General features: G+C 45.7%; 2 protein-coding genes across 3 annotated transcripts; both read left to right on the forward strand.

Moving 5' to 3' along the window:
- The first annotated feature begins 1903 nt into the window (after window positions 1–1903).
- Window positions 1904–20079, forward strand: ANXA13 (annexin A13). The gene is made up of 11 exons (XM_059723471.1): window positions 1904–1915; window positions 5081–5156; window positions 8270–8364; window positions 10258–10428; window positions 11418–11451; window positions 11542–11621; window positions 14179–14247; window positions 14422–14523; window positions 16707–16782; window positions 18221–18333; window positions 19732–20079. Exons 1-11 carry the CDS (start codon window positions 1904–1906, stop codon window positions 19849–19851), a joined length of 948 nt encoding a protein of 315 aa, XP_059579454.1. The 3' UTR covers window positions 19852–20079.
- Window positions 20080–30132: 10053 nt separating this feature from the next.
- On the forward strand, window positions 30133–41123 carry KLHL38 (kelch like family member 38). Of its 2 annotated transcripts, XM_014603851.3 has the most exons (4): window positions 30133–30404; window positions 30820–32429; window positions 35296–35401; window positions 39374–41123. In XM_014603851.3, exons 2-4 carry the CDS (start codon window positions 31080–31082, stop codon window positions 39658–39660), a joined length of 1743 nt encoding a protein of 580 aa, XP_014459337.1. In that variant the 5' UTR covers window positions 30133–30404; window positions 30820–31079; the 3' UTR covers window positions 39661–41123. The 2 variants fall into 2 exon arrangements, with proteins under 2 accessions (XP_014459337.1, XP_059579769.1); XM_059723786.1 differs by having other exon boundaries at window positions 30133–32429.
- The last annotated feature ends 30546 nt before the right edge of the window (window positions 41124–71669 follow it).

Raw genomic sequence — 71669 nt, forward strand, 5'->3', positions numbered from 1 at the left:
AATGCAAAATACAAAGCAGTGGAGAATTAGCCCATTGGAGTCTATGAGCCATGAACTGCTACCATCATTCCTGAAATCAATTGATTGTATTCTGTCCATAGCTACATACAAGTAAATCCAGAGCAACACTTCTGACATCACACTGTTGGAGTAATTCTTTTGGACTATACATGGATTAGAATCCTGTTTCAGTATTTCCTTACTTTACCCTTTGAGGAGAAGCCTGAAGCCGCTGGTCTGTCAAATCTGCCAAACTGACATCTTCTTGAGAAGACAAGTGGGATGTATATAATCTTAGTAGGATCTCTTCTTATATTACCAAGTTAGGTTAAGTTAGGTTAGCTTAGGGTCTCTGCAACTATCAAGCCAGGCTCTGTCTCTTCATCAGTGTGTCTTGAGTAGTCATTCACACCTGTACAAAGTGTACCTAAAAGACTGCCATTCTGCCTTGGTATCATTTTGCATCCTTTTCCCTCACTTTGCACAGCTATAAAAGACTATGCAAAGTGCAGGACTCTGGGGAAAAAAGGATCCATGATAGATTAGACATTAAAGACTGAAATGGATACCACACTGGGGAAGGATCACAATGTATCAGATAAACAGGAATTAACTGGAATCTATTATACATTCTGGCAAATATACTTTTCATAATTTATGCATGGTATTGACATCATTGCCAACACATCACATGTATTTTGTTAATAATTGTTATAGCTTGCTTTTGCATTTAGACAAAAGCTTATTAAATGTAAATAAGATGTATCCCTTGTGCCTAAGATTTTGAAGTGGGCAAGATGATAGATTGAATCTGGATGGCTTGCAGCTGCTCAGAGAGCTGGTACATTTCCCTGATAGCTGTATTCTGCATTCCAGAACCTAAGCATCCTTCGTTGAATTCTCAGCATTATCTCTAGTCCTTCTGATTGCAAAGAAATCCTTTGTAAATATGAACAGCATAACAAATTTACTAATGACTGCCTGAGTCCAAAGATATCCTGAAACAATAGCTCTGACTAGTATTTATCTCAATAGGATTTTAATTCTGAATTGACTATAAATGACAGTTCAATGTCAGTATTTATTCCACTCACATGTATCAACTTCCCTATAACTGCCTCCTTCAATAGAACATAATTAAAGAACATAAGGAGTAAGTGGTGTGCAGTTTATAAAATACTTTGTGATTCTTCAGAATGAAGATGCCCAAATGTTATGAGTGTGAGATCATCATTATTGATGCTTTACAACACATGAAGGAGAGGTGAAGAATAAAGGCAAGCATATTTTAAGATATGTTCTGAAACACTGGGATAAAGTTTGCATGTAAAACTTGATATCACAGAGTTGGAGCAAATCATTAAGTCAGTATTCAACACTGTCTAGATCCATGTATCACCTCCCCAACTTTAATATCTGTGCACCTCTATTATCAATGGGAATTTTGTCAGAGGTGGAATGAGTAATGACTGTGCATTGTGGTCCATTGAGAATTAAGAGATAAATATATAAAATTTTCCAGAAATACAAACACTAACTCTGTGCGAGAATGGGCTTCTATTTGTATCTGAGGACTTCAAGATAACATAGAAATAGTTTCTCTCTTGTTTATTTATGTGAGTTTATAGAGTATTAATAGAGTATTAATAGTCTATCAAGTCATTAAAAAAGAGGCATCCAGGGTGATGGGAATTCTGAACAATCATTCTATGAAAACAACCTTAAAGGCTCAGAGCAGCCTATCTTCCTTACCAGTATAACATCGTAGCTCATAGCATCTTTAATGCAATCAGTATCCCACAATACTTCATACAAGCAAATACTACAAAGTAGCCTGTGGCATCCTGTACAGAGTACAGTGATATGAAGAGACTATGTGGTGAAAAACAGAAAGTACCTAGTCATGGGGCCAGCTGTAAGTCATGTTGACTACTGAATCTCGTATTTGTTGAGGGTCACTTGAACATGCTGTATGACTCTTCTTGTATCAGCATGCACATGTGCTTAATGAATAGACTCATTGTGCATGCAGCCTTTGTATCATGGAAAGGAATATTCAGAACAAGTTTTCATTGTATTGTAAGATCCCATTATTCCAACTATCCCAGCTCATTATTCAGTCTAGTTAGGCTGCTACTGTACAGCCTGACATTACAAAGAACAAAGGTGAAATCTGTTCTCAGAATTATGCCAGTAGTCACCTGGGGAAAGAAAACTTCAGAGCTCTACCCAGGTGGTAAGGAACAAAGAAACCAGATACTGTTTAATGTTCAAGCACAAATGTGAGCATTTATGTCTCTAGAACATAATTGTATCAAATAATAGCAAACACAAATCTTCACAGTAAAAAACAGGGTACAATCCCAGACACCAGTTAATTTATAGGAATTATCCAAGTTTGCTGCCAGATTTTGATAGAATTTAGTAAGTATTAGAGCAATTTAAATAAAAATACCAATAGGAAATATTAATAATTCATATGGGTTTATTTTCAGCTTCATTTGAAGAATTAGGCAGGTACACGCCCGTAACCTAGCATACTTTGATATCATGTACTATCGAATTATATTGTTTGGATCATATAACCTAACAGTCAAGATTTATTACAATGATACAGCAATTCAAATATTAGCTTATGAAAGCAATGAGAGACTAAGGAGATATTACATTGTTATAGGGGGTTACAGATGTGTATCCTCATAAAAGTAACCTTCTGCTAAAATAATTTCAATAAAAATAGATGTAACATCATAGCCACAATCATCCCTGTCTACTCAGAGCTAAAGGAGCTAGGGAGCCAAGGAGGCAGCCCATTCATTTCAATGCAGGAGATGCTGATCCTAGGACAAGAGTGTACATCTAACGAACTATTGGGCACAATGGGTAAAGAGAGGTGCCTGGGCTCCAGTCCCTGTTCTCAGGATTATTACTGGTTGAATCCAGTGACTGTCTAATGTAAAATGTGTCAGTGAAGCAGGGAACAGAACCAGTCTCCCCCATCTCAGTATTAGGCTACAGAGGACACCAGGCTCAATCTTTCCTGCTTTTCTTCCAGCCCTGTGGGTCTTGCAGTATTGGCAGCCCTTGTGTTCTAGCCTCAGCGGGAGAGGTGAGGCCACTGACATGTGTGTTGAGCAGTCACAAAAAGGAAGTGACATCTCCCTCATCAGCAGTGAACTCCCAGCTGCTCTGGCCTCCCCACTGCAGGAGTTGGAGCCAGAGCTGGAACAGGGAAGGTATAAACAGGAGCAGGGACAGGGGCGGGAGGACAAGGCATCCCTAGCTTCATTCCAGCAGCCCCCTTAGGCAGTGCCTAGGGCTTGTGCCCTGCTCACCCACCACTCCTTACGCTTCTGGTACTAATAGCAAGGTAGCAGCAGCAGCTCAGAGCTCACCTGAGTATTTATTCAGGATCAGGGTCAACACTTTGAGTGTGTTTCTGCAAATAGGGAAGACCCAGGTTTCCTTGCTTGCAGATGGGTGCAGGGGATTCCAACTCAGGACACACCTCTGCAAACAGGAAAACGGAGGCAGGTGCTCCCGAGGCTTTAGGGGCACACCCTGGGAATTCCCCTGCAAGGGCATACCATTCCCCTGCAGGGAAGTTCCAAGGGCATGCAGGATCGGGCCCCGGGAGCATCTGTCAGGGGTGACTTGAGAGTGCAGGTAGCTCTAGGCTGCTGGTCTCTCTTGCCTTAAAACAAACAGACATCTACCACAAAACAGCAGCACAAATTAATACTACCTTTTGTCATCACCAAGAATTTGGGCATTTGTGGCAGAACAAATGGCATGAACATCTGTTTGCTTTCACTTTACACCGCCATATGAATTTCTGCAGCCTGAGGTGGCTAGCATGGGTATGTCTAGATGAGCTTCTGGCATACCTTGGACTGTAGTGTAAATATGCCCAGAAGCATGGATATATCTAAAGGCTAAAGCTGTAAACCTTTTCTCATTTAAGAATGCTTTACTTCAGGGGTGGGCAATTATTTTGGGTGGAGGGCTGCTTACTGAGTTTTGGCAAGCGATCGAGGGCCGCATGACAGGCAGCCAGGAGCAGATAAATATTAATTTTCTAAATTTTTTAGGGGTCCCGCGGTCCAGATGGAATGGCCTGGTAGGCAACATCTGGCCCCCGAGCCGCATTTTGCCCACCCCTGCTTTACTTACTAAAGCAGTGTCAGTGAGATCCATAAAATTATTGCCATGAAAACGGACTATCTGTAGAAGTAACTGTTGCAGGACTAAGCCTCTGTGGTTTGGCTTTAGTGGATCTGAGCTCAGGTTATCCACAAAACCATGTATGTTTAAATAGGTACATTTATTTTTCATTTTATCATGGGCTAGATTAGGGCTGTCGTACTTTTAAGTAGTTGGGGCCCACCTGGGCCACACAAGCAGGGGACACACAGTGCACAGGCAACAACAGCGTGAGCCTCAGGCAGACCCCCAACATTGCCTCCATGCAGCATGTATAGGTAGCCCCACTCTTCAACGCTACACCGCATGCACAAGCAGACCCCTCCCCACCTCCTCCCCCTGCCACCAGCCTGCTACACTGCACTGCACTGCACTGTGGGCTCCTCCAGAACCAATGGCTCCACCTTGCCATGGCACCTTCTGGGGCTGGTGCAGGAAGCAAAAGCCAAAAGGAGCTAAGTGAAGCCCAGAGATCCCAGCTGCTCTTGCAGCCAGAATAGTGGGGGAAGTGGTGGATGGGTAGGATCTCAGGGTCCACCAGTTGGACAACCCTAGCTAGATCCTCAAGACCTCACTCAGAGCTAGTGTGTACACTGGTGATCATTTTTTTCGTGCTATAAATAATCTCATTAATTGGAAGGAACCATTTGTGCAAGCGTTTACTGGTAAGATCTGTATACTCTAGCCCTCGGTTTTTACTCAATCAGTAGACCTGATTGAGTCAATAGGAGTTCTGTGTAGGTAAGGAGCAAGTCAAAACATTGGGAATAAATATCAGATGGCCATCTGACCCACTCTGGCCCACATGCCATGTAATACAATTCAGACAGCTCACTGCAGAATTATTTTCCACTTACTGTTGTCTCTGCTTTTCTAGTCAACCACTCGACACCGTCACAGTTTTGATGCAGAACGGGATGCCAAGAAACTACACAAAGCTTGCAAAGGGATGGGTAAGAATGCTTTTGTTTTTAATATAAAGGACAAAACCCCATGGGCCCAAGTACAAGCTTGGAACAAAACAGCTGGCTTGATCTGTCCAGAGTTAATGTTTCAGCTTGCTATGAACTCTAAAGTTCACGTACCCTATGTGTATACATGAATATAGATTCATAGATACTCACACAGCATCATACAAATTCAATATAAAACATTTGATAAGCACCGTGCAGTATTAATATGCCCCCTTAAGATGTATACTAGCTGTTCATTTAATGTCACTGGTATAGGTAAAGCTGTCCATTTAATATCTATACATAATTAGTCTACATCAGGTTCCTGTCTGACCCAATGATGAAGAAGGAAATCACCAACCAATCAAGACAAATGTTCCTCCCCAGTACTCTGTCCTCCTTACAGGGCCAATCCGAGGAAGTCCTTAGCACTTCCCCTAAGCTTCTGACCACCTCTAGCTTCCACTGAAGTCATCAGACAGAGAAGCCAGTTGGTGTCTCACAGAGTTGGGCTTTAAATCAATCCCTGGTATGTTAAGTGTGGCTTTCACCCAGGGGGTAAGGTGAAGATGGCATTTTTTACTGCAATAGACCCATCAAGTTGCCAATCCCAATAACAGCAGTAGCAGACTGGCTGATCAGGGCAAGCTAAGGAAGCTGGAAAATATGAACTGTTCTGCTGCAATACTGGCTACATTGGCAGCCATCTAAGGACACCTGAATTTGAGGGACACGTCTTCCTTAACCAATCCTCCAGGCAAGACTGCCACACAGAGGACATACCTCCACACCAGCTGGGTGCAGTGACAAAACACCACCGTGTCTAACAATGCATCTAACCTACTCTTAGGCTTTTAACCAGGAACTATTAAACCTAATCCCATATCCTTGTTCTTTGCTGACATATCTAGACAGCATCCATATGCAGATGGGAATGAGTCAAATGCTTCTAAATACAGATATTTATCTTTGTTGTTATCATCTATTTATTGTATCTATAGCACCCAGAAGCCCTGTTCAGGACTAGGTTCCCACTGCACTGTGTACTATTCAGGCACAGAATAAAAAGGCAGTCCCTGCCTCAAAGAGCTCACAGGCTGCATTTTAAGAAAAGAGACAACTGGTGGATACAGACAGAGGAGGGACAAGGAAACAATAAGTCACTACTGGCTGGCACGAGGCAGCGAGCTCAGTTCACCTGACACATGATCCTTTTGGTGCCTTGCCGACATTTCACCAATGTCTCCATCTCATCGACTTATGTGCCCTTTACAAATACATTAAACATTTTCCCCTCCAGCTCAAGTTAACGATGACTCATGCAATTGGGTGCAATGATACAATGCGCTGGCACACATGATTAAAATGATCTCTCTCTAGTGATGTCATTAAAGCTTACATCCCAGATCATTAGCCTGCTGGCTGGAGTGGCACAAACACTGGCTAATGGATGTGAGCATCTTTGTTTAGCACCAACATCTGCTTACAGAGCACAGACAGGGAACCAAGCAGGATGAGGTAACTATTTAGTGAGTTGCCTTTGTGCTGTTTATTGTAGACCTCGAGTTTTCTTTCAATTAGGGAAGGAAAATTAAAAGCACTTGAAAGGGGTGAGACAATCATTTTTCCTAGCGGCTAAATCTTTTAAGGTCATTCTTGTTATCAAGCTGTTCCCAAGAGATCCACTCACCGTTGCTCCAAGGCAATGTCACTGGTATAGGCAAAGCTTTCTGTCAGGTAGGCTGGACATTGATGGTACTCTGACTGTATTAGCAACTTGTAGGATCATAGCGGCAGATAGGAAACGTAAGTAAAAATGACAGATCCTCAGATGCTGCCTCGCCACCATGTCACAGCTGTTCCTTTCTATGTCAAAACATTATTGGCTCTTTTCTTGCCATTGTAACTTTCTCCCTTTGCTCCTCTCTTCGTTTCTGCCTTGCATTTGCCCTTCTCCATTTCTTACCCAACCTTGGTGTGTTGATGATAGTATCCATGTTCACAACCCTCTGGCTCTGACATTGTGAGCCAGGTGTATGGCATATGGCACTGAGGGAACTCGGATACCTACAGAGTTAGAGGGCCACTACACGGAGCTTTTGAGGATCTAAATTCTGGATTCAGGTTCTTGGAGTGACAGTCAGGCACTTAAATCCTTTTGTAGGTCTAGCTGTAAAAGAGCAAAGATTAGCACTGCTATAGACTTGATCCCACTTTCACTGAAGTCAGTGAGCTTTTTGCCACTGACTTAAATAGGTTAACTTCTCACAAGCTATGCTGGGCTGGATCAGACCACTGGTATAATGATAACCGGATTCCAGCAGCAATCAATAACTAGTCCTTCCAAGTAAGCTAATTTCCAAACACAACAGTTAATACACCCAGCTACATCTTCAGTGCCTTACTGGGTAAAATTCCTTCCTTATTCTTGAAGGGTTAATCATAGAAAAGTAGGGCTGGAAGGGACCTCTGGAAGTCACCTAGTCCAACCCCACACCTAAGGCAGTCCAACCCCTATCCAAACCATCCATACAAATTGTTGTCTAAACTATTACTAAGACTGCACAGTCAAGCTTGTCATATAGACACACAACATAGCACTCTGACCTGCCAGAGGAAAAGCAGGCAGCCGGTGGCAGCCAGTATCCTGCTACTGTAAGGGTTGTTTTACCCTGAAACATGAGATCTGTGCCCAGGAGCGTAACTGAGACAGACAGCATCCCTGGGCACTACCTTTGGGGGGGACCATGCAAAAGCAGCTGTTGCCGCCCTGGCAATTGACCCGGCTGCTGGAATCAGCACAGCAGGAGCTGGCACTGCCCCATGCTGCCCTTCTATGCCTTTGTCTGCACCTCTTCATAATAGTTGAGCTTTAAGTAGCGTTGGCACTTCCACTTCATGTTCTGAACACTGGAACTGTTTGTAAAATAAGATTAACTGTTGTAACTGTTAGGCACTAGAAGAAGCTATTGTCAACACGAGCAGACTTTCCAAAGTAAATGTTCTTCTAATTAGAAGAGATGGTGCTTGGCCTTCTTTTCTTCCATCTGCAGGAATGAAATCTGAGAGATTTCTTTGTTTGCATTAACTTTTTTTTTTCTTTTTCTTTTTAGGAACAGATGAAAAGACAATTATTGAAATTCTGTCCAGTCGATCATCAGAGCAGAGGCAACAAGTGAAAGAGAAGTACAAAACCATATATAGCAAGGTATTTCGCAGTCAGTCATGGGCTGCCTAGCCTAGAAGGTACATGGGTCTAGCATAGGTAAGACCCACCATCTCCTGTAGCCAATGGGACAGCAGGGAGGTGGACAGTATTGCCATCCATCCACCTGTGGCCCTTCAATCCAACCAATCAGATAACTATTTACAACTGGGCTGTTTAGGAACAGCCTTCAGCTGTTCTTGGGGAGGCTCAAGCCCACACTTCAAGGGGCTCAATTGTTGCTGCCATGGCTCATTTTGAACCCGGTGCTCTGGGTTCAGAAATGTGCCTCTACATTTCACCCCTTTGGATAATTCTAAATGTACAGCAACTCATAAAGGTACAGAATTAAGGAGTTAATTTCTGACTCTGTAATCATATCAAATTAATCATCTTGGGCCTCATAGACTGCTTGGTTAATGGAAATTGGCCTTTACCAATTTAAAACATTTTATCTAAAATTCAGCAGAGCCTGAATGCATGAATGCACTGAAAGTAGGAATGGAAATTCCCTTCAGAAATCCCCTTGAGACCAATGCAGATTCATAGAGACTTCTTTGATCTCATTTATGCCAACTTTACCCTGGTGTAATTGTATTAACTTAAATTGATGGAGTTCTGATTTACATCAGTGCAAAATTTGGATTCCAAATGCAGTTCAAACTGTCAGAAGTTTGTTTTGGTACTTGGGTGCTGAAGGGACAGACTAGCTGCCTGAGGAATTTAGAGATAAGAAAGATACTTTAGGGACACACCACTCTCAAAACACTACTTTAGGGAAAGGACTGAATTCTGCTGGCCTTAAATTAGTGGTCAATTAAGGTCCACCTGCAGATCAATGTCAGGAAGGGTGGGAGCACTGGGCCCCAAAATCCACCTACAGGCCAAAGCTGAAGGCAGTAAAAATTTTGCCTAAGGACAAGAAAAAATTTCCATATTTAAAGCATTTTCCACGGATTCTGAAATTATCAGATCATGACACATCACAGTTATGACAGAAATTCATGACCAACCCAACATTTGGGGTGTTTGTCACTTTTGGGAGACATCAAACTTGCCTGTACAGCATGAGTCTCTTGAGAGATTGTAGCAAATAGTTTCTGCTCAAGGCATGGAGCTGTACATCTCAGTTTTTCTTTCACTTAACAGCACTTTTACACTGATGTAAGTCTTTTGACTTCAGTAACATGACTGTTGATTTACACTGCTGAAAGTGAAAGGGGATTCAAGCCCCATAGATTTAAAAGTACATTTCTTTTTTCTTTGGTCTGAATTTGTGAAAGACTTCCTATAGCACAGGAATCATTCATTGTCAAATTGCTTAAAACAGATCATTAAAGACAACAGTAAACATTACTTTTCATTTACCAAAGATCTAAAATTCATAAATAACCTTTTTTCCAGGGATTTTTTTATATTATGAATCAACAAGAGCAAATCAGAAATTTTCCAAATAAAATATTTTTCCATCAGAATATGCTGATTTCTCCAAATAAATCATTCTCCATTCCTAGAAACACATTTATTTTGCTAAAAATTTGATTCTCATAAAAAAAATTTAAAGTATTTTGATAGAATCAAAACATTCTATTTTGGCCTTTTCAGAGCAAAATCGTTCAGTTCTTTTGCATCAAAATGATTTTTTCCTTTCACTTTTTGACTATATTGCATAATATAAAAAATGTCAAATTTGAAATGGAATGTCTTTGCTGCCTTTAAATAAATCATTTCAATCAACCTGAAGAATAATTTGGAGGGATTTAATTTTACAAGATTTTTTTTTTTAATGGTTTTGCTCCATTTCAGAAGAGAACATCCTTTGTGAAATTTCCTGCAGAAGCAAAAATGCATCTACCCCCTCAGCTCTGGAACTAACCCCTCTGGCTCTGTTCTTAGGATTTGGAAGAGGTGCTGAAAGGAGAACTCAGTGGGAATTTTGAAAAGACTGCATTGGCTCTGTTATGTCGTCCTTGTGAATACGAAGCCCAAGAGCTTCAGAAAGCAATGAAAGGTGGCGGCACTGATGAGTCACTACTGATCGAGATTCTCTGCACAAGGACCAATCAGGTTGGTGAATTTCCCACCACTGTTATATGTCAGCTCAAGCACATCAGTTTGTGTACATCACCATACCCTCTAGAGGATGATATGTCATACCTGAAAAGCATGGGGGTGCATTTCTTGCTAGTGGCTGCAGCCCAAAGGAGTCTGTCATACACATGTCAACAACATTGTTCTTCAGGAAATGGCATCAAATACAATGTAGTTAGATAAAGAATATTGCAGTGCAAAAGTAGTATTCCTTCACTATCTTCATTATCTTCTAATGCAGAGATAGTAATCTGTGGTGCATGTGCCACAAGTAGCATTGGCAGCAGCACATGGTGGGACAGGCAGCACACAGGGCAGGAAATAGTGCCCTATGTGGCAGATAGGGAAGGAAACAGAGACCAACACAGCATGCAGGGTAGGAAATGCAGGGCAAGGAACGGCAAGCATAGACAGAGGAAGATGATTAAAGTGACACTCAGGGGAGGGGGCTAATTTGTGGCACGTCAGCCAAGAAAGTTAGCACCTACTGTTCTAACACATACCTCCTTCAGGAAAGAGTGGGAGTGAGTTGCCTGACGGAGACATCCTACATTAAAATACACAGAAGCATTTATGCTGATGGGATCCCCTGCTTAAGGCAACAGTAAGAATCCTAGGCATCATTCGGAGCAGCTGAAAGGTCCAGTTCAGGAACACGACCCTCCTTAGAACAGCAATTCAGCATATGTATAAACCCCACTGAAATCAAAAAGACTTATACATATGGATAATGCTGAGCAGGTGTTTAAGTGCTATCCTGAATAAGGCTGGGTTTAAACATGCTCTTAGGGGATTTTCTAAATCAGAACTGCATCAGAGAGTGAGGGCCTGGTCCACTGTGTGAACCCTATTCAATATCCTTATTTTATCTGGGCTCTAATCTCGTCACTGAAGCATGTAAAACCCCAAGCAATATGGACATATTACTGACCTTTTTTGTTTGTTTGTTTGCTTGCTTATCCCAGCAAATTGAAGCGATAAAGAAGGCTTACAAAAGGCGTAAGTGATATTTATGTTTAAAATACTCTTTAAAGACAATCTATCAGCTTTTATCCATACATGAAATCTTACAGGCTTCTTTCTTAATAGTCTTTGAGCAGGACCTAGAGTCTGATGTTAAAAGTGACACAAGTGGCTCACTAAGGACGATACTGGTTTCTGTGCTACAGGTATGGGTTAGACTATTTCTATTACATGCCAAACCCCTAAACAATGTTTTCTTCAGTGTATATATTATAAAAATGTAAACATGTAGTTTGTACATAGGTTTCTTACATTAAAATCCACAAAACATCAAAGCCTGTGGTCTTCAAACGTAATCTAGTATCATGACTAAATGGGTACTGGAAAAATACAAAGTTAATCTACAAGTCCTAGTACATTGAAGATACTGTATTTATCATTATTAATCATCATTTGGGTTATTGTAATGCCTAGAATGCTGAACTAATTTCAGGTGTTTAAAACACTGTAAAAAAAGTCCCAGCCTAAATGAGCTTATAATTTATTTTAGAGTCATGACACAGGAAAAAAAAAGAATGTGTCTGTGAGAGCTACTTAGATGTGGAAAGGTGCAGTACACAGGAAGGGGAACGGATCAAACAGAAGAATAGTCATAGATTTGGCATTGATATTTTTACTAAGAATTGTAGTACAGGCTTCAGGTAACACTAAAAATGCAAGTGTTAGGGAACAGTGCTGATGCACTTCTAATTACCAGGGACAGTAGAGGGGCACATTAATGACACCGAGGGACAGCCAACTCCACAGTGGCGGTACTTTACCAGAAGTACTGGAAATCTTTCTTTAAACCAGCAGTGGTAACAGACATTCCTCCAGGGTCCCTAGGAGGTCTCACACCCAGCACAAGGATGGTTTATGTCCTAGAGCAGTGCCCCTTACTCCCAACCTGCTGCCCCAGCCCCCAGGCCCTAGGCCCCCAGTGCGTGGGGCAGGAGGGGTTCAAGCAGCCCTTGCAGGCTGGAGCTCTGCCAGCCTGCAAGTGAAAAGCCACGGTTTCCCATGTCTTTTTCCTTTAAAAGAGAATCCATTTTTAATGTTTGTTGATCCATGTTTAAAGTTTTTTCACAACCCTTTCACATATTCTTCTAATCCACTTTTGGGTCGCGACCCACTGGTTGAGCAATGCTGTTCTAGAGAGTGATGGATGACTTGGGAGGCTTTCCCTACATAGCACTTGTAACAGGCTCTAGCCCCCAAGGATGGCCATGGTGCCCCCTAGTAACCAAGTTGTCCTTACCTCACCTTGGATCTTCAGATTACCCTCCTTTGTTCGTCTCTCCTGCCACACCTTGATGGATATTCTCATCCTTTAGGGAGGCTGCCCCAAGGCCCCAAAGTAACCCTCAGTCTGCTTTTTTCTCCACTTGAGTCCCACATCAGACTTGCCCTCAGGCATTAAATCACCTTAAGGGTGTTTATCATGGCCTCTGGCTTCCCCCATAGCCACACATATGCCTCCTGGCTATTACTCTTGATCCCAGCACAGCCTATGTAGGATTCCGTCCTTTTGGCCTTAACCTCTGCTTGCTTTAGCTACAGACTTCTAGCCCAGGCCCACTTGCTCTAGCCCAGCTTCTGAGTCTCAGTGTCTTCTCTGTTGTGCTCTCCCTCGGGGCACAGGCTCTGGCCCTCTCGGCTCTAGCCTTCCCCCTGCCTCTCACTTGCAGGGCTCAGGCTCTGGCCCTTGCAGCTCGAGCCTCCATGCTGTCTTGCTCATGCTCTTTCTCACCCCTTTACAGGGCTTGAAACCCCAAGTGCCCCAGGCACCCTAGTACATGGCCTCCAATCTGCCCCTACATCCAGAGCTTGATCCTCCAATTTAAAAATAGAACAGAAATGCAAACAACTACTTCTAACACAAGCACTCAAAGCCCCTGCTTCTGGGTCACCATACACTGCCAAAGCCATCTCCCCACTAACTGTCTCCCTTAGCCCCTGGGAGTACCTGACCCAAGCTGCAGCTTCTGCTCTCTGCCAGCTTGAGCTGGCAGGAGCTCTGCTCCCCGCAGAGCTCAGGGCTGCATTGCCCGTCTGCCTCAGGAACCTGTGTTTCTATTCCCTGGGGTCCTCCTTTCCCAGTCAGGTGTTCCTCCGGTAGGCCACAGGTGCATCCTCCCAGGTTACTGCACAGCTTCCTGCTGTTCCTGCAGCTAGGCTACAATGCTCCTTTGCTGCCTTCCCTTGCTCCGTCCTAGTGTCTTATTGCTGGGCAGCAAGCCATGCAGTAAGCGCTTGCAGCCTGTGTATCCCTAGCTGCTGACACTTCTGCAGCTAGCCTATGTTCAGCTGCCTGGGGACATGTCTGCTGCAGTCTCTCTCTTAAAGTAGCAGGAGCTTCTGGTTCCCTGTTACACACTGCATAACTCTAAGTGAATTATAGGATCTTTACACCTTGTCCTGAGGCAACAGGTTTAGCACTGGTTTTGTAGGAGACAAGATACCGATCCTAATTAATGTCTCCCCAGTACAGCAAAAGCTATGGGGCTAGATTCTGTCTGGGTTTACATTGATGTTAAACACTGAAGTCAATAGAACTAGAAAGCCTGGTAAATGGAAGGGGATTCAGGTGGTATGTACAATGGTCAGTAGATGGCAGCAGAAATACTGCTATGAATCAGCCTGTGAGCAGCAAAAATGAAAACCCTCTATTCTGTTACCAGGGATCAGCATTTCCTCTTTGTAACACACTCTCACTTTTTACAGGCTGACCGAGATGAAGAGCAGGACATCAATGCAGAGCTCGCTGAGCAAGATGCTAAAAATCTATATGAAGTAAGTACAAGAATGGAGAAATACCCAACGGTCAGAGGTCACCTTTTTCCATGGTGTTGCTAAGGCATTACACCAAGGCAATGTTAGGGTGACAACCGAATTGGAGTTGTTGTGTTAGGTGATACATTTTTAAATAATACTGCCAAATGTTAGTACTACCATTCAATCTTTCAGGCAGGGGAAGGCCGCTGGGGGACAGAGGAACTGGCTTTCAATGTTATTTTAGCAAAGAGAAATGTCAAGCAGCTGAGAGCTACCTTTCAGGCCTATGAAAAGGTAAGCTCTTTTGTTCTTTGATATGTATTATAGAGTTTGGAGTCGAGAAGTAGCTTGCTGGAACAAATTACATTTGGAGCATACAAGCCTTTATCTGTCATTTTAAACACTGGTTGCAAATATCTAGTAACATGCATATATGCCACATCCTCAACTGATGTAACAGATGTTGCTCCATTGACTTTTAGTGACCTGCCTCGTAGGCTCTAGGAAAGTAAGTTTGAAGGTTGTTCTGTCCTTCTCACAACTCTGGGAATGAAAGGGAGGGTGACCTTTCCCCAGTCTTATAGCAATGTCGTGCGAGACACCAGCAAAGGGGTGGTTTTCCCTCCATCTCTCCTAATCTGAAGCAGAACCTTGGTAAGTGGAAACCTACCTCTCATCCTGATCCTTCAGCCTCCATAAAAGAGAGTTCAGAAGAGGTCTCTCACCCGCTGGCTCTTACTCTTCTCCAGTATAAGAAAATGGACCTCTTTTCCTTAAGCCTTGTTTGGAATTGGTAAGATGGCTTGCTTCGGGTGACTAGGTGGAAGAAAGTGCACCAATATAAACATTTTCTCTCAGAATATATGTATATTAGAGGAGGGATGCAAATGAAACCCCCATCAGCACATGGCCCTGAATATTGAGAATGTTTTGATTTAAACTTTGCAAGTCAATCCCATCTATAGCTAGCTACCACTGAGACCATAGCAGCTCTATTCTTGCTGCCGCAATGCAGAGCCAAAACATCAGACCTCTGTAAGGAGCATTGGTTTTATATGGCCCAAATGAATTTCAGACTTGTCTAGACAACATTCATTGATCTTTACAAAACATTCACAACTGAGTGCCTTTCACCCTATCAATTAGATGCATTAGACAAGGGAAATGTCCCCCTAGGGAAGTAGTAGGTACTCCATCATTTGGAGTATTTAGGGTCTTGTTGATTTAAATTCCTAAAAAAAAGTAGAAGTGTCAATGTGTTTGAAGGCCTGAACATAAATAAGACAGAGAACTTGTATTTATTCCCTAAACTTATTCTATGTTCAGCACATAATTAGAACCACAGACTCTGCAGATGGAAAAAAAACACTGGTAAGAAAAGGAGTTGGAAATATATTCACAATATTCTCCAAACTTTGGTTTGTGGATGGAGAAAAAAGAAACCCCGAGCCATTTATTTGACACTCCTTCCCTATGATGGCTCCATCTCCAGGGGTTCAGATAAATGAGCCTCCTATCCAAAATACCCTGGCTTTGGGCTTTAACAAAAGCCAGACAGATCAGATTTCTCAAACCAACCCATCCACATCCTGCCCAACTGTATTTGAAATAGCAGTGGGCCAAGGCTACAACCATGTGTTCAAACACTAATCCTGAGCTGTCTATTGGTGGAGTTCAGATAAATAAGACCATATCCAAATCAACCCCCGTTTTCGCAAAATTTAAACATAAAAACACTACCAAGTTTTGCCCATCTCCAGCATCTGTAGATAGTGCAGAGCAGAGGAATATTGAGATTCCAACAAGCAAAGCAGAGCGCAGGGAACTTATCTCCTTTTTTTGCAAAGAGAATATTTTCTTTAATTCAGAAAAGTGAGTATGGCTTATATTTTAAGGTATTAGGCTCTTCCGCTTCCTTTGGACAGCGCCCTCCCTACAGCATGATACAAAACCTAAGCAGAACTCAAAACTGTGTGGACCCAAAGAGCAAAGGTTACAAAACTTCTTGTGCCTGATAAAGCACCATAGCCCAAAATGTACCTGGACAGTCTGGGAACCATCTAAATCCTTGGCTAGAGCTAGGGAAAGTTCAAACAATCTCTTTTGGCTGTCATTCTCCCCAGGAAGAAAGTTATCGGATGATTCATTGCTAGACTTATTGCACCAGCACTATTTCATCGTATATGAGAGATTCTGTGCCATCTGGTGAAAAATCAGCACACTGATGTGGTGGAGCTATGAAAATGTATACCAGCTAAGGATCCAATCCTCTGAGAAAGCTCGAGCCATTTGCCCTTCTGTGAGAATTAAAGGAGAGTTGTATCCTAAAAGCTGTGAAAAGGACCATTCTGACCTAAGTCATATTTTTGGCATGTGAAGTGCCATCTGCCCAGAAATTCAGTGCTGGTTCTTTGCTAGCGGGATAACCCTGCACAACCATTAACTCTCCTGATTAATTTGTTTCATTGTTTCTTTAGCTGCATGGGAAAGATATTGAAGAAGCCATTAAAAGTGAAACATCTGGAAATCTAGAGAAGGCCTATCTCACACTTGGTAAGACAGGAAAAAAAAATCAATAGATTTTTTTCCTCTACTTTTCATCCTCATTTGACCTTACCATTGCTCCTATATACAAATATGGTGGTATCTGTTTAGTTAACACTAGATTGAAATCTCTGAGGGACACAGGAATTGGCTTTCAATACTGACTTGGACTGCATGGTTGTAAAGGGAGCAAGAAACTCCACTAAGGCCCTACATGGGCTTCCCAGACCTGGATCTGAAAAAAGAGAAGTGATGAGATGCCCTCTGGCTCAGCAGTCAGTGGGCAACAAGAATAATTCCCAAGGAGCCAAGTGAATAAAAATCAGGGCTCCGTTTTCACTCCAGACCATCAGTATTTTCAGCCCTTCTGTGCTGGCATTGATTTATTTAGCATTATGGTTTATCCACATACAACATATTACCTGAGTAGAGTAATATATATATTCACTTTTAGGCTCCTGCGCTTCCCCAAACACTATACAGAAGATTACCTTCCAGTGTAAACAGACCACATTTTTGCAAGCCTTTTCTCCCAGGATCCTACCAGTCCATTGCCCAGCTTTACATATCTGTAAAGTGTACAAGATAAAATATACTAACACTTTTTTTCTGGGACAAAGCTGTATACCTCTAAGTTAAAAGCAGCTCATTCAAGTTAACTGCCAGTCATTCCAGGGACAAGACTGTCAACCTGTGCTCCCCCCTGCCCGCAGAGCAGCTACGCAGCTTGAAATGTGGAAAGGACTATGCTTATCCTCAGGTTTTAACTTGGAACAATCAAGACTGCTTTTAATGAGATGTCTGTTTACAGCTTTCATCTTCACAGTCCCTCCAAGTACTTTTCTAAGGCAGGAGTGTTAAACATGGCCCATGGGCCATAGAGAAGCTCCCTGGGCCAAATATCTGGGCCACTGGTCTACCAGAGAGCACTGAAAGTTGGGATCCTTGGCCTTGGTGGGCATGGCCATTGACAGCAAGCTTGGCTCAATGACACCAGACCCCATGCTCCTACCACCTCCACTGCCACTGGACCCTATGCTCCCACTAGCACCAGACCTGCAACTGCCCCCACCCCACCCCTGATGGACCCTGAGCTGCCTCTAGCTGCCACTGGGCCCTGCACTGCCCACCGCTGCCTCCGCCCGACCCGGCACTGGCCCTTCCCCTTCCTCTGCCCCTGCCACCACCACACCCTGCACTCCCACCAGACTCCACACAGCTATTGCCGCTACTGCAGCAGCCCACATACCCTGGATTGGATCTGGTCCACAAGGAGCCCCGTGGTCTTGACCTGGCCCAGGGCCCCAGGTGAATTTGACATCCATGATCTAAGTGGATACAAACAGGGAGGATTTCTAGGTTTCCTTAACAAACCTGTTACTTTCTTCCTCCTATAAGGAATGTGAAACATGAAATGCTAAAACTCCCTACTGCTCTCCCTCTTTAGTGAGGTGTGCCAAAGATTGCCAAGGCTACTTTGCTACATGTCTACATGAGTCAATGAAAGGAACTGGAACTGATGAGGAGACTTTGATTCGCATCCTCGTGACTAGGGCTGAGGTAAGACACTCTAGGATTTGAAAACTCCCAAATCTTCCAGTAGATAATTGTAAACTTAGAGAAATAGAAATAGCTGGGCCACATTCCTCTCTCAGTCAGTCTGTTTTGTAGTTTAAATCCTATGCAGCTCTATTGACTTCAGCAGTCACAGTCTGGTTTTACATCCATATCACCGAGTAGAGCTTTGACACTGAATCTGTTTACATTTTTAAAAGAAATTAATAAAAAAGCACATGAGCAATGGCCACCATTGCTCCTCTGGGAGATGAGTCAAAAAATAAAATCCTTGTTAACTAAAAACAAGGCAGCAATTCCTAAACTGGGAATTGCCAAGAAGTCATATGGTGCTGTCTGTCCCCATTGACAGACACAGAACGGATGAGGGCAGGGGTGGAGGGGTGATTAGGAGTCAAAGGAGACAGTATGGCTGAGTCTCTTCAAAAAGCTCAAAACATACTCAAGGCAGTTCAGAGCTATAAACACTGCCTCCATGTCTCATCTATGTAAGCAGTGCCTATTGTTGCCACAGAGATGTTCGGTCATGAATGGAAGAAGTGGTGGTCTCCTTGGCTGGGAATGGGAAGGGAGGAGATATCCATGTGACCTAAGCCAGAGGGTTGATGTTAGTCCAAGACAATCTCTCTATGAAGATGTGATCCAATCGTGAAATTTTTGAGCGCCCCAGTAGTACAAACAGGGCCCGTATCACTGACACTTTTTTCATAGGGTAGTACATACCATCTGGTGCTCTGCACTTTGCAAAAAGAAAGCTGTTTATTACTGGGATATTATTGACTTTTTAAAATTCTACTCCTGGTAGCAAGGGTACGTCTGCATGGTGCTGGAAGCAGCATAGCCGTTAGCGTGACGCACCCTATTTCTGTGGAGATTTCATTGGAAATGTGCTAACATGACTATACTGCTTTGGGGATGCGAGTTAGCACACACCACTGCCAGCTCTCTGCTTGGTGGTGTGGAAACATACCACAAGTCCAAATAGCAAGTGGGAGCTAAAAGTGCTCAGAGGTTTAGACCTTACCTCAGGGGTGGGCAAAATGCGGCCCGCAGGCCGGATGCGGCCCGCCAAGCCATTCTATCCAGCCCGTGGGGCCCCTAAAAATTTAGCAAATTAATATTTATTTGGCCCTGACTGCCTGTCATGTGGCCCTCAATGACTTGTCAAAACTAAGTAAGCGACCCTCCGCCCAAAATAATTGCCCATCCCTGCCTTACCTCCTCCCCAGCCAGGCTGTGATCTATATCTATTTAAAAACAAAGAGAGTTTTTCCATTGATTGCAATGGTCTTCAGATCAGGCACTATAGGCTCTGCTTGGAAGTGCTAGTGTATTAAGCAAAAGAGATCCACTCCTCTAAAGATTATTTCTCTCTCTCATCAGATTGACCTTCCAACAATAAAGGAGAAATTCAAGCAACTGTACAACAGCTCTTTAGCTCAGGCCATCCAATCAGATACCTCTGGGGACCTCAGAAAGCTGCTGGTGGCACTGCTACACTAGTGCTGCTCCCAGAAAGAGAGAGAGACAAGAAACCGCCTTTTGAACTAGCTTCAAAAGCAGTGTCCAAAACAAATGGGGCACTAGCAATAAAAAAAACAAGCCAGTTTATTTTCTTTACAGCTAAGGAACATGTGGCCAAGTAATGATTGCGCTAGCTTGACATGAGGTTTACGTTAAGCCTATCACAACAAATGTCCTCAAGCAATAAAGAACTTTTATAAAACTAAACCTAATTTGGCCTCTTTCTATTTGCAATATGAGAAGGGGCTTCAGCCATCTTGCCGTCAGTACCCTTGATATCTCTATAGAGTTCTGAAGACCATTCCTTATCTCCCTCTGCTTTATATCCTACGTCAGCAAGAGTCAACCTTTCTGGCAGCTGTAGCACAAATTAGCCCCACTTCTTCTCTGAGTACCACTCCAATCCCCTTCCTCAGCCCAATCAGCTGCTCTGCTTTCTGCTTCCTGCCCTGTGCTCTCTGCCCAATTTGCTGCTCAGCTTTCTGCAAATAGGCAGACCCTGCCTGCTATTGAGCTGCCTGTCACCTCCCTGGTCTGCTGCCTGCAGATGCTGCCCATGTCACTTGTCGCATGTGTACCACAGGTTGGCCACCCCGTCCTATGTCATAAGCAGGGATCCTGGTTTTCCCTGATAAAAAAATGCAAATTCTCTGATAAAACCCCCAAAATCCATTATTAAGGTAAAAGGCACTTCACTCCCACCTGCCCAGCTCCCTGGCCCTGCTCGTGCCCCTCGCTCCCCCCCCAACACCACAGCCCCCTGGCCCCGCTTGTGCCCCTCACTCCCCCCACAGTCCCCCACCCCTCGTGTGTAGGGGATGGCTTGCCAGGGCAGCATGGAGTCACAGCAGCAATGAGCTTCCCCACGTGACTCCACTGTGCCCTGCAGCACTGGGTCACACCAGCTAGCCCACAAGGGAGGGCAGCAGGGCAGGGAGCCCGAGCCCACAGCAGACAGCCCACACCTGCCCCAGGCACAGATCGGGGGGGGTGGCCACAGGTCTGCCCTCCCCCCGGGAGTGCATGCAGAGTGGCAGGGAGCCAGACCCCCTGGACAAGAACAGCACAATGGAGTGGGTGGGAGAAGATGGTTGGAGGATCCTATCCTGCTTCTGCATTGCTCATAAGGTGGGGCTGGCTGGCACGGGGGAGATTTACTGTACTACAGAGAAATGGGTGTGCTCCCCACAAACTCCTGGTGGCACCTTCCTACCTAGGGGGTGGAAGCATCCACAGTGCAGGATTCATGTTAAACAGAGGATGCAGATTAGAGGTAAAAGAGCAGAGAATAATAAAGAACAAGTAGGGAGGAAAGGCTGGGGGGACAAGGAACATGAGTGGCTGATTCAGAGATGAGCTTAGAGCATTTTGTTTGTGTGGGGTAAAACTTTTTATCACAATGTACTAAATTCTGAAGCAAGTTGAACAAAACCTGTCTGACCCAGATTCTCAATAGATATCTAGAAGTCTAGTCACTGAAATAGAAAACTTTGAGGATCTTGACCCCCCTTTCTCTCTCTTCCTATTTATATCAAGGTCACAGCACTGAGACTTAGTATCTGAGGCTGGGATGAGCTCAGGTATGGAGGACTCCTTGGACAGATGGAGGAGAGTATAGCACACCAGACCCAGAAAGTTAAATAATCTGTTAAATAATCATAGGATTATTTAACAGAGTTACTGTATTTATTCAAATCCAAGATGAGTGCCCTCCCCCAGTCAAGATGGGGGAGAGCCTCATCTTGGATTCAATAGCAGTTGCAGCAGACAGCTGCTGCCACCCAAACCCCAGGCCCAGGGCCGAAGTCAGGGCCAAGCCACCACCACCTGCACTATGCCAGGTTGTTTTTTTCCTGCAGAGACGGGGGCGCACACCAAGGGGAGTGCAAGGGACACTGCACAGTGAGGGGGAGGACTGGGGAGACCATGCAGTGAGGGGAGGCACAGAGAGTAGAGGGTAGACTTGGGTGTGTGGCTTGGGGGAGAACAGAGGAGACTGCACAGCCTAGGCACTCTCTACCCCCCACCCTCCCATCCACCCCACACACCTACAGTGCTTCACCTTCACCTTTGGCTCTGGCTCCAGACCTGATCCTGACCTGCCCAGCCTGGAGCTGCTGCTGCTGCTTCTATGTGGCCAGGTGGGCCTGTAGGCAAGGCCAAGGCTGGGGCCAGGGCCAGAGCAGAAGGTAAGTGTGGAGGGGGGCAGGTGGCAGAGTGGACAGATGGAGGGAGGCAGGAACAGGCACAGGCGGGCAGGCAATAAGGGCAAGGGGTGGGGGTCTGGCTGCCTGCCTCACCTCCACCGCTGCTTTCTCTGCCAGAGCAAAGGGGAGGGGCAAATTTAAGAAGACCCTCCAATAATTAGATTCTATACATAGAAAACTGTAACCAATGGATAATTTTTCTATGTGTAGAATCTAATTACTGGGGGGTGGTCTTAAATTCAAAGTCGTCTTGGATTTGAGTGAATGTGGTAATATTTTGTCAGTTTTTCAATAGACTGAACTAGCTCCCTAATTTGAAGTCAACCATGTGCTTCTATATTTGACGTTAGCAATGACGTTTAAACTCATTGAATCCAGAAAGAGTGCAGCAGTGTTCCTAATACTTGCTGCTTTGATAGTCCTGTTGTAATCAGAGACCTTAGACAGATTCATAAATAATTACTCAGGTGTCTGATGTTCCCAGGGATCTTTTATCATTTAGAGGTCATATTGTACATCCAATACAGGAAGGTTCAGGTCATACCAGTATGTGGGTGATGCAGTTTTGGGATAAGTATAGCAAGTTTCCATATGGGCATAAAGAAGCTGGGGTGAGGTAAGGATTAAGTAGCAATTCTAAAATATTCAGATTTGGGTGCCTAAATTACCTCTCAATGGGATCTGCAGATCCTTAGCACTTCTTAAAAATCAAGCCTCTTCTTTAAGTTCCTAAATATGAAGTGTAAGTGTCTATTTTTAAGCATCACAAATTTACAGCTTCTCTTTCTACCTCTCACCTCCTAACTAGTGATTGGCCTGAACCAACACCTAGCAGTCAAAAATCAGGTCCAAACTTCTTGGGCCAAACTCTTTCCTGAGTTATATAAGCAGAGGGGTGGCAATGAAGCTTGTGGAGTCACCTTGCAGAGAAAAATCTGGCCCCCTTCCTCCATAATAGGTCAGAAGCCATAACCCTAACTCTCCTGAACTTGGAGACTAGAGATTCAGATCCAAAAACAAATCGCTGAGTTATTCAGCTCAGACCCACTAGGTAGCCTGCAAAATTCAGAACAAAAGTCAGGTCCAGACTCTGGATCTGTTGATTCCAACTGAGGAGAAGCCAGGTTCTGTGTTGTGCGCGAATGCAAGAAACAGCTGAAGATTTGAGCTGCTGTGTGGAGCTGCGCTTGCTAATCAGCTAAACAGAAGATGCATAATGTAGCAGCAAGAGGGCAATGAGAGAGATCAGGTGGATAGAGTTTCAGCAGAAGAGGATCAGCAGAACAGGTAAAATGCAAATTTGCTAGGTACAAGGGAAGATGGGTAGAATTCAGCAAGATTTGTGTTTGAGGGAAAGCAGCAGCAGGGTCAGAACAATTTGTTAGGCAACCAAGGAGCTATACTGCTGGAATGAATAAAATGTGTATTGTGTTCCAGTGCCTTTGGAATATCCCCCAATATTGTACGGCTCCCTTTGAAGTAATACGAAGCGTTCCATCCCACTCTCATATGTGAATGTCTCCACTTGCATAGATTCATACTGAATTGTATTCACCCAAGATATCTTCCAGTGATTTCAGTGTCTCACATCTACTCATGAAGATCCATGGCCTCTAACGATCCTGAAACATAGCCCAAAATCCCAGGAGGTCCAGTCTGCAGTGTTTAACAACTTGGGTAGTCCCCCTATCTAGAGCTGAAGGATTGGGCCATAATCCTGGCCAGCTAACAAGTGGGTGACCACAAACCCCCTGAACCTCTCCTTACCCTCTTCCCATACAGGCCAACCCAGGGCAGTATTTGACTCATAATGCATTAATGCAGCTCAAACAATAGCAAATGGGGCCAGCAGACATTAACTTTTTCTCGCTCTTTATTCTGTTTCACCTGCTTTGAAATGGGATCGGCAAATGGTTTGAAAAGGTATCTGGTGTCGCCAATCTTCTCTGTGCACATCTCTGTTAATGTACTGTTTTACATCTTTTTTTCAGTCTCATTCCTCAGTGAATGGTAACAGATATTGCTTCATCTCCGTCAGCAACTCGGTCACAAAAGAGAGGCTATTATTCCTGCACAAAAGGATGCATTACACTGATACCACTAGGTTCTGCACATGTAAACTTATGAACAAAGATTGTTGAACAGGTTTGGTTACAACGGCCCAGTGGTTAGGGCACTCGCTCACTTGAGGGATCTATGTTCAGTTTCCGCTTCTGTCATAGACTTCTTGGGGATAAGTTAGTGTCTCAGATAACAATACTACCTTACCTCATAAAGGTGTTACGTGAACAAATACATGACATATGATGACATAGTAGCTCATGTATACATCTCAAGATACTGCATGTATATGCTGTACATAGAAGTTAATAATTATGGACTGCTCCAGGAAAAATTATTTCTAAATATACTTGGAAGGGAAATCCAATCCAATACTTGCTGCTGTTTCTGTCACATGCCCAGCTCTGTGGCCTTTCAAGCTCAGGCTGTGGTTTAACTCGAGCAAACTTGACAGCAATAACCTGGCTAAGGCCCATATCAAACCGGTGGGAGGCTGTGTTTGAAACTGTAGCCTCCCTTCACACAAAGGAAGAGGTAAAGCCAAGCAGCAGGATTGTCCCTTCACCAGAGTCACAGCCAGGTTTAGTAGAAACATTTTGAGAGGAAATATCCATAGGTACCAATCTGACAGATGAATCAAATAAAAGTACTTCCCCAACCCTTAACAGTCCATTTGGCTAGTGTGGATTTGGTACATCCATTTCTGTAGCCAATGGCACACAAGAGAGTGACCTGGCTGGCATCATATCTGGATGCCTTTGAGCCCAGCCCAAATGACCAGATTCCCATTTACAGCTAGATCAACTGTGACTGTGTTAGGCATGAACCCAGACCTGGGTTTGAACTAATGCTTCTGGAGCTTTAGCTCTGCGTCCTTAACAGAGGAAGAGGCAACTTCAAATATATGGGCCAGATGCTGCGGTCAATGGGAGCTTGCATAAGTAGGAATTGGCTGAGCACAAACCTCAGCACTGGAGCTCAGAGAAGGATTTCAAACATACCAGCATCCAGATGTGACAGAATATCCCATCTACCCCAAAGTCCGTAAAATGCAAATGCAAGCTGGGTCCACAAGGAGTCCAATATCAGTGTTGACTTCTTTAGGGGTTAAAAATATTAATCCCCAGCTATTGCGAGAAAAGGCCAAAAAAACTAAGCAAACAAACAAACCCCAAAGAGCTAGTGCCAGAGCAGAGAGCGAGAAAGCCAAATCAATCAGCAAAAAGAACCGCACTGCAAACGCAGGCACACACAGCATCTTGTTTGGGTATTTCATGTTCTCAGGAAGAGGGAAGAGAACCTTTCATTTTGGTTTGTAAATATTTAGGACAAAATCATGGCCAGCCCCCAAGGCTGTGGGGCAAGAGAGCAGGAAGGAATACTGCTCCCGACCCCAGCACATTTTGTACGGCCCTCATTGCAGTCTCAGGGATCGTGCAGTTGCAAGGGAGGTTAACAATGGGGTCTCCCTACGAGCAGCTTGCTTGAAGGAGCCACTGAGGAGACAAGTTGGAAAAACTGTCCTTCCATCCACCCCGCTACATAACAACCACCAGATGTGGCTGGCTGCAGGGAAGAGATACAGCGTGCTGTACCCTTTGAAGAGGTTTCCCAGCTCGGTCTCTGAAGTCCAGGGAGCTCCATCTCCCTTTGTGATTGTGGGTACGGCCCTGCACTGTCCCCACACAGGGCTGTGAATTTGGGGCACTGCCTAACCTCCAGTTAATTTAGCATGTTTTTATGTTGGATACTCAGCAGGAGAATACCACCTGGGGGACAGTCATTAACATGAAGTACATAGCTTAACAGAGGTTTATAATACCTGGAGCAGCGTGTTTTGCCCGCATGAAAATAATTCTGGGAGATCAGGAATTGCAAATGGTGATGCCAAACTGTGGTTACCATAACAGTGTGGTGATTTTGACTTGGCTCTGCCTTTTCGGGACTGCAGCAAATATAAGGACCTTCTGACCAGTTCTGCTTTTGGCTTTAACATCAGGTCATGTAAAAGACTTTTGTTTTTCTTAATAATGAACAGGCTAGTCTGACCTTGTACTGGTACTTATGAACCAACGGTGGATACAATGCCATCCCAAAGAAAGGGGAAATTGTTGAGCAGCAACAGCAAAACACTGCAAATCGGGACACCTGGGTTATATTTCCGTGTCTGACGGAAATCAGCTTGTGGAAGATCACTTGTTGTGTGATCTTCCACAAGCTGCTTCACTTCAGTTTCCCTATCTGCAACCTTCACGTTCCTCCAGGAAGCTTAACTGACTAAGGTTTTTAAAGATAACAGAAGCCTTTGCACAAAAGGTGCTATACAGCTGCAACATCTGATCTCTGATGGCCTGCTGAGTAACATGAAGCACTGCGATAAGAAACTGTCTGGGCACAGGGTTCTGCTGGAATGAGCTCCAGGTAGAAAAGTCCGCTCTAAGGCAGGAGAGGTATGTCCAAGAGCTGTCTTAAACCCGCTTAACAGTTTTTCCTTATGTGGTGAACTCAGTCCAATCAACATCTCCCATGCTCAGTCCCACACCTTAACAGGTAGGATACCAGGACTTCCCCACACCTTTCCTTAAAATAGAAAGGTCTCATCACAAAGTCCTGGGCTAGGGACAGACATTCAAAAAAAGTTTGGGTCCCTGCCAATGGGACAGGGAGGGGGGAATTAAACCCTCTCTGGCCAGACTTCCACCCCTGCCTGCCCCTGCCTGTCTCTGCTCTAGCTGGCATGAACGCCGAATGCCCCCAGAGGCTGGGGGGGGCATGGCGACCACCCACAGGCAGCGGCGGAGGTGGCATGGTGGTGGTGAGTGGGGACCACCCGCAGGCAGCCGTGTTGGGGGGGGCAAGCACTGACCAGCAATCGGCGGTGGCGATCAGGAACCGCCAGCAGATGCTGCTGGCAGTGTCAGCAGCGAAGGGGGAGGGTGGTGAGCATCAGCGGTGCTTTTTGCAGGGGGTGCACCACCAATCTCAGGGGGTGCACGTATACCAGCATGCACCCCCTATGCATCGCCAATGCTGGCTAGGGTGGGGTGGGGTGGGGCCAGCCCTGCTTGGCTGGAGCAGAGAGCCCAGTCCAGAGAGTATGTTGGGATGCTGGTGGACTCTGGTTTAACCAGGATGGAGTCTGGGACAGACATTGCATAGTTTCATAGTTGGTAGGGTCGGAAGGGACCTGAGCAGATCATCAAGTCCGACCCCCTGCCATGGCAGGAAAAAGTACTGGGGTCAAACGACCCCAGCAAGGTGTTCGTCTAACCTCCTCTTAAAGACCCCCCAGGGTAGGAGCCAGCACCACTTCGCTTGGAAGTTGGTTCCAGATCCTAGCTGCCCTGACAGTGAAGTAGCGCCTCCTGATGTCTAGCCTGAATCTATCCTCTGCCAGCTTGTGACCGTTATTTCTAGTCACTCCTGGTAGTGCTTGGGGGAACAGGGACTCCCCCAATGCCTGCTGGTCCCCCCTGACTAGTTTGTAAACAGCCACTAGATCCCCCCTCAACCTTCTCTTGTGGAGGCTGAACAAGTTCAGGTCCCTTAGCCTCTCCTCATAGGGCCTGCCCTGCTGCCCCCTGATCATGCGGGTGGCCCTCCTCTGGACCATCTCCATGTTGTCCACATCCCTCCTGAAGTGCGGCGCCCAGAACTGGACGCAGTACTCCAACTGTGCCCTGACCAGTGCTGCATAGAGGGGGAGGATCACCTTGTTGGACCTGCTCGAGATGCATCTGTGGATGCATGACAAGGTGTGGTTGGCCTTCCTGACCTCATCCCCACAGTGTCGGCCCATGTTCATTTTGGCATCAATAATGACTCCAAGATCCTTTTCTGCCTCTGCACTGATGAGAAGGGAGTTCCCCAGCCTGTAAGTATGCTGCTGGTTCTTCCCCCCCAGGTGCAGCACCTTGCACTTCTCAGTGCTGAAACCCATCCTGTTCTCATACGCCCACCCCTGTAACCTGTCTAGGTCTGATTGCAGCCTATTCCTCCCTTCTAGCGTGCCCACATCCCCCCACATCTTAGTGTCATCAGCAAATTTGAACAGGGTGCTTCTTACCCCCTCGTCCAAGTCATTGATGAAGATGTTGAACAGCGCAGGTCTAAGGACCAAGCCCTGGGGGACCCCACTGCCCACATCCCTCCAGGTCAAAAATGACCCGTTCACCACCACTCTCTGGGTGCGGCCCTCCAGCCAGTTAGTGACCCATCTGACTGTGTAGGTGTCAACGCCACAGCCCCCTAGTTTTTTTAATGAGAATGGGGTGAGAGACAGTATCAAAGGCCTTCCTGAAGTCCAGAAAGACTATGTCCACTGCTACTCCTGCATCTAAGGATTTTGTGACCTGGTCATAGAAGGCCACCAGGTTGGTCTGACAGGACCTGCCTCGAATGAACCCATGTTGGTTGCCCCTAAGCATAACCTCCCCTGCTGGCCCCTCGTGGACATGCGCCAGGATAATTCTCTCAAAAAGCTTACCCAGGATCGAGGTAAGCCTAACTGGCCTATAGTTTCCTGGGTCCTCCCTCCTCCCTTTTTTGAAAATGGGAACCACACTGGCCCTTTTCCAGTCCTCTGGCACCACACCGGAGCACCACGAGTGCTCGTAAAGCCGTGCCAGGGGTCCTGCAATGACCACTGCCGATTCCCTCAGCACTCTGGGGTGGAGATCGTCAGGACCAGATGATTTAAATATGTCCAGCCCCTCCAGAAGTTCCCTGACTAGACCCTCACTGACCCTAGGCCTGGGGTGCACCTCCCCTGGGGCCTGAGGGGGTCCTGGCAGACGGGCTGATCTGTTCCCTGCTCAGGAAAATGGAGGCAAAGAAATTGTTAAATAGGTTAGCTTTGTTATCTGGTGCAACAACCAGATTTCCTAACGTGTCTTGCAGAGGCCTCATGTTACCCGGTACCTTCTTTTTGCCCCCTATGTATTTAAAAATGGACTTCTTGTTGTCCTTCATCCGGGTCGCTAGTCCCAGTCCCATCTCCGCCTTGGCCTTCCTGACCGCCCCCCTGCAGCCCCAAGCTACCGAGATGTAGTCCTCCTTGGTGATGACCCCTCCCTTCCATTGGGTGTACGCCTCCCTTTTAACCAGGAGACGTTCCCGTATGCTTTTAGTGAGCCACAGGGGCTTTTTCACCCTCTTGCCCCCTTTGACCCTTGTTGGGATTACCTCCCTTTGGGCTTGGAGATCGTCGCCTTAAGGAACGACTGCTCTTCTTGGACACCTGACTCCCCTCCCCTCCCCTCTGGGACCTCAGTACCTCCCCAACTATTCTCCTTACCTCATTGAAGTCCGCACTCCTGAAGTCTAGGGCTGCTGCCTTGCTGCAGGCCTTTGCTACCTTGCGCTGGATGGTGAATTCCAGCAGGCAATGATCACTGTCGCCCAGGTGGTCCAGCACCCGCAGCCCCCCCACAAGGTCATCACCTGTGGCCAGCACCAGGTCCAACAAGGCGTCTCTCCTGGTGGGGCTGTGCACCTCCTGGGTTAGTTGGAGGGCCTGTATTTCGGCTAGGAACCTACGTGAGCAGTCAGACCTGGTTTGAGTTCAATCAGTTATGTCTGATAGTACATTCAACCAGGTTTATCTCAAACTGCTTTCAGCCATTTTGCACCTGGTTTATGTGCACTGAACATTTATTCCGTTACAGGTTTAACCCAGTTTCTGGTCACTTAAACTGGTTTATGTGTAATGTCTGTCCCTAGCCTTGTTGCCCCTGTTTTCTCCTCCCTTCGAATGAAAATACCTAACAGTGCATGACTTAACACTAAACATTTCAGGCTGTTTACAGCCTTCTAGAATTCCCAAGCACTTTAGGACAGGGCCTTGTGTCTGTTTTCAAAGAGACAGGCAGGACATTTATAAGTGAACTTTCATCTTGGTGTCTATTTATTGTACGTAAACATTTGTCAGAAAAACAGCAATTGGGCATGCTCGGTACTGTCCAGGTTGTTGCAAAAGGCAACTGCAAAGTCACATGTGATAACATCGCGAAGTCCACACGCAACTATTCTTAGCCCTGGAATGCAGACAATGCCGTGCTGCCGACTGGCTCTTTCACAGAGCTCCCGCAAGCAGCAAAAGTACCTTGAGAATAAACAAATCCAGAAATCACCCTCCATGAATCACTTACCTACCGAAAGGAACGTCTTGTGAGTTTGTAGCTTTTACTCAGGCACTAGCTATGGAAAATCTCAGCAGAGACTAAACGCCATAGAGTGAGTGAATGCAGGGAAGGACAATCTAAGGTAAACATTTCTACCACGCGATTTCCCTGCAGGTTGAGCAGCTGGGTAGTCATGCAAATTGATAGCCGCCTTATTGTTCTGCCTTGTGCATTATTTAGTCATTGTGTGTCTGATTAATATAAAGAAGCAGCCGCTAAGCAGAGTTAATAAATTGCTATTTTAAAGCAGATTCCCAGTCTCTCGGGTTTAGTTTGTCCTGCTGCAGAGTTTAGCTCTGCCAGATTTACATTCTTTGGGCATGACTAACGCTGAGGGAGAGAGACATAAGCTACTAAACTGTGAATACTTCAAAATCGTGAATAAGTGGCTAAGCAAGTTTATTAGATCTGATTGAAGTGAACAAACCATTTGCTTCGGACTTCTAGCTTTCACTGCAAATCAGCAAGATAACGTTAATGCTTTTGCTTTTTATCAGGCTAATAGAAGAAGCTGACTTCAGAGCTCTAACCCATCTGATAAACTTTAAAAAAAGGGTTTTAAGTGACCTCTTAGGCTCTTTAGTCCTTTCCCACTGTGCTTAACTAGCGTTCCCAATTTTATGTGCAGACAGAGGAAAGATATTTAGAGAAACCAAAGTCCTGATCCCTGGTCACTTCGGAGCAGACATTTATATAGCAGCTGCTAAGACTGTACTATCCCTGCCTAGTCCAGCATTCACATCTATCCTGTTTGACCATGGAGGTGGGCTCTGCAGAGGAATTTCTCTTCAAAGACCACGATTTCTCCTCAGAATTGCTGAGGCAGCTCAATGCTTTAAGGCAGAACGCGATGCTGACTGACGTTACACTGTGCACTGATGGCTTTGAAATCCCTTGCCACAGGAATGTCCTTGCTTCAAGCAGTCCGTATTTCAAGGCGATGTTCTGCAACAACTTTAAAGAGAGTCACCAGGCAAAAGTTGACCTGAAAGGCATTGACTCCAATATTTTATATCAGATTATCCTCTATGTTTACACCGGGGAGATTCTTATCACAGCTGACAATGTTTTGTACCTATTTGAGGCTTCTTCCATGCTGCAGTATGTTAAATTGTTCGAGGCCTGCTCTTTGTACCTCCAAGACAAGTTGACTCCTGATAACTGCCTGAGCATGATCAGGCTCTCCAAAATCTTGAACTGCCAAAATCTCAATACGAAAGCCAAGGCAATGGCATTGAAATACTTTCCTGACGTAGCCTCTTCTGAGGACCTGAAAGAGCTTTGTGCCTTCGAACTGATTGACTACCTTGGAGATGATGAGCTCTGTGGTGAGGAAGAACAGGTTTTTGAAACATTGATGATCTGGATCCGGCATGATCTCCAGGCCCGACAGGGTTACATCCACGACTTGTTCAGAAAGGTCCGGCTTCAGTACGTCCACCCAACCTTCCTCTTCCACTTCATTGCCAATGACTCCCTCATTCAGTCTTCACCCACTTGCAGGAACATCCTAGAGTCAGCCAGAAGACAGATGTTTTCTTTGTATAGCACTAGTGCTCCTGACATCAAACCTCTGTGGCATGTTCCTCGTAGGTATTCATACCAAGAATTCCTCATCCTCATTGGTGGCAGGAAGGACAACCAGCAGACAACCAGAGATGTCCTACTATATGATGAAAAGACCAGTCAATGGCTTAGCCTTGCCAAACTTCCTGTGCGCCTTTACAAAGCCTCCTCAGTGAGTCTGCACAGCAATATTTATGTGCTAGGAGGGAGACCCATTAATGACAATAGAAGCCCAATCAGTGATAACATTTATATTTTCTCCCTCAAACTAAATCAGTGGAGGTTAGTTGAACCTATGCTAATTCCACGTTACTCCCACAGGAGCATAGCCTATAAAAATTATATCTTCTCATTTGGAGGAATTGGAGAGAACCAAGAAATTCTGAATTCTGTAGAGAGGTATGACAGCATTTACAACACCTGTGAGAACATGGCAAACATGCCTGTCGCTGTCCTTCACCCTGCGGTAGCTGCTAAAGAGCAAAGAATTTATCTCTTTGGAGGGGAAGACATCATGCAAAACCCAGTCCGTCTAATACAGGTAACTCCTTGACCTGCCCATCTCATTTTCTTGAACATATTCAGTGCGTCTCACCCAAAACTTGCTGATGAAATCAAAGCCCAATGTTGAACCAAATTATCTTCTGTCTCATGCAGTAGATGGCAAGAAACACATGATAAGTTGGAAATGCTCATTCCATGGTGTCCTATATGAAGGAAAATGGTATTTAAATTCCTTTCTTATTTCCAAAAGAAACCTTTATTATTGTCCCTAAGAGCCTTCCTTAAGTTTTATTTCATCCTTTCCCAGGCAAACTCCCATTGGTTTCTTAGAAAGTCTAAATTAAGCCAAGTGAGGGCTTAGCCTTGACTGATTTTATTGCTTTAGAAAGATGTCATATAGTGGTCTTACAAATAGATGCTAAGCCACATGCCTAATATGTGCATCCATTTGAAGTCAGTCATTCTTGTTAGGACCGTGTCTAAGTATCTGGTTGAATCAAGGACTCAGTCATTGGTCTCTCCACTGACATTATCAGCAAAGGCTCTCTTCATGATGGTGGTTATTATGACTGATTTCCTAGTCACTGGGACCAAGGACTTAAATCATCAGCTCATTTTACACCAGCCATTGGTTCTAAAACTGTGGTCCTTGTTGATGGCCTGCAGATTGCCAGTTGGATACTAGGGCTGTGTGAAGCTTTGGTCCCCAATTCAAATCGGCAGAGATTCGGCCTGATTCGGTGGCCAAATCTCTGAATCCAAATTGAATCAGAGGACCATTTAATCTCTCTGAATCAAATCAGAACCTTCTGAATCCATCTGAAGAGATTCGGAAAGATTTGAAGATAGACACAGCTTTAAATGTTTTTTCTACGTACCTCTAGGTACCAGGTGGCTTGTGAATGCTGCAGTGCTGGGGCAGATGGAGCGTCCTACAGTAGCACGGGGGGCTCCCCAGCGTGCTCAGCAGCAGACCTGGAAGTGGACCAGAAACCAGGGAGCATGCAGGGGGGCCACCCCGCGCCCCCCTGGCTTGGTGACTGGAGCCTCCTGGGTTTGGGGGGGCACCTAGGATCCCCCTGCAGTCAATTGCCAAGCTGGGTGTTGTGGGGGGGCCCCAAGCATGCAGACCCACAAGTGTACCAGAAGTACTTCCAGTCCACTTCTGGGTTCACCACCAAGAAGGTGAGGCCTCCCCCCCTGCAACTCCTGTGGGACACTTCATGCGCCCCAGCATCATAGCATTCACGAGCCACACTGGTACCTCAAGGTAGTAGAAAAAACGTTTAAAGCTGTGTCTATGTCTGATTCGCTGCTTCTCTGAATCAGGATCAAATCTTCAGATTCAGATTCAGATGAATCGAACCGGGGACACTGATCCAAATCAGCAAATCAAATCACTGTCCCCAATTTGGGCCGAATTTGAATAGAATAGGGCCCACTTCGCACACCCCTATTGGACACATGATGCTGGCCATCAGCCTTACTTCCAATTCTTGAACTGCTTTGATAAGTAAAGTTGTGTTTCATATATGATGTATCAGTAGCATGCTCTTAATACTTTTCCATGCAAGTGTAACTGGTCTGTACAGGTTATGAATCCCACACTGCTTCCAAACCACAGAGAATGCAAATCCACTATAGCTTCCTGAAGACAGCCTGATCCTTTAACTCTGAAGGTCCCTGTTTCAGTTCTTGGTGGTGGCTAAGATGATCACCACTGTATGAACAAATGTTGCATTTACCATAGGGATGTTATCTGGTTACTAGCAGAAAGAAATATTGTTCATGTATTCAGAGAGATGTTCAAAAGACCAAATATCAGCCACCAAACAGCCGTCGTCTAGCAATAGGTTTCTATCAATAACAACAAGGGCTACATTTGAATTGGTGACAGAGATTAATGAGTCAAAAGCCCATTATCAACTATCTATGCCAGCCTGACCTGTACCAGGCACCAATATGAATACAGCAGTTGGGTTAACAAGGTGGCTGTCAGCAAATCTACATAAAATAAGGGCTTGTCCACACAGGAGGAAGAGATTCAGTGGCAGAGCAATTAAAGCATCTTGCTACAGGTCCAGAGGCATGAGCACCAATGTGACTCCAGGTTCAACCCAAGGGCTGCCTTCAGTAAACCCAGCTGTAAATGACCTTTCTAGTTATTTGGACACATCACTGCCTTGTGCACTCTTGGCTCTGAAGCTGGTGTGCCTTACCATGTCAGCCTGATGGGCCATCTAGACACAGGTGGACCAAAACAATTGACTACACAGGAAAAGTATTGTGCAGTAAGCACAGGCATGAAAAGGGAGTACACTGCAACCTTGTAATGGTATGGACATATGAACAATTTACTACAGGCTAAAAGAGGGTGGGAGCTTTACCACGTGGCCTCTGCTCCTCAATAACTAACTGCATGCACAAATTAGCCCTGCAGTCAGCACAAGCTCATCTGTCATAACTAAGTCCTCAATGAAAGAAGTAAATTATCATTAGTTCCCATTTATTTACTCTGCTGTAGGACACTACAAACTGACAGCTGCCATGTAGCAGCTGATGGACAGAAAAGGCTTTGCCTTCTATAGCTATAAGATACATTTTTTGCATATCTATATCCAGAGAGTGTCCACAAGGGGTGTAAATGTGAAGTAGTTTATGCACTTAAGCAAATCCATACCCTAGCTAACTGTGCACAAACATCCTTGTGTTTACAAGGTTTAACAATTGTGTTGCTCTCAAAGTGGACATATTAGGGGGAAAAACATGGAAAAAAAATCTTCATTTTCTAGGAAATCAACCCTCTAGGCTGTTTCCACATATGTTAACAAGCAAAAACAAACAAAAACATAACTTCCCCTGTAGCTGCAATCATCTGCTGTGTATCTCTGTTTATTTTCCAGGTTTACCATGTATCCAGGAACATGTGGTTTCGAATGGAGACCAGAATAGTGAAGAATGTCTGTGCACCTGCAGTGGTGATTGGAGACCAGATTATTATCGTTGGAGGTAAAAGTTATATTAGGCCACCTCTGTCATTTGCAGATGCCTGGCTCCTGCAGGATTTGACATACGCATTGACTAAGGGTTTCCTTGGGCACTGACAGATGAGCAGCTCCCTGTTCTACCTCATGGCGCTCCACAGAAAGCGCTATGATTTAGAGTGACTCCCCACAAACCCAACAGATGTTCACTGTTTGGCGGGGTGGGGGAAGGAAACAGCTCCACTTTGGAGCTGATCCAGCAAAGAGGCTGCCTGTCTGCAACTTCTCTCCCTGAGCCCTGCCCCTCCTCCCAGCTCCAGTGCTGTCGCAGGATGGGAAGGAGAGAAGGGAGGGGAGGGAGCTTCAGCCTGGGGTTTGACCAGCCTCAGCTGGGGTGGGGAAGCTTGAGGGGGGCGCAAGGCAGAGGGGCTCCAATCCACCCACCCCAGCTCAGGCTAGGCAAACCCCAGCCCAGAGCTCCCTTCCCCTTTTTCTTTCCCCTCCCATCCTGCAGACAGCACTGGGAGCAGGGCTGGGCAGTTGACAGAAGTTAATGAAGGCACTTCCTTTTGGAGCGCCTTCATCTGAACCCTCATTAAGTGAGGTAGACCCCCTGCGATCAAGCACTGTCAGGGCACAGCTATAGAGCACTTTCAGGGGGCTGAACGTGTAACAAATGTCGCTTCTGTCAGTGCCCATTATGTCTGTTCAACACATTCCCAGTTATGTGGTATCACCAACCTGACCAGACAGTGAGAGTCGGGGTTCATGAAACTGGACAATACTATCAGCCACTCCTTATGGGCAGTGGTTCGCAAATTAGGCATTACGATATTTATGGTAAGTATTGCAAGCCACACAGAGATTCAACTGAACCAGAAGCAGTCACCAGTGAAAAATTTAGAAACTGCTGACTGGGTCACCCCCACTTGGTTACATGACTGCTGACCTGCAAAGAAGGGGCAACCCCTAGCTCCCATGTGCTCCCCCTAGCTCCCATGTGCCTACCGCAGCCTTCGGAGCCAGAGCATGAGGGAGAGAGGAGACATCATGGGGCTGCTGCTACCTTCTCAGACAGGTGGGTGGATAAAGAGAAGGAATAAGCAGAATCCCAACTCTGCCCCTGCTCACAGCCTGCCAGCTGGTCCAGAGGGAGACAATCTGCTGACAGACAAATGCATGCTACTTCTCTCACAGAAAATGAAGGAAATCAGAAAAGGAATTAGAAATGGGATTCCAATTCCTTCCTTGTTCTACCCCTGAGTTGATGCAGCTGGAGGATACCCCTTATCAGGGCTAGACAGGAAGGGAACTGAGCAACGTGATGTTTTATAGAAACAAATGAGTTTGGTTTTGCAACTCCTGTGCTGAGCTGCTGCACTGTACTTCACTTCATTGATCTTAGTGTGAATGCTCAGGGAGCGGGGTGCTCCTTGGACTCAAAGTCTACTCCCTGTACTACTATGCAAAGCAGACATTTAAAGATGAGGCCTTTCTCTTCTTTCCTGAAAGATGTAAAGTTCCCAGTAATTAGCATTTAAAGATGTGTGGGGAACTGCAGTTCCTCAATTTCTCACACAACACTGAGGCCAGTTTCTTCCTCCTTATTTATGCAGTCCCATTCTGTCTATCTCTAGTACTCTGAGCATCTGCATCAGAGCACCTCACTCTTTTATATATAGGGATCTAAGATACAGGGAGGCAAAGGAATGTGCCCATGTTCACAAAAATTCTGTAACAGAACAGGACGTTGAACATAGATCTTCCAGCTCCTAACCACTGAACCACCCTTCCCCTCTTGGGCCTATCTGCAACATGAGTAAGGGAGTCAGAATCCTGAGCTTGAGTGAACGGTTCAGGGTTGAGCTCTCAGGGAAGCAAGCAAGGCAGCTCACCTTGCTACTAGATCACAGAGGAAGAGGGCAACATATTTTATCTTGAAACATATCTATCCAAAGCCTCACATTGGTCCAATTACTCTGCTGAGGAGTGTCAGTCGTTTGGATTTTTGTGGATTTTTGATAATAAATCCAAGGTAATTTTAAACATATTTTATTTTGCTTTAAAGCAGAGAAATTTACCGCATGCAGGCTTTATTTACTAGCAATGCCAAAATGTTGGCCAAATGTTTGTGGTTGATCAATGATTGAACTTACAAAACAACCATAACATTTTTTTCTTCAAATAGCATTCACTGCACTTCAAGTCTGCCTTGCATTACAGCTGATTTCAAAACAAAGGAGAACTGATTGGCCTGAACAACAGGGGGCTTTGTTTTTACTGACAAAGGACCCTCATTTTTCTCCCTTGTGCGCTCACTTGAATTTCTGTTGGCAGTTTCTCTAAGTGCACCAAGATCCAAATCTGAAACAGAATCAGTGTGGGCTGGGCTTCAGGTGCTGATCTCATGGGAGTAAAAACTCATGAGACTTCAGCTCCAAATGGCAAAACACCTGGTGAGATCACCTGTGGTGGCAGAAGGTAGATTTCTCGCAACATTAGTCCTGACCCAAGCTGAGACTACAAGCGGTAGGGTCAGATCTAAATTGGAGCACAAGCCCCTTCCTTACACATTCAAAGCATCTCATTTCTTAGTTTAGGTCTCTCTCTAAATAAGATGGACAATTAGATAGAGGTACTAGAAAAGTCTGTCAAGACCTTTTGGTCTTTAAACATCTTTCATTTTGCTTTAGAGCAGATTTATTTCATGCAGGCTTCGTTTACTAGCAGTTTTGCCTACACGTTGGCCAAATGTTCATCACTGATCAGTGAAAAGGGAATAAGGAAGGAAATCTTTTAGACCAAAGTCCACCATAAAATTTCTACATATACACAGCTTGAACCAAAACCCTAAATGATGTTAATGAGATCCTTTGCACATGTGGGAACAGAAATGGGTCCCTACCAGGAGTTCATAGTGCGTGAGTCCATGACCAATCCTTGAATGTGCCCTGCGTAAGGAAGCTTTGAGATGCCGTCACTCAAATGTCAGTATAGCAAGATGTCTTAGTGGTCTGTGGACAGAGGTCACAAAGGGTGTGCAAGGGAAGAAAACTGGGAGGAGGAATAAGCCAGTTGCTTTGCCCTGTCATGCTGCTTGCAAGGTATTTAGCTGTCTTTACTATTCTAGCCAAAGATTTCTTCTTGTTTTTTAAGCCAGCTGCCAAACAAGTAATAAACTACCCATGAGAAAAAGACTCCAGGCCACTGGGCACCCTCTGCTTAACCCAAAGGGACTAGAAAGCTACCAGCCTTATCAATACTAACCCATCCACTGTGCTATGGAAACCCCTGCTGACTGACAGTGCCTGGAACAGTAACCACCTAGGCGAGCCACCAGTGGCAATACCCTAATGAACTTGTGTTGTCGGGGTGGGGGGTAGGCTGTGTTCTTCTCAGGTAGAAAAAAGTGCTCTAGATGCCTGGGCTCCAGCACTTACCTCAAAGGATCTACAGAACTAGGGAGCTGACCCACCTGCCGCCTGTTCACGGGTTGGCAAGACAAACTTCACCCCACTTCCCCTTGCCATCAAGGGACTGATGTGGTAGAAACTTGTCCCTCTCAAGCAAAGCACCTCCTATACAAGCTAAGCCCCCTATAGGGAGGGAACTATGCTAAGATTTTTCTCCAGTGCTTCAAAAGATTTCACTCTGATCCGATTTCAGCTAGGAGAAATAGCCCAGAGATTTAAAAACCCTAGGCAAAAAACTGAAAGTATAACCTGTGAAGATCAACTATCTGATCTAGTACAGCAGATGCATCTCCGGGGTGTTTTATAGCATTCAGCTACACTCAAATATTGTGAGGATGGGAGCCAGCGTGTGGACTCAGGCAGGGAAGGAGGTTAATCTGTGGCAAGTTCTTACCTCCCAGGTAAACTCCTTATGCTTAGTCCTATACAAGATGCATAATGATTCTGGAGGACCACTGAAGAAAATTGTTGTTATTGCTTCTGTTGGATGTAGATTATAACTCCTATTCATCTGTCCCATCCAGGATATACACGGAGAATAATTGCTTATGATACAAAAGCCAACAAGTTTGTTAAATGTGCAGACATGAAGGACAGGCGGATGCATCATGGAGCTGCTGTGATCAAGAACAAGTTGTTTGTTACCGGTGGGCGTCGTCTCACCACCGACAACGTCATTGAAGACTCTGATTCAATGGACTGCTACGATCCTGAGACTAACACATGGACTCCAAAGGGGACACTGCCACACAAACTCTTTGACCATGGCTGCCTCACTCTCCAATGTGTCCCCTGTCCAAACATCTTGTAAATGCACCTGGTGCTACCCTAGCAAGAAGGGCCCAGATTGCTCCGTACAGAGCTCATATAGAATATTAACCAGCTCACACCAACACTGCTCATAACACAACCAAAGCAGCAGCAGCCATTTTCAGGGTGCTGGGTGGGAAACACATGTTATTGCCCAAAGGCCCAATCATGAGCTCCTCACTCAGATTCAACTCAGGCAACAGGGTAAAATGTTGGTCTGATATAAAGTATTCTGGTAGGTAAACAGGAATGTTGACGTTTCTGGGGAAAATGTACTGTGATAAGCCGCTTATTGTGCATATATTCTATTGCCCTCTTCTCAGATGAAACAAAACTGCTTGACTTTGTAGCACGCTCCCTACACTAATTGGTGCTAAGAGAGCTTCTCATTTCTTTCAAGTGATAACAGATCTCCAGGATAGAAGGATCTGAATTCTATCCCCGCGCTCGCCCTGGGGTTCTGAGCACCTGTTGTGCAGCACGGTGCCAACGATGTGGTCCCACAGAGAAAACCTTTCTAGTATGAGTCAATACTAAAAGAAAGGCTGTAAAAAAGGAACAGGTCCTACAGAAAGCTGGGGGAGAGATTCATTTACTTGTAATGCTCCATATGGACAAACTAGGCCTGAGCAAATCCTTGCTCCTTAAAACTGAATCTTTTCACATTTTCAGAGGTGCAGATTTGAATTCTCAAACCTAAATGCTGTCCCAGTGGCTGAAGGAAAGTGAGGCAATGAAGAATTTTTTTTCACATCTATCTCCTCCCTCAAGGAACAGGAGAAGGGAAGAAGCCAATAAAGAGGCGGCCCTGGAAACCCAGATGCCATGTGTAGGTTTTTTCTCTGTGGAGAGAAGAGCATGCTTTCAGCCTTCCCTTTCTATCAGGGATTTCACCAAAGTTGAAGCAAGGTTGATTAGGGAGCTGCTAACAACTGGAATTCCTGCAAAGCTGGAACACGTGGGTAGTACAAAAAAGGAAAAGAGCCAACCTCCTTCCCCCGACTCCTGGGGAGCTATATGAGAAAGCAAAATCCTTGGAAAGCAAATGCCTCCAAAACAGCATCACTCCATTGCTTAGTTAAACAGTCCAGGTTCTGCCGCAGTTGTGTAAAGGGTTGTCACTGAGTTTACATTTTCTTAAAGAGCAGAATTACCATCAGGTAATGAGAAGATGGGGAACTCTCAAGCTGGTCCCCAGACTGGGAGAGACTGCTGACAACACTGGTAAGCAGCATCTAGAAGAAGGAGGTCAGAAATTTTACACAGTTCTCCTTGTACTTGAAATGAAGCAATGCCTTTATGAGAGCAGGTTAATTTAAAGGAGTTGAATAAGAGGGGAAGCCTTCAAATGTTAATGTTGTCTTACATAAGAAAATTGTGATTGTTGTTATTGATTTGTATGGGCATTGTACCTGCTTGTTCTCTACAATTTGATAAAAAAAATTGCACTTGTTTTAAAACTTGGGAGTTTTTGCCAAGTCATTCTTTCTTGGGAATTGAGTAACTCTGCAGAGAGGAGATGAGCAAAAGTCATGCTCCAGGCCTCAACTCAGAAACTTGTCATTAAGGGCCTAGTCTTTTTCTATGATCCATCTAGTCCCATGGTCTATCTCTTTTAATAGCTGTGGTAGGGAGCTATCTCGAGGCCAGTCCAATCATTGGCCCACCTACTTGTCTAGGGCAGTCACCCACCTGCCTCTCCTGTCATGCCTTTGATGAAACTCAGAAGTTTCTTATAGGAGGGAGGCTGCCCATTTAATGCCCAATGCCAAAGGCATAATACATGGCTCCATACCATCCTACACCATGTCCCATGCCTCGCACATGGCATCAATATATGGCTCCAGCCCCACACTGGGCCTCACTCTATTCCAGTCTGACTTTCGGACCCTGACGTGGATCCCTCCTATTCAGGCAGCCTAACCTCTGCCCTCATATTGGGCTGCAAACCTGCCTTGACCTCCTTCCCTCTCAGCAGTGGCCATGGGTGTCTGGTGCCTCTTGAGTCAGGGGGGCACATGCCTCCCCTGACACCAGTCAGTGACCAGGAGGGTGGTCCCAAGCAGCCGATCCAGCTGACTGGGGAGAGGGAGAGGTCCCCCGCGGCCGATCCTACTAACCACAAGTGGCCACGCCACTTCCAGAACTCCTGCACCCACTTCCAGAAGTGGCGCAGCCACTTTTACTGGCAGCCCTGCTCCCCAGCCGGCGCTTGCAGGGGGGACAATGGTGTTCCCACCTGCCCCCCTGCCCGCTGGCTAAACAGGGAGTACGGCCTGACAGGGGGTGTACCAGCACTCTCAGGGGGTGAATGTGCACCCCCATGTACCCCCTACACATCACCCCTGGCAGTGGCCTCCTCCAGGACCTTTGGCCTCACAAGCCCTGGCCTTGCCTCTAGGCCAGTCAGGATTCCAAGCCTCTAGCTCTGGCTGTCCCTCGTGGTGGGCACTCAGGCCCTTTGACCATCGTAGTCCTGGCCTCAGCATTGACCAGTCATGGTTTTATGGGTAGGTTCTTGGCAGCTAGCCCTCTCACTCATAGAGGTCTGCCTTCTGAGCTCATGGACCACATAGCTCCTCCGGGACCTCTTCTGAGCCCACTGTTCCACTCTCACTGGGCTCACTCTCTCTCTCTCTCTCTCTCTCTCTCTCTGCCCCTTAATGGGCCTCTACTCTGGCCAGCCTATGTGCAGTCCTTCAGCCCCTCCTCCCTCCCTGGACCCTACTCTATGCAGCCTCCAGCTCTCACTCCACCCCCTCATTGGGGCCACTAGGTGTTTCACCCCATGGGCCTCAGGCCCCACTCTATGGGCCTTGGCCCTGTGCTTTTCTATTTGGGTATGCTCTCCTAGCCTTTCCCCCCATGGGGTCACCCACAAGGCAGTGGGGGCTGAGACTTTCCAGCACCCCATACTCACCTTTCACTAGGGAAGCACGAGTGTGGCATTTCCTGGAGACTGTCTCCACACCATCCAACCCCATCAGGGTGTAGTTTCAGGTCATTCCCCAGGACCAGGAACCTCCTCCATCCCCATAGTTCCTACTCTTAACCTCCAAGTGTTCTAGGAGCAGCAGTACTCCAGTCAGGAGATGTTCACCCTTCAGCTCCATAGTTGCAACTGCCCAGCTCTGCTCTCAAGGCCTGTCTTATACCCTAACTGCCTAGCCCTATACCAATCAGGCAGCCTCCTGGGTGCCATGTGACCCTCCTGATTAGGTCTTCTCCCACCTGCAGGCTGATCTGAAGCCTGCTCAAGCCCTTAAAGTGGCAGACACACCCTGTGCTCTGCCACATAGCCATCTCCAGATTCTTCTGAAGAAAGAATCCCCATAATAGGTAATTATGGAAAAAAAATCCATCAAGCAATCTCCAAACCCCATAGGAATGGGTTTATACTTTGAAGCATATGGATTTTTTTCCCCTCCATTTGCAGTAATTGTCAAGTCTCATAATGCACACAAGGGTCAAATTGCACCTCATTCATTTGCAGATACACATTTCAAAAAAAACAAAACATGAAGTGGCAACAATTCACTTCAGCATTGCAGTGAAGTAGTCAATAGAGTTTAAGAACCATTTTCCCTTCCTTCCCTTGAAGTGCATAATGATTCTTCTTACTCTTCTATACCACTGAGAAAGAGCTATAACACTAACCCCTAGCAACAGTTGCCATCTATTCTTGCCTAGGAAGCACAGAACTAGGTTCTAAGTACAAAACCAGATACACAGTTTGAGGAAAGGGTGTTCACAGGTTAGTAACCAGTTTCTCCTTTGACCTGGGGCCTATAAGGAAAGGATGCATTCTATCCCAGTTTTGCATTACTACCATAATCCACACTATACTCAGGTAGAAGGATGGGTAATGTGTGATTATCAAACATGAGATATTTCAATCCGTTCATCCATAACCAAAATTATAAATGTGCCTGGATCAGGAATTTCAATTAAAATTCTTTCTTAGATCAACTATAGCTCTTGTGGGGGTCTGATCTCACTATCCATACTCCATGATATCTTAGGTAGTCTGAGAAAATATTATTTGGAGGGGCTGAGTGCATGCATCAGCATAAGAACTACAACTCCCATCATGCTCTGCATGGTGCAATGCATGCACAGTTAGCCTATTCTTCCTCAGCTGTGTAGAGCTAAGAGAGTGTGGGGCGCTGGCCTGGCTGCATGCTGAGCAGCACCATGGTGCTGCTGCTGTTGTTGGCCGCTGTGAAACTAGTTTGTGGGGGCTAAGCCCCAGCCTTCCACCACCTATCAGTACCAACAAGAGTTTACTAATATGTATTCCAAGACTAGAGCTACTATTACCACATTTCTAAGGGGAATATCATCATAGCATCTGGATGTTCAGAATACTTGTCCAAGAGCCAGACCCTGCTGCATACTGCAGTGATCTAGCACACAGGTCCATATTATCCAACCTGCTGTGCTTTCCTTGAGTCTGGAAATTTGGCAGCAGGGAAGCAGCAATTAACACTGCCATCGTTCGTTCCTCCACTGCCAAATCTCCTGTCAGCCAAAAGAAATGGCTCTACAAGCCAGATTTAGCCTGTGGGCTGGGGGGTATTATTCCAAACCTATCTTAGGTAGTCTGATTCCAGGATTTCACTACCCTTATAGTTAGAAAAGTTTTCCTAATATAATTCAAAGCTTTTTTGCTATGAATTTAGCTGATTTCTTTTTGTTCTATTCTGAATGGAGACAGAATAATTGGGGTCAGGAAGGAATTTTACCCCATGGTCAGACTGGTACAGACTGGGGGGTAGGGCCTATTTATCACCTTCAGAGATGTAGCCGTAGGCCCACCAAGTAACCTATTGGCCTCCATCAGATGGGGAGGCTACAGAAAAGGTGACAACTGATTACTGGAGACTGTAACAAGACTTTGCTCCTGTTACAGAAATGTGCGGGCAAAGAACCCATTTGTTTAAAACTTACAGTTGGCCCCGAAACGAGATACAGTATAATTATGAGCCCAACCAGGTATCTAACTGCCTGTCAGAGAACTGTTTGGGGAAGTGTAAATTGCTTCTTAGAAGTTCCATTGGTTAAAGAGACCGGGATACAAAGAGGCTTATTTGCTAATTAACGATTCCCATAGTCAGGTGGCTGAGCACTGGGAAATGATAATGATTCATTAGAAACTTTGTATAAAGGATTGACAATTAGCGGGAAGAGAGCCCCCAGAAGGGGAACTGGAGCGGAAGCATTAAACACCAGAAGTGACAACTAGTCCTGTGAGGGGGCGCAGGTAAGGAGAGAGAGAGAGCCTATGAAGAAATTCCTATTGAAGCAGTGAGTGGTGGAGTTAACCGCACGCCAAGAACAGAGAGTTAAGGCTGCCAGCGGAACGCAGCAGCAGACATAACAGTAAAAGACTTTTTTCTGTTGATGCGGGAATGGGCGGGCAAACGGACACCCCCAGCCAAAACAGGGTGATTGTTACAGGACTGATAAGCTACTTGTAAACCAGAGTCAGTAACCCAGCTAAGAGACTGACAGCTGACAGCCAGCTGTGATAAGCTACATACGTGCAGGCAGATGTAATTATCATTATTAAATTAGTAAGCCTTCTCCTCGTGTGGTGGACCTTCTATAACTACTCCCACCAAAGTCGTGGCAAGCAAGATTGATACTGTTATGAGTGAAGGCAGAGTCTAACATCTTATTTGTGCCCTAGAGAAGAACTCACACTCACAAAGACAAACAATAAAAAAACAGGGACAGGAGTGCAAGTCAAAGGTCCACAAGAAGGGTGCAGGTCAAAGGTCCACCAGAAGGGTCCACAAGAAGGGAGATACTGAGCAGAACATATCAGACAGCACCCACTGGCCCAGACTGGGGTTGGGGGGTTGCCTTTCTCTGTAGTGGGATGTGGCCCTCTTCCTGGGATCTCTCAAGCATATTTTAACAACCTTTGCAGCAGCAGGGCATGAGCCATCATTGTCCCCTGCTTTGCCTGTGGCCGATTAGGATGCTATGCCTTGTAGTTGTGTGACTGGTTTGCCTGTGTATTTTTAGTAATGTTAGACTATGATTTGGAATGGTTTGAATAGGGATGATGCTGCCTCAGGCAGAGGGTTGGACCAGATGACTTGCAAAGCTCTCTTCCAGCCCTGTTTTTCTATGATCCTCTAAATCTATGATTGCTGTCCTTTTCATAGCAATGCTTTTATATATTTAAAAACAGTTATCACATCCACCTTCAGTCTTCTCTTTTTTCAGACTAAACAAACCCAGCTCCTATCTTTCCTCACAGATTTAGAAAATGCAACCTCTAATGATCCTTGCTGCTGTCCACTGGACTCTCTCCAATTTGTCCTCATCTTTTTTAAAGTGTGGTGCCCTAAACTAAATACAGTATTACAGCCAATACCTCATTTCTTTGGAAGGAGTGTAGTACTTACACTCTTGTAATCAAGACTCCTGTTAACACACTCCAAAATGAGTCTGGCCCTTTCTTGCAACAATATGAGATAGTTGACTAATACTAAGTTTGGGCTGAAGTTCTTAGAAATAATTTAATAATTTAGATCTCCATAATTGGCCTAAGGTGATGTAGAAAGTCTGCAGCAGATCCAGGAACTGAATTCAGATCTCCCAAATGTATGTCTTAAACACTTAGGCTAGGGACAGACATTACACACAAACTGGTTTAAGTGATCAGAAATTGGTTTAAACCTGTAACAGAACAGCTGTTCAATGCACATAATCCGGTTTGAAAATTTCTGAAACCGGTTTGAGATAAACCTCATTGAACGTAGTATCAGACTTAACTGACTTGGCTCAAACCAGTTTATGCAATGTCTGCCCCAGACCCCTTGCTGATTTAAGATAAATCAGACTCCCATAGGACCCCTGCATGCTCTCTGGGCTGGGCGGGGCTCTCTGCTCCACAGCAGGGCTGGCCCCTCCCCTCTGCTTCCTGGCTACAGCTCCAGAGACTGCAGACTGCTTCCCCACTCCCCTTACCACTCCCTGCTAAGCAGAAATTCCCTCCTCTTCCTTGCCTCACTGTGGAGATGTCTGTGTATTAGCTAGCAGACCACATGCTGACTGCAGTCTGTTCTGAATCAACAGGCAGAATCAACAAGTAGCTGATAATGTCCCTCTGTTTTCTTAATTGGGTAATAAACACTGAGCTAGGGGGGTGATTAACATTGTTATCAATTCCCTGCTGGACTAATCATAGTGTTCTGCCAGGGCCTGACCACACCACCCCCCCTCAGCTTAATACTGTGGAAGGGAATGGAGGGCTGCTGTAGTTCCCCCCAGCTTCTAGCCAAGCCACTGCAGGCATGTGGCTGCATTTCTGGGATGTCCGTCTGGTTACAAAACTGATTTAGCCTAGCCAGGTTAGACTAACCTGCAAAGATTGAATCAATTCGGGCTCAGGCTGTTTGAAAGTCTGTCCCTAGCTATGATCACCATCCTCCCACAACTCACAAGGACCTTACTCAGAGCCTAGTAATCAATGCAAGTCACTCCATTGACTTCAACAATGAGCTTTGCATCAGGCCCCATCTGCTGAGTTCTTAACTTGAGTTTCTCCCTATTCTAAACCTATTTTAACAGCAAATGTGTAATGTTTGAGTCATTTTTATGGTAAGGGAAAAGTTTCAAACAAAAAATAAACAAACTTCTATGAATCTTTCAAATATAAGAAGAGAAACAGTTTGCTCTTAAACTTTCTTCCAGTTTCCTTGCTGCTAACTTGGAATGAATCTTGCTGCCTGTACAGTCTGTGTCATTAGGTTTTACTTTGATCTGAACAAAGAGCTCTGTAGGTTAAGCCTGTGTTTTTTCACTGTAGTCATTTATCAAGCAATATAATCAGTTCCAAGGGCAAAGTTTCTCTTGTGTAGCAATGTGTTTATAATTATAATGCATTTCCTGCTTCTTTTTGATTAAATGCACCTGACAAATTAGAAAAGCTATTGACACAGATAAACATACACTCTCAGTTTCCCTCTTTGTCATTCCTGTTTCCAAACTGCAGCAGGTTTAATAGAAGGTGATTCCTTCATTTAAGAAACAAGCAATGGCACTTTTTTGGCAAATTAATATGAATGATTTAGGCTACAAAGTAACTTATTATAGTCACTATTCATATCACCCCTCCCTTGAGCCAGTATTAATAGACAGAAGTAAAACACTCAAAGATACTTTAAGATACCAGAAACTTGAGATTTCCCACAAAAATGACATGGCCATATACTCAGCTGGTACAGATCAGCAGAAATTCACTGACTTCAAGAGTGATGCCAGTTTGTACCAGCTGAAGCCCTGATGCAGGCTAATTAGCCAATTAATTAGCATTCATCCCCTCTTTTTTATTAGCAAATCAAGGGTACACATTAAGCACAATTTAGAGAAATCTTGGCTCAGGTTCTACGTTACCCTGTATAAACCCACTAAAGTCAATGGAATGACTCAGGTTTTACACCAATGGAAGTAACAGTAGAATCTGGCCTATTATGTTTACTGAAGTTTCCAAAACAGTAGCAGAATGGTGACAGCAAAAACAACTGCTCTGTCACTCTCTCAGTCACACGCACACACCAGCTGTCATTTTCCTTCAACCAGATCTTTATTTTCATGCACCCTTTTTTTCCCCTGTTGCAAGAATTATTTCCTAGAACAGCAGAAAGCTGGATGTCTCAAGGAGTTCATAAGGAGGCAAGGGACTTTTTAACCATTTAGTTGCTGGCTGAAGCCCAAAAGTATATCCATTTGGGCTGGAGATTGTCAGCACTGGGCTCAGTTCATGCATAGTGAGAGAGGAAGGTATTGCTTGAGGTGAACAAGAGTGGCAGAGCCTGGTCCATAATGAACTTTGCTTATTTACAAGGAAGATATTGCCTGTGCTCTACTGCTCATTGAGGTGCTGCCTTCTGTGGCTGGGTAAGTCCTCACCCTGATTTCCAATGCATACACTGGTGCAGTGTTGAAAACCTCTTACCTTCCTGAATTTTACTTCACTTGCCAGTTTAAGTAACAATACAGTACAGTACAGAACTAAGCTTTCTCCCAGGTTTGGCCTGTTCCTGGGGTTTCTCCCTTGGAGTCTTTGAGCTCCTACCACCTGCACTTGCACTTTAGTGCATAAAAGCAGCCAAATGAGAGTTCTCCATTCACTCAGGTGATGATTTGTCTGTTCCCTCTGTGCATCTATTAATAATTACACGCAGTATTGCCAACTCTCATGATTTTTGGTGTTGTTCTCAAAGTCTACACTTCAGGAACATGAAAATCTTAGCTCTTTCTTTTAGATATATAGATAGAGCTAAATTTTTCACATTCCCAAAGCATAGACTTTAAGAATAATGCCAAAAATTGTGAGAGTTGGCAATACTGAAGCAATGGATGGATGGACTGTATCTCCTTCCACTCTTTATATTCCTAGGCTAAGTACAGACAGTCAAAAAAGCCTGAGGCTGAATCAATTCAGTCTTTGCAGATTATTCTAAACTGCAGAGATTAAACTGAGAAACAACTGGACAGACTTTCATTTTTGATTCAGGAAATTCAGCCACATACCTGCAGTGGCTCAGGCTGAAGCCTAGGGGCATTAGAGCACAGCTCTCTGGCAAGTAGCCAGCATGGGATGTGTGTTCACTTCATCTTCCTGCTGCCCCAGAGGTCTCTGGGATTTGCAGTGCAGAATCACAGTAGCAGGACCCTGCAGGTTTTCTCATCACTTCCTCTTCCTGCTTCCAGGTGCCTCTGGGATTTGTAGTCCACAGTTGGAGCCAGCAGTAAGTTTTTAGCAGGGCAGGGCGAGGCGAGGCAGGACAGCTCTGTACTTGGGGAAGGGAAGTGTAATCCTCCTTCCTGGCCTCAGACCTCAGCTAGGGCTTGCCTGGGGGAGGCAGTCCCTGCCTCCCCCTCCCAACCCTTCTCTGCTGGAGCAGATAGCACAGCCCAGCCCAGGGCTGAAAATCATGGTGAGATGCTGGGGGACTGTGATTTAACTTGAACTGGGAAGGGGTCTAGGACAGAAGTTTCATAAACTGGTTTGACCCAAACCGGTTAAATCTGATACTACATTCTACCAGATTTATCTTAAACCAGTTTCAGCCATTTTGAAACTGGTCTATGTGCACTGAACATCTGTTCTGGTACAGATTTAAACCAGTTTCTGATTACTTAAACTGGTTTATGTGTAACTTTTGTCCCTAGCCCTAGTTTGGCTACTCAGCAGAAATATATCAGCATAGTTAAACACCTCTATACCACTATTTAGGGCCACTCTGTAGCCCACCCAAATACACCAACCATCTTTATGAAGAACCTTGTAACTCACCAGAGAAACGCTGCTGAAATCTAGGACCCAAAGCTGAGCCAGCTCTTAGCTCACCACCTCATTGCACATTCAGAACTCACCAGGTTCTAAGGGTTGCCAACACAGGAAATCTACAAGTGGAATCCCACAATTTCCTGTTCCTGATTTCTGCACCCCACTTCTTGTCTCTACTGCCCATAACTAGAGCCAAGCACAGAAAGGAAGACAAGTGGACTCCTGTTCTTCAATCAGAGCTCTTCAGAAATCAATCTGTCCATTACTTGTCTCTCCTTCTCTGTTTCACATGTAGTCATGGTGAGGTAATATAGATGGGGGGCATGGAGATCACGAAGCTTGAGCTAGATGAGGCTAGCTTTCAGGGTTGTCGCAACATAGGAGTGTAGATGGATTCTTACTGCGGAGTCCTAGTACCTGGCACTGTAATGAAGGAATGGGGCCCAGGAGTACTCAGAGAAGAACACCTCTGACTCTGAGGAGTAGAAAATAACCTGCAGCTTCTGCTACAAGGTGTGACCTCACAAGGATGTTTAGCTGTTGTGAATCAGCAACACCTTATACATTTTAACACTGACCCCTATAACTAATATGGCTGTAGATTTTGCTGTGGATATGCATCATGTTTTGGAGGTGCACTCTCCTCAGGCCTTACAATCTAAATTAGATGGCTACCATAACGAGATGTGATGCAATGTAATAGGATGAGGGAGCCTACTAGAAGACAAGTGACGAATGTAAAACAAAAGGACAAGGGAGGCTGCTCTTGGGAGAACTAAGGTACCATGAACTCACTGTTGACACAAATGAGGCGGGCTCTGGCATTGGCTGGAATCAAAGCTGGGGAAACATGCCTGCTTTGTGTTGTTATGACACATGTATTTCCCTAGAAATGACATTAAAGAGTACCAGAGGCTCACATGCTGCTCTGTTTGTGTGCTGCCCTGAGAGGGCTCTTATTCTTCGAGACAGCGTAAGCACTGTGGAACATGGGCCTTGTCAAGAAAATTCTGCCTTTGTGTGGAAAACAAAATAGCAGATACAACACCAGGAATATGCTCAAGTGATCAGGGGACAAGCTTCTACTGGCCTGCAGCTGTGTGGTAGGGTCAATCCACAGGTCACCCTCATGGATATTGAGTGTGCCCATTCTGACTGGGAACCCTACCCAGCAGCCTGTAGGCCCCAGGCAGGGGTAGGCAATCTGCCACTGCCCAAAATCATACACTCCACATGTTAGAGCAGGACATCTAAAGGCTACTGCAGCCTCTGAGCAGAGGTTGCTTCTGTCGGGTGTATCCATAGCCATCATTTGTGGGATAGAATTCCTCCGCTGCTGTTGCCACGCATATAGGTTCCAATGCAAGGCCTCTTGGGCAATGGATAGGAGCTTTACTGAGAAGACTCCACGTAAATGGATTTCAGAAAGGGCCTTGAATAGGGATTGAACCTTTTGGCATCTACAGACATTATTATAAAATCCTGAAGCATGTAATAAAGAAACAAACCTTAGGGGTCAAGGGATGGCAATTTAGGTCTCTCCAGGTTAGAGGTTGTGTTTAAAGACTATGCATGCAGACAGAAGTTGCATTTGTTGTGCAGTCAGCCCCTTGAAAGTGCTCTACAGCCATGCTCTTGCAGAAGGACAGGCTGCAGAGCACTTTAAAAGTGCCCAATCACACAACAGTCTGAATCCTTATTACATGAGGGTTCAGATCAGAGCACCTTCATTGATGTCTGTCAGCACGCTCGTGGAGAACTCCTTCCCCTCCCTTCTCCCCCTCCCATTCTGAAGAAAGTGCTGAGGGTGGGAGTGTGGAGGTGCAGGGCTAGGGGAGAGCAGCCACAGACATGCAGCAACTCCAAAGTGAATCTTGATCCCCCAACCCCGTGGACCCAACAGTGAATATCTTTTGGGTTGGGGGAATGCTGTAACTCATGGAGCTTCCTGCAAAGCACCGTGAGTTACAGTGGGGAGCTGCAAATCTGTCAGTGCCCTTTGATAAATGTCTCTTTAGGTGCATCTACACAAGACGCGTTAATGCACATTATGGGCATGTGTCTACACATGCGCACCCTTAATGTGCATTAATTTATGCTAATCGTGCCTAAATTTGATACCTGCAAATTTAGGTGCAATTAGTTAATGCACCTTAATGCATGTGTAGATACGACCTGGAGCTAACTTTAGTACCGGGTCTGCCCTGCCACTAGGGGGCTCACCTGAGCCGAAGCCCAAGGAACACCCAGGGGTTGGGGTGCTGGGCAACTGCCCTGGGGCTCTGCCCCCTAGGCCCTCCTCCACAGCCCCCCGCTCTGGCCTTGAAGACCAAAAATATTGTATATAGTTTCCCCCTTGTATATAGTTTACCTCTTGTAAGTGGGCTTTTTATTGTTGGTGGGCGAGGATGATGGTGGAGGGGCTCTATTGGTTGAGGGGGGAGAGAGTAAGGGGTTCTGTTTGTTGAAAGGGGGGGTGTTGTGAGGGTAATAATGTTTTTTTGTTTCATCCATGTGCGTGTCCAGGGCACGTGGTCTGCAGCGGGGAGTGCAGGAGGAGGGGTTGGGCAGCCAGTGCCCTGGCCACTGCTGGTGGGTATGCAGCTGTCCTAAGGCCTGGGCAGGGGGGGCCTGCTGGGGCTATCGGGGCCATCAGGGCCATCACCATGGCCAGCAAGAGCACAGGATGCAGGACATCACTGGCAGGAGCAGGGGCTGGAGCAGCCCTGGCATAGGGAGGCAGGGTGGGCAAAGAGGGAGCTGTTGCTTGCTGCACCTGAGCTGGGCATATGGCTCCTGGGCAGGGAAGGGGCTCACCAGGGATCAGAATTTCTCAGGTGGCTGCCGGATGCTGGCACCTGGCTCTGGCTTCAACATGAAAGCCAAATGCTGGCAGCCATGTGGTCAGAGGCTGGAGCTGCCCCCAGTGGCCACAGGGCCGCATGGCATGGCTGCAGGGGATTGGGACTAAATTTAGTGCCAAGTCGCTGGATGTGTAGACATCTGCCAAAAATTGCTTAATGCACATTAGATGTAGTTGTGCTTAAATGCATGTGTAGATGTGCCCTTTGTATATTATAATCTGGCATAAATACATTAAATGGAGTTTGATTTTCTTCCCAGTCATCAGGGGCCCTAGAGATTTTCTAGAAGTACAATGCCATTAGTGGAGGAAGCCATGTCTGTCATGGAAAATACAGATCCCAGAATAACCAAAAATTTGCTCATTCTACCACTACTGTGAACACTTGAGCATGTATTTGTGACCAGTTGGAAAGATTCAAGAGAAAGGAGCAGACCATTGCTGGTCTCAGGCTTGGGTTATGTTCTTCATTTGTTTAGCATCAACAATATGTACACCACTGTACAACATGAAGCTCCTCACTCAAAACACTTTAAAGATAGACTAAGAGAAGTAATTGAGAGGTCAGGAAACTCATGGATTATTCTCAAAGCATCAGGAACTGGGGTTGCAAACACATACGCTCATTCTTTATAAAGAGCAACAGCATCTTACACAATACTTTGGTTAATTAAAGCACACCTGCCAAACAGATGCTGTTTTCCCCCAAATGTTAATGGCTTCCTACAGATCTCCTGCCAAATCAATCAACTAGAGCCGACCTCAGTGTTCAGGAGTTTCATACAAATACAATCAGAGAATGGTGTATATACTTAAGTTCTGGAATTTGCTTGTTTTATGCTAATCTTCTGCTTCTCAAGGTTATTTCATAATTTCGGTTATCAAAATCCAGACTCTCTGGACTCTGAATAGCAAACAAAATTTGAAAGAAGTGTTTTGAACATCCTGATTTTCATATACAATTGAAATGTGGTTTGAGAATCTTTTGGAGAGCCCGGGTAATTGGTCGGGTTGATCTCTGGGGTAAAGCAGCAAATGCTTTTAGAAGGGAAATAAAGAAACATATCTTGGGATTTCTCAGTTACTTCTGCCCCACCATGAGAAGTTGTAATAGGCCAGAATGGTTGAAATGCTGATGAATTTTCCTTTTGATATTTTGAGGCTGATGCAAAGATAAATGTAGAACAAACAGGTACTCTTGCTTGATGTGGATATAGTTTCCAGCTTCTTAGTACCTAAGAAAAAGAGAATTTACAAAAATGACTGTTATTCTTCTTCTACACTGGGGGTTTGCATTACCATGGCACTTTGAACTGAGGAGGCACATTCTACTGGTTCGTACCTCATTCAAGTACATGGAAGTTGCTGTAAATTAAAATCTGTTGTCTGTGACTGTAAGATGTTGGTAAGTTTGAAGCTACCTGAATAGGAAAAAATTCTTTCCAAGGTTTTAGTCCAGACCTGCAGATGTCCTAGTGACAGCATCCCGACAGCTGCCAGGTGCAGCAGAGTGCAACCAGTGAGTCATTCACCTTGGAGTCAAAGGAGTAGCAAATACATGAAGAGTTAGATCAGGCTGGTGAATCAGCAGCATCAGGTTAAACCTATTTGTAAACAAACAGAAGGTGATTTCTATGTCTTAGGGGAATGGATTATTTTTTCATAAATTCCTAATAAACTCTTGGGAGGAGTTCCTCTACTGTCTTGATCTCAGGGGTGTTGCTGTAGCTCCCTGGCTCCAGCACAGTTTCTGTGGATTTATCCTAATCCATCTAAAATAGGATTCTAATCCACTGACTTTAGCTGGGTTTACAGATGCATATCTCTGCAAGAGCCTGGCCCCACATCGTAGCAAGTTTTCTAATCTTCTCCACAGTTCTTTTGATTCCCCTTCTTCACTCCTACAATAAACCTTAGGGTCAGATGCTCCATCTAAATCAGCACAGTTTGACTGGAGTCAAGGGAACTATATAGCTTGATCCAAGAAAAGAGTATGGATGGGACTTGGAGACATTTGACTTTTAAGTCCATCTCGAGCAGTAACTCACTGGACATGTTTATGCTGACTCCATGCTAAGGAGTGCCACAGCAAAGCACAGCATGCCCACTGTATGCATGCTGCACCTCAAAGCAGACAAACTATAGCTGCTCTTAATGCCATACTGAGTGTGCACCTGAAAATACACTTAGAGGGAGAGCGTGTAGCACATGCCTGAGGCCACACAGAGAACAGCTATGCCATATCCTTAAGGGGGTTGCATGCAGAATAAAAATGCCATGCTTCACTGCAGTGCTCCCCAGCACGGTCCTTTGACAGTGTAGATGTGTGACCTTGGGCAAATCACTTGGAATCTCTATCTTCCCTTCAGTTAAAATAAGGACAACCCCTACCTCACAAGGACAGTAACAATGAATCTGTTAAAATCATGGAAATGCTAAGTCCTGCTGTACTTATCCAAAGGAGCATGGTGGCAGTGTGACTATGGGCTTTGCTATGGCTTCAGAGGCAGGAGTTCAAGCTCTGCTCTGGACATGTGTCAATGGCGATCCCTAATCAGCCCAGCTGTAGATGGGTCCCAGATCATTTGAAGTGGGCAGTTCAAAAAGAAAGTGTTATGGTGTTGGCCACATGACTCTCTTGTATGTCAGGGATTACAGAAACTGGCTAGCCTTAGCCATTCTAGCCCTACTGGCCGTTGGGCTCAAGAAGATTGGTTGCGCTTATTACTGTCCTGTATAAAACTACCTGAGACCCCTGCAGTACACTAAGCAAAATACTGCTATTAGAGAAAGGCTCCTTTTAGCAGGATTTATTTGCCCAGGAAAGCAAAGTGCATCTATAGAAACCCACTGCTTCTTCTTCAAATGACTACCTTTAATTTGCGACTATCTAAAATACCAGTATTTCAAAAGTTAAAAGGCTACAGAAATGTGATTGGTTTAAGACTGGTAAGTGAAAATTAAGCAATTTTCAAATGGCAAATTAAGTATTTCAGAGAAGAGGACAGTTCTTTCAAAAAATAAAAATAAAAGAAAAGGCAGATGAAAAGGTTAAGTTTGGATGGAGCCAGGGTATCCAGCTACACACCTTTGGTGTACTGTGTATTTAAATTATACTTTTCTTGTCAGTTGAAACTGGACTGATTATGTGGCTATGAACTCTACCTGTAAATCCCTTGTATGCACAATACATTCAGGGTTTGCAAATGGGTAACGTGTTCAAAGCATGCAGCCTAAATCTTTGTTTTCAACAAGGGCTCCTCTAATTGATAGGACATTCCCAATCAACCAGACCAGAACTGTTCCATCCAGGGCTTGGGTGGCAATGCCAGCCAGTCATTAACTTTGAGGTCCTCATGCACTTTGTTGTTATTCAAACTGATAATATTTTTTTAGAGCTCCATAGATTCATTTTATTTCAGACCCTCCAAAAACACAGCCCTTTCATAGCACACATCAACATGCAACTGGGTACAAGACTGGGCCATAACTCATTCCTGTAGAAGCAAGCAAATTCTTTCTGTTCCTTCAATGTTTTTGTGCCAGCCTCTCTGAGACTTCCTCCTCTTCTTGGCATCTGTTTTGTTTTAAAAGGACAAAAATGCATCAATGTCTCTCACATTCTTGCTCCTTTCAAGGTTCTCCAGTTACATTATTTAATATGAATCGATTCCATTTTTTTCTGCTTAGTAGTTTTAATTTCATATAGAAAATAGTAATTGTAGAGATCTTACTGAGATATACATATCATTTCTTTAAATACATCTTATTTTGTCTGTCTTATGAGGAAAATGGCTTATGAAGGGAGGATTGCAGAGATGTTTGGGTATCTGCCATTGTTCTATTAGCTTTACACTGATTCTAGGAACTGGCAGTACTTGACTATTTCATTCCAAAGTACTTGTACATTGCAATAGTTCTTTAACCTTGTCTTCTAAGCACCATTGCTTGGGTCACTGCAAATATCCCTTGCCATTTTTTCTCTTCTGAGTTAGCTCTACCCATCTCAAAGCCTCTAGCATAGTGCATTTTTGCATCTTCATTCACGGGCTACCTAAAACCACCTCCTGGAGTTTGTTACACGTTGCAGATAAAAAAACAGCATATGTGTAAAATAGCTTGGTCCTTACTCAAAGCTTTATCCAAGATTTTCAGGACTAGTGATTCCGGAGGGCTCAGATTTTTATGCCTTCTGAAAATTAAACTGCTAAACAGCGCCTCAGATCAGGCAGCCAAAACCTGAGGCCCTCCAAATTAATCAATTGCTTTGGAAAATCCTGGCCTATCTCAGTTGGCAAACTCATCCCTCCATTGAAACTCATGCTCCAATTTTCATTTACTCCGTATTCAAACAAGCTCCTGATCTTTAAACTTGGCCCTCTGATTTCACCAAGAGTCTGACTGCTCAAGGAGCTTTGACCTCCAGCTTTGTATATTTTCATGGATTTATTTTTTAATCTGTAATATATTAAATCTATTCATATTTTAGGCTAATGTTTCCCTGCAGAGAGTCATGCACAGTTCAATATGCTGTTTCCATATAATATTTCTTTATAATTTCCTTTACATTTTTCTTAATAGGCTGATTATTTACTTGCAGCCAGTGAACTAAAGTGAACTGTCCCAGATTCAGTCTGGGTAAAAGGTTGCCACAGATAAAAACAATTAAGGGTAACCATATGTAATCCATACTTTCTGGAAACCAACTGATCCATCGATATTTATAGAGTCAGGGGAGTACAGAGGACACCACATGTTCCCCGTGTGACTGTACAAGTTTCTACACAGCAGAAAACAACAGGTCACACAGATGTAGATACAGAAATTCAAAGAGAGCACGGGGATCCAGGGATTATGAAACCCTTCCAGATTTATAGCAACAGGTGGCTCCATTACAGCCCCTGTCGTCTGTGCCCTCAATCACACCCACAAAGGAGCAACAAAGCCTGGGACTGAAAAGGCAACTGCCGGCTATTGAAAGTGCCCCCCTCCCGGGTACCTGCCTGACAGAGCGGGCACTTCAGAGGTAGGTCTGGGAGGCAGTACCGCAAACCTCAGCTTCTTCCCTACACCAAGCCTCAAGGAGGCTCTAGGAAGAGTTGTGTCAGTGGACAGGGCACTAGCTTAGGACTTGAGAGACCACATTTCAAGGCCCTGTCTCTTCACACTTCCTTTCTGACTTTTGCAGTCCAGATCCACAACGTTATTTAAACACCCAACTCTTAATAGTGAGATGCCTAAATAACTTTGTGGGTCTAGGCTTTATACTCTTTGTGCCTCAGTGTCCCCAGTGGGGATAACAGCACTTCCTTACTTCATAGGAGTGCTGAGAAGGTAAGTACATTACAACCTTTGAGGTGCTCCAATACTATGCATGTCATATATGTACAGTGGACAGGGAGCTGAGCACCCACAGTACAGCTGCTGTTCATGATACTCAGCACTTTGCAGGCTTAGACCCATTAAACCTAGAAGAGATAATCCACATACATTTTTTCCATGTCACTGCATATCAACCTGACAAACACATGAAGCTGCCAAATCTTTCATGCACCAGGTGAAGTGGAGAATAAATAGCACATGACATGGTCTAAATCACAGACACGGGGGACCTTCTGTACCTTTGTCAGCCTGGAGTGGAGAGCCCAGGTGCTGCAGCTGAAAGGGATGCTTCGGTAGGGCACCACATACCCTGAGCTTGACCCTACACTGTCCTGCACCTTGTGCCGTCATTGATGTGCAAAGTGGGGATTAAGATCCTGCTGATTTAGTCTTATTTTACAACCAATTTGCACTAAGTTTTCAAGGGGAATTTGCCTGTACCTAGTCTGGTTCTAATGCTCAAGAATGAAGCATGGCTGTGCTCAGGTCAGGGCTTTCACAGTTTAGGAAGTGCATCTTTGGGGTTTTTTACTGTCAAGCTACATCCCACAGCCCTCTGTCAGCTCTCCCACAGCCCTCTGACCTTTTCCCATCAGTGACTAACACCAGGCGTGTATGTACGGGCCCAGAGCAAGCAAGTGCACAGTGGCAGTTCTTTGGCAGGGACTTAGTTTATTTTTCAATGCTACATTTAATAGCTGTGGATGGCACCTATCAGAATAGATTTTCCAACAAGTGGCATGCCAAAGTCATGACAAAACGGGGCCTTATGTCTGATGTCAATCACGTACTCTTTGCCAGTTCAAATGCAATGTCCTTCCAGGAAGAGCAAACTGCCACGTTTTGAAACACTCTTAAGCCAATCTCTCATAGTTAAGGCACACTTTCAGGCCTTCCATTTATATAGGAAGAGATATTCAGCCCCGTCCTATTCAACAGGGCTTGAATGCACTTATACGCATGCGCTCCAAGCTACCTATTACCCCAGCTTTCACATAAAACAGAGGGTTGATTAGTTTGGGTTAGATTGCAAAGAGGGATATGTTTCTGGAGATTCTTTTTGAGCACTGGTCCATTGCAATGTTGATGCACTTCAAAAGGATCATACAGTCTGTAGAGATTTATATGAAGTCAATTTATTCATTACACAAGGAGATGGTAATTAGTTAAGGTTCCTGATGCCACCATTATAAGGTCCAGTTTGGTGGGTTTTGGGGTGGTTATTTTGCTAAACTTTAACAGCTTAGATGAAAATTTCTATGCTGAGTGTCTGACTTAAGTTGACTTTGCTTCTCTTTCAGCTAACACAGCCCTAGGCATTTCCAGGAAAGAAGCTACGTGGAAAAGCCTGTTTTTCACCATAAAAATTATTGCAGCTATTGAATGGAGAGGTACTAGCATCTATATGCTTTGAAGCAAGGATTTGAAATTTGGCAAGGGAATTGTCCTAGTGTCTAAGATGTGTCTTTTGGTGTCCACAAAGTCACCCCAAATCTGGTGGAGTTGCAGAACTTTGAATATACCCAAGTCTACGTTTGTTCAGTAGAAGTAGATTTTGGCAGCAAAATTTTCTGAGGCTATACTTACCCTGCTCCATCCCTGCACAGCTCCTATGTGTAACCAGATTTAATATGTGTATATGAGTATGTGTGAGACAGTGAGCAGGAGAGAGAAATACTACAGAGCAATTGGGCATGCTCCAGCACATGACTGCAGGGGCTGAGCAAGACTCTCCCTGCAACTGCTTGTCCTGTCTACTTGTGACTGACATGGAAATGGAGACCAGAACCGAGGCCAGGGAGACCTTGGTTTTTCTTAGTGCTTCCTCTGCTAATAACTGAGAAGTAGGACTGTGCGAGGCTTCAGACCGTGCTTCAGATCCGGAGAAGATTCAGACTCTTTGGCATCCAAAGCGGCATGTCCAGATCGAAGTGCTGGCTTCGTTAGGCTTTCTGAAATGGTTCAAAAAAAGCTTCAGAGCCACTTCAAAGATCCATCCATAGGGTATAATGGGGAATCAATGAAATATCTATAACTTTGTTGTTTTTTGTCTGATTTGGGTGAAACTTGCAGGGATGGTAGCCTCTGCTGAGAGCATAAAGCCTGCCAAGTTTCAAGAAGATTGATGCTGGGGTTTGGGGGAAACTGTACTTCAAGCTGCGGACAAGCAAACTCATGACATAGGTGACACTGTGTGTGTTAAGGCGTAGCAGGGTGACAGCTGCAGGGATGGTGGCCCCTGCTGAGACCACAAAGCCTGCCAGCTGCCAAGGAGATTGGTGAAGGGCTTCTGGGTTCTGGGGCCCTGCACCCCTAGCTGCTGACAGGCAAAACTCATGACATGGGTGCTTGTGCAACTGTCTCTCTCTTGGGGCAGTTGATTGTCTGTATTCATTTTTTCCTCTCCTTAGTTTGTGGTTTTGTAGGTGTTAATCCTTGCTAATTAACTCGTTAACACCTACAAAACCACAGACTAAGGAGAGGAAATAATCAATACAGACAATCAACTGCCCCAAGAGAGAGACAGTTAAACAAGCACCCATGTCATTTGCTTTGCCTGTCAGCAGCTAGGGGTGCAAGGCCCCAGAACCAAGAAGCCCTGCACCAATCTCCTTGACAGCTGGATCCCCAGGCCTGCTGGGCTCCATATGGTACAGAGCGGCTGGCTGGGGCACAAGAGTACTTCAGCATGGGAGGGGCTGCCTGCTAGCTAGCCCTGGACTGAAGCACCATCGTGTCACAGCCAGCTCCATCACCATCTACGCATATGGTTAAGTGCAGTAATTTACTGCACCATCCAATAGTACTTGTGTCTGATGGAACTATTTGACAGAACAGTAAATTTGTCTACACCGGCCTAATTGCTGCAGACATGTAGATGGTGACACTTACTATGCAGCAAATTAGTCTTCTGTACAATAAAATGCACATGTAGAAGCACCCAGTGAGAATGAAGTCACCATTGTTATGGTGAGAGCACCACAGAAAATCTTGTTAGGGAAACAATTATTCTGTATCCAGGGCAGGGTATAGAGGACATACTGTAAACAAGCTTTAGTTAAAATGCCTCTGCTGCCATTCTTTCAGCATGGGGATGCTGATACACATGATGCTCTGGGCACTTTACTTAGTGTGTGTCAAAGCAGCCTCGATGCACGTGTATAGGTGCCCAATGTGATGTTTTCTTCAAGAGGCAGGTAAAATTTCATCATTACTTTTTAATGAGGAATACTTTATGGACCAGACATGGGGAACTGGAGTGTTCCCACAGGGATGAAAGTTCCCCAGGCCATTTAGATGAGCTTGCTGTCTTCAGGGACAGATCCAGGCAAAGAACATCAGGGATCCAAAATGAGAGTCAAGGCCACGTTTTACAGGTAACCCTTGTCTTTATAATAAACTGAACCAACAGCTTGGCTACAAGTTATGTTTGGATTTGTGAGTATTTGAAAAATCCTTAGTTTATGACTCAAGTCCATGTTTGCTAGTATGGCAAGAATGTACTTCTTTTTGCTCCCTGTGTAAGTACATATTTCACCTATTGTTATTGCTTTCTGCTAGTGAGTTCTTCTCAAGCAGAGGGTTTAGCTTTATTTGCACCAGTCCTGGAGTGCTGCAAAGTGACAGGTTCTGCATGTTCTGTAGTAGCACTTTTGTGGACACACAGTTTGCTTTACTGGCCTTTTGTTTTTGAATGCAGCTGTGCAATAGAGGAACTCGGTATCATTGTTGTTATGAAAGGCTTATTCATCCTTTGTGCTTTCCAGGCAAGTACTGTATTTGCTCACTTTTCCCCTCCAGTGGGTAAGCACTGGAGATGGAGCCTCAGATGGAACGAGGAAGAGGTAAAAATAAGAATGATCATTCAGATTCTTCAAGGAATCGTGGCTCCATACCCCTCCTCCTTACCTACTCTTCACACAGTAATAATAATTTCCACTTTAAAAAAGGATTTACATCTTGATTTAAAACTTTGAGTGGGGAAATATTTTCAGGTCACTAACATCCCTGCTTCAAAGGTGGGGGGAGGGAAGGGTGAGGAGGGACGCAGAATGAATCTGCGGGCCAAACTCATAACGTTCTACACAGTAATATTAACTAAACATGGAAGGTCAAATCCCAAACTGTTGTAAATCAGCAAAGATTCACAGGTGCAACACTCACTTACACCAGCTGATGATCTAGCCTTCGTTGTTAACAAAATAACCCTGGGTATTGTGATGGGCTCTCTTTTACACGTACCCCAAATCCAGTATGTAACAAATTGATGTGCTTCAATTGATCCATTTTTTTTTCTCAAAACACAACAGGTCAGATTTATGCAACCTGTCTGAGGATGACCAATGATTTCACATTATGGTAATTATTTTAAGAAGAACTCCATGAGAAAGTTCAAAGAGCTGTCTTCGCGAGGAAGACCCAGGCACCTGCTTGTCTCTTTAGGCATGTAGGTATCGCTGGGTGTGTCTACCTGTGAAATTAATTTGACTGAAATAAACTCCAGCGTAGTTCATGCTGGACTTGATTGCTCCCAGGCACAGCATTTACACATGAGCCCAGGAGCACAGCACATTAATCCATGGCAGAGCAGTCCCAGATGCCAAGGAGCCCAGGGGGTCAGCCTGCCAGCCCAGGGCTGCTGCAACCCAGCTCAACATGCTGCAGAGAGACTGGCTGACACATGAGGGTACTTCAGTTTGGGGCTAGTCACAGGCAGCCTCATGCCTCAGCCAGCCCTGTCACTATCTACATATTTAGTGCACTGCTGCGCACTAAGTAACCCCACTATAGGACAGTACTATCCTACGATGGCATTTATTAGTTTACTGCAGTTTAATAGGGCTGCATATGTAGATACTAACATTTTACTGCAGAGCTAATTAGGCAACTGCAGTAAACATCTTGGGTAGATGTGCCCACTGGATCACAAATTCCTGTTTACCCAGATGTCTCAGTACCTAAGTTTCCCCTGGCAAAGTCCCCTCAGTGTCTAAGTTTCTGCTACTATACATATATAAAACTGAGTACTTTCCCGCAAGATGGGTATAAAAGGACTTTAATATAACTAGTGGTAAAGGATTGTCTACATGAGCAAGTGGACAAGAATAGCTCTCATTGTGGACACTGTTGTAGTTTGTTACCACAATAACTGTACTGCTCTGTTTCCTTGCATAGATGAGCACTTGCATAGATGAGCTCTGCTTCCTTGCATAGATGAGCACCCTACAGTCTTGTGTTTGTTTCCATATTTATTGCTTCGCTTTGAACACCATCCTATCTACCTCTCTCCTGACAGGAGGCCAGCATCCATTGAGAATCTCAGGTAATTGTTCTCAGTAGGCTATTGTAGCACCTCTAGGCCCCAAACTGAAATCAGAGCCCCGGGTCATAGAGTGCTGGCTGAGCTTACAACAGTGTAAATAAGATGAAAATTTGTCCCTTAACTCCTCTGTTTAAGTTTTTCAGCATTTGAAGAATATAATCCCTCCAGGGGTGAATCCATGAGGGTGCAGTGATGCAGTCATGGTCCCTTTCACCACTGAGAACTCCGGTGAAACAAGTGTAGCAAGCTTGCTACCACCACTGCACCCCTTGTGCAGAATCCTAGATCTGCTACTGAATCCCTCCAACTCAGAGTACTCTTCATGGTTGAGTTGTTTACAAGGTAAAATGCATGTTCCATAGTGTGACACAGCCACCATGAGACTGACCTCTGAGTCAGCCTACCCACCTGTCCTGGGCAGTCTGTCCGCCTGCCATGCCTAGTTAGTAAATAATTAAGGTGTTCATTAATTGGAAGGCTGCCCTTCATTTGCCCAGCCATACCTGGTGGTGCATACACACTCTGACCTTTCCTACACGTGTCCCATGCCTCACAGGTGTTACTACTGTCATCAATTCTATACACCCCTGGCACTGAGCCCTCTGGCTCCTGTCTCTCTGCAACCCACAGGCACTGAGTTCTCCAGTGACTGGCTTTCTGCGCCTTTCTCTCAGATGCCTGGCTCTGTGCCACTCTTCCAGGTGCCTGATTCTGCGCCTCCTCAGCTGTGCCCCTCTGGTGCTATGGGTGCTGCACCCCTCTGGCTGAACCCCTCTGGCACTATGGGTTTGCACCAACCCTATACCTGTACCCCTCTGGTGATATGGGCTTGCTGAGCCCTTCTGGCTGCACCCTCCTGCTGCTCTGATCTCACTGCACCCCTGTAGCTGTGCCACCTGACTTGGCACAGTCTGCACAGCCTGCCCACCTCTCTCACCTGCCAAGCCTTGTTAGTAAATAATTAAGTTGTTCATTAAGGACCTTCAACCTGTTCTTGGTTTCTTATTAGGGGTTCAGGTACTATCTTCTTGGTATATCATCTGCCTGCTGGACTTGACCCATCTCCTTTTTCCGGCCTCTTGATGATAAGCTTCTCCCATCCTGGGCACCGCCAATTTGATACAGGTTATTCTTTATATAGGTTGCCTTATTTGGTTCTCCCTTCTGACTTGTCATCTTTCCCAGCTTGGTTTCTATTTGCTGGATGCGGCCTGTTACAGCCGATATCTCAGCTTCATATGGGCTGTTGACTTTTCCCAGCCTTTCCTTCAGTCTTTCGGTTTCTTCCCAATGCCAAGTCTCCAGTTCCTCCCATTTCTTCTGTAGGCATTTTAGTATCGACAACAAGACTTTTTCCCATAGGGGCATGAGGTTTAGACCAGATGACTCTTCTGTTTCTAGGTCTGTATCCAGCAGGCTGGGTCTAGGCAAGTGTTCCCTCTAAGGTATAGTAATCCATGAGCGCACTGCTTTGGTCCCACCTCCCCCTTTCACTAAGCCTGGATCCAGACTACGCTAAACCTAATAGACTAGAATCCTCATGTAATGGATCCTCATGCAATGGATTTTGCAATAATCCTCCAAGCACAAGACTAGGGGCTGGGGAGCAGAGCAGTTCCCTGGAGCCGGTAATGGGGACTCCCTATTCATGATGCAGAAAAATGCTTTGGGTAAATGTGATATAATTTATCCAAAGCACCTTGTCTGCCTATGTCCTTAGAACAACACAGCTGTAACCAGCACCCCCAAACTACATCATGGTTAGGAACAATTCCTTGTGCCTGCTCCTTTTCCTCTGATGCAGACCCAGGTTCTGCACCATCCTGCTCTGCCCCATGCACCTGAGATCTGGGGAAGCCAAGCTCCACACATGACCCTGCTCCAGGAGTGAGGGGACACATGGACTCTGGGCTGGGGAGCGGAACAGTTCCCTGGAGCCAGCAGAGCCCACACCAGCCCCAGCCCCTGCCCCTGCCCCTGCCTCACCTCTGGGAGTGAGGAGGCACATGGCCTTGGGGCTGGGAAGTGAAGCAGTTTCCTGGCCGCAGCCCCCAGCCCCAGCCCCAGCCCCACCTCCAGGAGTGAGGAGAGACTGCCCCAGCCCTCACATCACCTTACTGAGCCGCAGACCAGCTCCTCTCTGGGCAGGTGCACAGTGTTAATAAGTTAGTGAGCGGCACTGTATTAAATTGTGCGCGGCTACACACGCGCACCTTGGAGGGAACCTTGGTCTAGGCTCACCTCTTGGAATTCCTTTGCTCAGGTCTGGTAACTGTGCTCTCTCCTTCTGAGGTCCCAGTCCTTCCAGTTTTACAGCTTCTAGTTGTTTCTGTGCCTCGGTTAAGAAAGTTCTTAAAGCCCCTATTTCTCAAAGGTGTTCCTGGAGCTCTGTTCTGGCTGCCATTGTATATTCGGTTAACTGAATTTCTATTTGAGTCACCTTCCCTCTCAGCTGTTTTGCTTCCTGGACATCCCCTCTTTGGGTCTCTATCACTACACTCTGGTTTGGGCTTCTTGCAGTCCTTTTTGCGTTAGTGCTAGCCTGGTTTCCCATTGTTGCTTCCCTTCTTTGACACTCTCCTGTAAACTCTGTATCTTCTCTTCCATCTCTGTGAGCTCTGCTATTCACTGTGAGCTCTATCATCTCTGTGAATTCTACTGTTTCATAGTTTCATGGTTGGTACGGTCGGAAGGGAGCTAAGCAGATCATCAAGTCCGACCCCCTGCCATGGCAGGAAAGAGTACTAGGGTCAAACGACCTTGGCAAGGTGTTCATCCAGCCTCCTTTTAAAGACCCCCAGGGTAGAAGCCAGCACTTCTCTTGGAAGTTGGTTCCAGATCCTAGCCGCCCTGGCAGTGAAGTAGTGCCTCCTGATGTCTAGTCTGAATCTACCCTCTGCCAGCTTGTGACCATTATTTCTTGTCATTCCTGGGAGTAATCGGGGAAACAGGGACTCCCCCAATGCCTGCCGGTCCCCGCTGACTAGTTTGTAAATGGCCACTAGATCCCCCCTCAACCTTCTCTTGTGGAGGCTGAACAGGTTCAGATCCCTTAACCTCTCCTTGTAGGGCCTGCCCTGCTGACCCCGATCATGCGAGTGACCCCCCTCTGGACCCGCTCCATGCTGTCCACATCCCTCCTGAAGTGTGGCGCTCAGAACTGGATGCAGTACTCCAACTGTGGCCTGACCAGTGTCGCATAAAGGGGGAGGATCACCTCCTTGGACCTGCTCAAGATGCATCTGTGGATGGATGACAAGGTATGGTTGGCCTTCCTGACCACGTCCCCACACTGTCGGCCCATGTTCATTTTGGAATCAATAATGACTCCAAGATCCTTTTCTGCCTCTGTGCTGATGAGAAGGGAGTTCCCCAGCCTGCAGGTCTGCTGCTGGTTCTTCCTCCCCAGGTGCTGTTCACATTGGACCTGTAATGCCTCACTCACCTGAAAGTCTCTGACTTCTGGGGTGGTTGGTCTGGACACTCCTTGACTTGTTGCTTTTCCCTCTCAAAGGACAAGATCTGCTCTTCTACATCCTGTAGACATGACTGTAGTTGATTTATCTCAGCATGTTGTGCTGCTTCTTTTGCTTTACTGGCCTCCAGACTTATCTGTAGGGATTGTATCTTTTCCCCATACCGTTTGTTCTCGCTCTCTGCAGCTGAGCCCTCAATGTATCACAATTCTCTAACCTGGACTTCAGCTCTGTCTCCAAGGACGGCAGCTGAGCCAGGAGCTTCTTGATCTCTAGTTGTTGTTCCTGTGTCTTTTCCATTCCTGCCACTACCACTCAGTCTGTTTTCTCATATGCAGCTTTGGCTGCAGTCATCGCTTGTTGTAAAGCCTGTGCCTCTTCCTCCAGCTGGGCATACTTCTGACGCCATTCCTTGACCTTATCGTACAGTTTCTCTACCTCTACCAAGTCATCCCGACCTTTCAACTGCATCTCCAATGCCTTTATGGTGCAACCTAAATCTTTTACCCGCTGCTCAAGGATGGATACCTCCTGTGTCTGTTCTGTAGCTGTCCCTACCAGTCTTGAAGTTAGTGACTCCATTTCTTTCTGTAGTGAGCGTAACTTTTTCTCACGCTCTCAGCTCTTGTCAGCTGCTGCTGTAATAAGCTTCTCAAGTGCTTTGTTTCTTTCTGCCTCTGCTGCAATCAAGCATCTCATCTCCTTCAATCCTCCTTCCTTTTTACCGGTTTGCAAGCATTGTTCTAAGGCAGCCACTTTCACCTCTGCCTTCTCCCATCTGGACTTCTCTACCTGCACCCCTCTGGCACTATGGGATTGCTGAGCCCCTGTAGCTGCACCCTCCTGGTGCTCTGGGCTCCCTGAGCCCCTGTAGCTCTGGAGCTATGCTCGGTGTGCCTGACACTGGGCTCTACCAAATCATGTGCCCTCTTTCTCCAGGCACTAATGAGGCCTCCAAACCTCCCCTTCTAGCCTCATCCTGATCCTCCAGGACAAACATGAACACAAATACAAGCACCTAGGCTGTAACTGAAAGGCTAGCAACAACAATAGTGTTATGGCCCTTTAAGGGGGCACACTTCCACTCAGAGTAACATGCCCCTATTCTAGGTACCTTGGGAAATTCCCTGTAGTCATGTAGCACCTAGAGAGCAGAGCAGGCAGTACTGGGAGAGTTAAGTAAGCAGCACCATGTCTCAAGTAATTTCAGTAGGCAGGAGCTCCTTCCCTGTCAGTTTCCAGAGAGAGAGAGAGTGTCTGCTAGCTACAGCCTGGGCTTATATATCCCAGAACCCTGCCTTCTGCTGGTTAGGTGATGTCAGCAGGTGTGGCCAATTACTTTCTTAGGCTGTTACCCCAGCAACATGCAGCTGGGGAGCTCTGCTTAGCCTGCCGAGCAACCAGGCCAGGCTTCTTCAGCCTTAAGCAGCAGGCACATCTTAGTGCCCTGCTACACATAGTCAACTGATAGGCTTCAGTCTTCATGTTGGTTCTTACTATGATGCAAATGAGAGAATATCTATGGTTAGGGACAGACATTCAAAAAGCCTTAGCCTGAATTGATTTAATATTTGCATATTAGTCTAACCTGGCTAGGCTGAACCAGTTTGTAACCATACAGACATCACCTCTGGAGTGAATAAATGCAGGCATATGCCTGCAGTGGCTCAAGCTAGAAGCCAGGGGGCACTAGAGAATCCCCGCCCCGCCCCCACCTTCCACAGTGCTGAGCTGAGGGGAGCCATAGCCAGGTCCCAGTAGGACGCTCTGATTTTGGTGGGGTTCCCCCCTGCTCCACTCTTGACCAGCCCAGCAAAGAGTTGATAGAGCATTTATCAGCCCATCAGCAAAGCAAAACCTCTCACATTATTAGTTCAAACTCTTCTTAAACAACTTTTTCCAAGGAAGTAATGGAGGGACCAGATGACCTGTTGATTAGATCCAAAAAAGCCCTATGTGGACACTGTCCTGTCTGCCTTTGTCCTGTCTGCCTTACATAGACACCTCTCAGCATTAGCTAGCATACCACATGCTGGCTACCTCTGTGCTATGGGAGAGGGGAGTGGGGAATCACTGCTTGAGCAAGGAGTAGTGAGGGGTGAAGGGGGAAGCCAGGTAGACTGCTGTGCCTGCTGTCTCTGCCAGAGCTCCAGCCAGGGAGCAGAGGGGAGGGGCCAGCCCAGCTCTCTGGAGCAGAGAGCCCCACCCAGAGCTACAGAGCATCTGGGATGCTGGGGGGCTCTGGTTTAAGTTAAACCAGGAAAGTGTCTGGGACAGACATTGCATAAACCAGTTTGACCCAAATCAGTTAAGTCTAATACTACATTCAACCAGATTTATCTCAAACCAGTTTCAGCCATTTTCAAACTGGTTTATGTGCATTGAACGTCTGTTCTGTTACAGGTCTAAACCAGTTTCTGATCAATTAAACTGGTTTATGTGTAATGTCTGCCCCTAGCCTAGGTGTGAGTTCAATTGATTCATACAGAGTTTGGGTACATGAATGTGGTTCCTATCAACACCAAGAGCCCTAAGTGTACATCCAAGAGCCCAGTCTGGCTCCAGAATCATCCTGCTTTGACCTCTTGAACCAATATTTATAATTACAGGTTTGGGGGAGGCAGCTGGGCAAGATTCATTCTTAGAGGTTTTTCACTGCTTGCTCCCTCCTGAAACTTTCAAGAGAGGCAAAACAAGTTTCTGGTTTCTCATTTTCCTTTCTATTTTGGGAAATCACCTCTGCCACAGCAAGAGCTTTACAGTGCTGAGAGCCAAACTCCACCATCCAATCTGTAAGGCAGATCTCAGATAAGCACTTTAGCTGAAGTATTTTTTGGCTGAAACAAGTAACTGAGGATTCATGGGATTCTTGCAAGCTCCAAACATTATTTTCCACTGGATCTCTGCCATTTGTATGTTTGGGACAATGCTGTCGATTCCCCAAGGGACAGGCAATCTTAGCGCATGCACCACTAAGCAAGACTCACTAAAATTCGAGTTTAGCCCATAAAGCATAAAATAAAATAAAATATCTGATGGCTTATGAAGAATGAACTATATAAAACATGCTAAATTAAAGGTCTCTCAAGTTTTATCAGCAATGAATGATCAGATGTCAGACACCATCCAAGTGTACATCACAGCACAAGACATGAGACATCATGATGCCTTCAGCAGTTTACATCCCCGAGAGAGGTCTGTAACACCTACCTTAACAAAATTGTCTCCTCCTAGACCCGCCCAAAAGGGAGCATTCTAAATATTGGACCTGCCACAGTATTCAGGCTCAGAAGAAATGAGCCCACCAGAACTGAGCAACAGGTACGCACCTCTTGCTGCCCCAGCAGAGCCTGCTGAGTTGCCGGCCCCCACAGGCAACATGGGGCTAACTGCAGCTCCCGCCCCTGCTCTCCCCAAGACAAAACGTAAGGTGTTTGTTGTGGGAGACTCCCTCCTGAGGGGGATGGAGGGGCCAATCTGCCACCCCGACCCCTTAGCCCGGCAAGTCTGCTGCTTCACAGGGGCCTGCATCCGGGACATTGCGGAGAGGATCCCAAAGCTCCTCAAACCCACAGACCACTATCCCATGCTCCTTATTCATGTGGGCACCAATGACACTGCTCGGAGCACTCCCAGCCAGGTCATGAGGTGCTGCAGGGATTTGGGAGCGGGGCTTAAGGGTCTGGGGGCACAGGTGGTGTTCTCATCAATCCTCCCAGTCTCAGGCTATGGGCTGAGAAGGGACAGGAGCATCTATGTGGTCAACCAAAGACTGCGGAGCTGATGTCGTCAGGAAGGCTTTGGCTTTCATGACCACAGCCCGCTCTTTGGCAAGAGAGGCAGCGAGCTGCTGGGAAGAGATGGTCTCCACCTCTCTCCCCTAGGGAGGAGGCTCTTCTCAGCCAGACTGGCTGACCTGCTCCACCGGGCTTTAAACTAAGCCCGTTGGGGGACGGGGGGACTACTGCCACTGCTGGCCCGCTGAGCAATCCTTGCAAAGCCAGCGGATCACAGCACTCAAGGGAGCCCACCCTGGCCCCAGCCCTGGTAAAATCTGTGGGCAAGGAAGGAGCCCCCCAGGGGGCACTTGCCTGCCTGTACACTAATGCCAGGAGCTTGGGGAATAAGCAGGAGGAACTCATTCTCCTGCTCAGTGCAAACAATTACGATGTCATAGGGATAACGGAGACCTGGTGGGACTCCACCCATGACTGGATCATGGGGATAGATGGCTATACCCTGTACAGGAGGGATCGTGTAGAGAAAAGGGGCGGGGGTGTAGCTCTCTATGTTAAGGAAAGCTACGCGTCCCTGCAAGCCGATATTGGCAACCAGGGTGGACGGCTGGAGACCCTCTGGGTTAAAATCCGTGGGGAACACGGCACAGGGGACACAATGGTGGGAGTCTATTACAGACCTCCCACCCAAAGTCCTGAGCTTGACCAGGAGTTTGCCCAGGAACTGGCTGAGGCAGCTTGCTCCAGGACCATGGTTGTCATGGGTGACTTCAATTACCCGGACATCTCGTGGGAGGATCGCTCAGCAAAATCTGAGTGGTCGCAGAGCTTCCTCTCGTGCGTGGATGACCTCTACCTGACTCAAGAAGTCTATGGGCCAACGAGAGGCAAAGCGCTGCTCGACCTGGTGCTGGCTA

Source organism: Alligator mississippiensis, chromosome 3 (genome assembly GCF_030867095.1).
Source record: "Alligator mississippiensis isolate rAllMis1 chromosome 3, rAllMis1, whole genome shotgun sequence".
Taxonomy (NCBI): domain Eukaryota; kingdom Metazoa; phylum Chordata; order Crocodylia; family Alligatoridae; genus Alligator; species Alligator mississippiensis.

Excerpts from the sequence above, each read along its gene's own strand:
- KLHL38 (XM_059723786.1), top strand. The coding sequence starts at position 31,080 with ATGGAGGTGGGCTCTGCAGAGGAATTTCTCTTCAAAGACCACGATTTC. Across the intron at positions 32,430-35,295 it reads ACCCAGTCCGTCTAATACAG|GTTTACCATGTATCCAGGAA; the intron begins GTAACTCCTTGA and ends TTTATTTTCCAG. Across the intron at positions 35,402-39,373 it reads CCAGATTATTATCGTTGGAG|GATATACACGGAGAATAATT; the intron begins GTAAAAGTTATA and ends TGTCCCATCCAG.
- ANXA13 (XM_059723471.1), top strand. Across the intron at positions 5,157-8,269 it reads CAAAGCTTGCAAAGGGATGG|GAACAGATGAAAAGACAATT; the intron begins GTAAGAATGCTT and ends TTTTCTTTTTAG. Across the intron at positions 11,622-14,178 it reads TACTGGTTTCTGTGCTACAG|GCTGACCGAGATGAAGAGCA; the intron begins GTATGGGTTAGA and ends CACTTTTTACAG.